Source organism: Vigna umbellata, chromosome 7, assembly GCF_029865625.1.
Source record: "Vigna umbellata cultivar VRB3 chromosome 7, Vumbellata_1.0, whole genome shotgun sequence".
NCBI classification, from domain to species: Eukaryota; Viridiplantae; Streptophyta; class Magnoliopsida; order Fabales; family Fabaceae; genus Vigna; species Vigna umbellata.
In genome coordinates, this window is record NC_142171.1 from 27,102,794 (window position 1) to 27,174,882 (window position 72,089).

The 72,089-nt window shown below is 32.6% G+C and overlaps 4 protein-coding genes, 1 long non-coding RNA gene and 2 other non-coding genes across 11 annotated transcripts in view; 5 read left to right on the forward strand and 2 right to left on the reverse strand.

Moving 5' to 3' along the window:
* Positions 1-123: 123 nt before the first annotated feature.
* On the forward strand, positions 124-2,590 carry LOC148195612 (uncharacterized). 2 transcript variants are annotated; one of them, XR_015781005.1, is made up of 3 exons: positions 124-274; positions 679-813; positions 2,379-2,590. It is a non-coding gene; the product is annotated as an uncharacterized LOC148195612 (long non-coding RNA). The 2 variants fall into 2 exon arrangements; XR_015781004.1 differs by lacking the exon at positions 2,379-2,590 and having other exon boundaries at positions 679-896.
* A 5,154-nt stretch (positions 2,591-7,744) lies between these two features.
* LOC124840377 (ethylene-responsive transcription factor ERF070-like) lies at positions 7,745-8,814 on the reverse strand. Its single transcript, XM_047316423.2, has one exon. The coding sequence runs from the start codon at positions 8,564-8,566 to the stop codon at positions 7,790-7,792; it is 777 nt and encodes a 258-aa protein (XP_047172379.2). The 5' UTR covers positions 8,567-8,814; the 3' UTR covers positions 7,745-7,789.
* Positions 8,815-23,195: 14,381 nt separating this feature from the next.
* TRNAD-GUC (transfer RNA aspartic acid (anticodon GUC)) lies at positions 23,196-23,267 on the forward strand. Its single transcript has one exon. It is a non-coding gene; the product is annotated as a tRNA-Asp (tRNA).
* Positions 23,268-23,544: 277 nt separating this feature from the next.
* Positions 23,545-23,616, reverse strand: TRNAD-GUC (transfer RNA aspartic acid (anticodon GUC)). The gene has a single exon. It is a non-coding gene; the product is annotated as a tRNA-Asp (tRNA).
* Positions 23,617-27,265: 3,649 nt separating this feature from the next.
* Positions 27,266-60,253, forward strand: LOC124838029 (uncharacterized). Of its 3 annotated transcripts, none has more exons than XM_088093814.1 (20): positions 27,266-27,418; positions 28,452-28,565; positions 29,720-29,810; positions 29,959-30,036; positions 30,113-30,175; positions 30,263-30,367; positions 31,565-31,675; positions 40,896-40,937; positions 41,423-41,536; positions 41,647-41,801; positions 42,247-42,377; positions 42,644-42,750; positions 42,849-42,891; positions 43,020-43,111; positions 48,039-48,087; positions 53,711-53,781; positions 54,218-54,337; positions 56,930-57,015; positions 57,457-57,502; positions 59,955-60,253. In XM_088093814.1, the coding sequence occupies exons 2-20, from the start codon at positions 28,486-28,488 to the stop codon at positions 59,985-59,987; spliced, it is 1,617 nt and encodes a 538-aa protein (XP_087949940.1). In that variant the 5' UTR covers positions 27,266-27,418; positions 28,452-28,485; the 3' UTR covers positions 59,988-60,253. The 3 variants fall into 3 exon arrangements, with proteins under 3 accessions (XP_087949940.1, XP_087949941.1, XP_047169490.1); XM_088093815.1 differs by having other exon boundaries at positions 57,457-57,497; XM_047313534.2 differs by having other exon boundaries at positions 30,116-30,175.
* Positions 36,286-39,832, forward strand: LOC148195613 (uncharacterized). Its single transcript, XM_088093817.1, has one exon. The coding sequence runs from the start codon at positions 37,051-37,053 to the stop codon at positions 38,176-38,178; it is 1,128 nt and encodes a 375-aa protein (XP_087949943.1). The 5' UTR covers positions 36,286-37,050; the 3' UTR covers positions 38,179-39,832.
* Positions 60,254-68,187: 7,934 nt separating the features above from the next.
* Positions 68,188-72,089, forward strand: part of LOC124838030 (chromo domain protein LHP1-like) — a 15,403-nt gene continuing 11,501 nt past the window's right edge. The window contains exons 1-4 of one of the 2 annotated variants that reach the window (XM_088094030.1): positions 68,188-68,822; positions 69,691-69,716; positions 70,028-70,114; positions 70,361-71,116. In XM_088094030.1, the coding sequence (XP_087950156.1) occupies positions 68,478-68,822; positions 69,691-69,716; positions 70,028-70,114; positions 70,361-71,116 (1,214 nt within the window). In that variant the 5' untranslated portion in view covers positions 68,188-68,477. The remainder of the gene's footprint in view (positions 68,823-69,690; positions 69,717-70,027; positions 70,115-70,360; positions 71,117-72,089) is intronic. The other variant, XM_047313536.2, reaches the window with a different exon arrangement.

Below are 72,089 nucleotides of genomic sequence, written 5' to 3' on the forward strand. Positions count from 1 at the left end.
TTTCTCGAATTTCCTTTTCATTGAATGAAAGATGTCAACTATAAGAAGTGTGCATCAATGTGAAACGTAATAAAAAGCTTTAAAATAAAGCACACCTACCCATGTTTGGGTTATAAATTAGAATGTGTGGAAGACATTGTGGTATGAACAAAAGTAATGGCTTCTAATAGAATCTCTTTTATTTGGGTTCTTCTCTTTGTTTTTGTTTTAGGTTTCTTATTTGTTAGGGCATCATCAACATTGAACGTAGGTGATATCTCTGGCTTTCATGCAAGTAAGTGAAATCTTTCATTTTTCTGATTTTTCATGCAAGAGGATAAGTGACAAAAGTATTATTATTTATTATGTAATTTTTTTTAGTAAAAACTATAAACTTGTATAAATTTTTTTAACGGAATTCACAAACATTCTCATGTAATTTTTCTAAATAAAACTGTGAAACTTTTCGTGTTCTGACAGAAATTAAAAACTTTCTCATCCAATTTTTTGAACAAAATTGTTAATTTTCCAATAACACCCAAGTAACTAATCAAGTTTTTTTTTTTACGATAACTCTAAAATTAAATTTTATTTTTGTAGTATTGTCGTATTTCTTGAATATATGGTTTATGTTAAAATAAATTTCTTGAATATATGGTTTATGTTAAAATAAATTCTTAAGTATTTGTTACTTTATAGGTTCATATGAAAAATTTCAGAGTAGAAGGTTACTCTCAGAACGATCAGCAGATCGTCCTTGTTGTGGAAACTATCAGCATTGATTTGGATGTTGCATGCCTTGTGTTTGAAGGAATATATATAAAGAAATAAAAGGTGTATTAATTAGATATTGTATAATTACTATCCATTTACGTTTATAATAATGTGAAATCTTGTTTATAGTTTTATGTGTTCCAGGTTTTACTGTGTATTATGTTTAAAATATGTATTACCATTTTTAGTTTTTAATGTTTTTTTAATAGCTTGATTAAATATTAATTTGAATACATAAAAAGAAATTATATCTATTGTCACCGTTAAGAAGAGAGAGGAAACACTACAGAGGAAAAAAGTGAGAGAAAATAGAAAAAAAAACACTACGAAAAACACATTTCATGAAAGGATTGTTCCATTAAACTCATTCCGAAAAATATTATATACACGGATTGGAAAGTTTGTTCCAAAAATCTCATTTTGGTAAATCAATTTCGAAATACATTTAATGCATTTTGGAAATTCTGTTTCGAAATTTGTTTTTTTATTTTTTTTTTCAATAGTTCCATTTCAAAAATCTCATTCAGGAAATTTAGGATAACTTATTTTGAAATTTTTTCAAATTATATATTCCGGAAGTTGGTTCTTTAGAGTCTAAAATGGTTGTTTTAAAAGTACAACATAATATAATTAAATTATTTTCCATGATTAAATTATTCTTTATTAAAAGTAAGCTTTCTTGTTTTTCGGCCTTCCACATGTTCCTTCATATTCACTTGCCAAGAGAATAATTCACTTAAAGAAATATTTTTATCTCTCTATATAAAATTATGATTAGTCAATTTGTTTTCATAAATACCTCTATAGAAGAAAAAAAAAAGGATAAAAAAAAATTACACCATTTGTTTAATAAGTTGAACTATAAGAGTTTTCTCATGTAAACCAATACGTTTTTGTTTTAGTATTTTATGATTCAAGCACATAACCATTTTAAAGGGTAGTCTTAAAATATAAATTAAATAAAGGGTGATATATGTTTTAAGTTCTTAAATTTTGTTGTTAAATTGAAATTTGATTTTGTTTCAAATTTTAATATACTTTATTTTTTAAACTATAAAATTAAATAGATAAAGTCAATCTACCTAATTGTGTTAAAAACTTTTACATGTAAAATGATATTTTAAGCTGCTTTGAGTTGTTTATATTTTTCTTTTACATACTTTAACTAAAAAAAGTCAATCTAGAATTTCATTTAAGATTATAAAAAAATTAATTAAGAAGACTACATCCTTAATTTTTAAAATTGAGACTAAAATGTATAAAAGTTTGAGAGGTAAACAAATTTTAATTTTACATTCAAGTTTAAGGAGTATAAACATATTTAACTCTTAAATAAATGACAAACTTTTATATAATTTATTTTAATTTTTAAAATAATATAAGTTATTTAAATTGTATATATTCAATTATATGTAATCATTTTAAGTATATATTATGTGTTTGTCAAAATAGTCATTAATTGTGTTCATATCTAATAGCTCTTTCATTGTGGTTGACGAAGTCTAAGAAGGAAATGCTTTTACTCGAATACACTCAGACTTTTCTTATTGGTTCAAATATCAAGTATGTATATGTTTGCTATAATTAAAGAAAAATCACAGTTCATGTAATTTTTGACTTTGTAGGTTTATAACAAGCTATTAAGTCTCACAATTCACAAGTTAAGAAATTTGGCAAATTGACCCATGAGATGTACCTCAAGGACCTTAGAGAGTGTGCTTATGATGATTTATATATGATTATTCATAAAATATATGAAGTAGAATACAACACTTCTACTTCTTCAAAAAATAGTAGTTATTTTGTATTGTAAATGGTTTGATCTTTCTAGTTCAAATTCAAATGAGTTTAAAATACCAACCACTTGATCCATTTATAGCAAATAGTTAGTCAAATTTATCATCTTTTATATCCACCATTTCAAAATATTTATTAGAAAGTGGACTTTAAGCCTAATTCAACCCCTTGGCCTTATCTCTAGTCGATGTGAGACTTCTAACACACCCCCTTCACGTTGAGGTATAGACATCTCGTGATTGATAGTAGAAATTAATGGGTGGTCCGATAGCGGCCCAACAACGGATGAAAACATAAATGCCCACTTAGAACTCACTAAAATAGACTTTAACATACCATATTAGAAAGTGGGCTTTAAGTCTAACTCAACTCCACAAAACTGACTTGTAAGGTGAGGTTTGCACCTCACTTATATATTATAAATTGGTCTTATCTCTAATCGATGTGGGACTTCCAACAATATCAATAAACGTTTTATTTCGCCATTGACTGATCCACTAGTAATTATCAGCAGATATAAATCATCGGTAATTATTGGTGAGTATAGACCATCTATAATTATTTTCGACATGAACATTATCGACAGATCTTAGCCCATCGGTTATCTGTAAAAAAATTTAATTAGTGACAACTTTTAGATGTTACTGATTATATATATATATATATATATATATATATATATATATATATATATATATATATATATATATATATGAGATGTATCTAGAGTAGCTAAATTTTAAATTAATATTGATTGTCTCTTTTTGTTAGATGTAAATGTTGTCTTCAATTTACTTTAAATTCAAATAACATGTGTTGCCTTTCCTATGTATCTACGAAACTAATTAAAAGCTTTTATATATCTATGTGTAAAAACAGTTAGATTAACAAGCCAAATATAGTATGATATTTAAAAAAAATTCTTTAGTAGCAAGATTTATAAATTGTGTGACTATAAGTTTTAGCGTAAATAATTCTTAAAAGATGAAATGAAAAATATCGGCAATGTTCTTTGTTTTGTGTTTGTAAATCAAATATAACCAAAAAAAAAAAAGACAAAGCTATAAAACAAATCCTTTAACAATATATAACTTATCTTTGACCCAAAATTTATCTCGATATTCAACTCACTGGTATGAAAAAAAATAGAGAAACTGAATTCTTATATTATTTTGTATCTTCGACAAGAAAATATAACAAAGTACAAATTTTATGCACAAAGAAAATTGTAGGAAAATGTATTATTATATTTCACGATTATAACAGTCCATAATATTGTATTCACAGTTTGCTGTTCTACTTGCATATTACATTATTACCATTGGTATATATTGTCTACGGTTTGATTTTACAAAACCAAAACTGGTATATATTATATAAAACAGAAATCAAAATACTGGTTGAGAGCAAGAATAGAATAAGACCTTGAAGATACCAAGAAGGAAGCGGAGAATCTTGGAAGTTGAGTGTCGGGAATAGATTTGTCAAATTACCCGCTTTATAGGGTGTGGCCTTGATCGGGTCAAGAAAAAAAAAAGTCCCAAGAGTTAAAAAATTCATAAGAGAAAATTTACAAAGACCAAAATAACAACAAAAATCATGTGGAATGTGAGATCATCTCAAACCAAAATAAAAGAGGTTGGATTAGGTATATAATTTTTCGACTCTACTGTTTGATTTAGTTATAGGTTCGATTTATCGATACAAGTCAATTCATCTTAACCATTGATACCAGGTTGACTCATCTTGATCATCGACCTTGGTTGATTCACTTTGACTTTCAGTCTAAGTCAACCTGACTCAACCTTCATCTCAACTATTGATTCAGTCATTTGTTTTGACCTTCAACCTAAGCTTACCGACCTCGACCTTTTGCACGATCGATTAGTCTCAACCTTCGACACAAGTTGACTTGATTTGAACTTCATTATGAACTAACTTGGCTCGACTTTCAGTCTAGGTTGACTTGTCTTGACTTTCGATCCAAATCGACTCAGTTTGACCTTTAGCATGGGCCTACTCAGTTCCACCTTCAACCCTAGTTGACTTGGCTCAACTTGGCTTATCCTTTGCCCTTGGCTAACACGACTCAACCATTGACTCTGGCTAACCCGACATGACCTTTGGCTCTGGCCAACTTGACTTGACATTTGGTCCATGTTAACTCAACTTGTATTTTAACCTGGTTGACTCATCTCGACCACTCAAGTTGACTCGAATCATTCGAAAAATCAACTTAGTTTGACCTTTAATTTGAACCAACCTAGCTTAACCTTCAATCCAAGAAAACTCAAGCCCCAACTCAAATCGATACGAGAGATCCACCTCATGCTAAGTCAAGTCAAGCCCACCTTTTTTTCAAGTCATGTTAAGTCAACATTTAGTCAAATCATTTAAAGCCCACCTTTGGCTAAGTCATGTCAAGCCACCCTCTACTATAGTTGGGTTAAGTTGATTTGAGTCACTGGTTCACATGTGATTGAATCATGTTGAACCCACCTGAAACCTAGTTGAGGCAAACTTACATCAAATCAATAAAGACTAATGAGGAAGTTAAAATTAGTCCATTAGTCATGAGTCAAATTGACATCTCTAATCATAACCTCTAACACTTTAAATAAAGTATATGTATATTTAATAGGAATTTATGAAAATTAAATTAAGTAAATTTTAATTTTTTTAATAAAAACACGTTATTTAATGTTAATAAATAGTAAAATATAAAATTAAATATAATAAAAAGTAAAAAATATTAAGATTTTTTTTTCTCTCCTCTTGCCTCTTAACTCTTGACTTACTTAGTGTATGTGTTCCTCTATCATTCTCAAATGTTATATTTTATTTTCAAAGAAAAAAAAAAGTTAAACATACTAATTATTTATGCTTTCATTTTTCACGTGATTTGCTCCATTTTAAAAGAAAATATATATAATTTTTTTTCACTTGATAATGAAATATTAATTTTATAATATAGTGTTATTTTTTATTTCATAAATAGTTATATAAAAGGAAAAACTGTGTGTTGGAAAAAGTTGTGATTAAGCAAATTGTGGTGACACCCATAATATCTTATTGGTATATTTTTCACTAGTCATTGACATTGTCATTCAATTTTGGACCAACCAAGCACTAGGCTTAATGTTGAGTCCATATTTCAAGTTGAAATGGTAGGTCCCCTTAGACACTTCAATACCAGCCACATCTATATACACTGCATGCTGGACTTTCATCATTTTCTGTACTTTTTAGTCAACCCATGGCATTTTCATCAATAATTAAATAAGTCAAATGTTTTAGTATCACTATTATTCGGTGTATAATAAATTGGTCTCATTATCTATTTAAAAGAAACTCGTGTAAAAGTAATTTATTTTTTTAAATTAGAAAAAATCTTATCAAGATTATTAAAGAAAAGTTTAATTCAGTTTCTCAAGCTGCTTAATATTGGTAGAATGTACTAAAATTTGTTGAATAAGTCAAGGGTATAAGCTATTATATGTGTGACCTTGTGAAGAATTCCATGTGTAATGTGAATGAATCATTTTGGGAAAAACAAACTATGATGTCTACGCATGACAAAGTTCTTAATTGAAAACATTAAAAATTGTAAATAGTTCCTTGACTTGATCCTTAAGTAGTCACTGGGCATTCTTGAATCTAGCATATCCATGTGTTCTGTCCAAGAATCTAGAAACCATGAATCTTAATTTCTTCAGACAAAAACATTGGAAAGGATGATGAGCTCGAAGGATTCTACAAGTAGTAATTGCATTTGTCTAATTCTAGATTAGAGAAAATGTAAAAGTTACCTTTTTTCATGAAACTGCAACAACTTGCTTGTTGAATTAATCTTCTATGAAGAAAGGGATTTCAAAACTCAGTCAACGTTCTGCAAAAAAATTGATTAGAGTGCAAGAATGAGGGAACTTTTTCTTTGTCAGATCCATGAACTACCCAAATCAGACCAACTTGCATGCCTGTGTTTCAAAAGGTATGTTCAAGAACAAAAAAATCAAAACCAAATTAATGATGGAAGCATGTCATTGGTCCCTTCTGCGAACACCTTTTCAGTAGATCCACAGGATTAGAACGTTTTCCCATTATGTTAGGATTATAACTGTGCCTTCATATATATGACTTTGAACAGAGATGAACAAGTTCAGTAATATATAAGAAAAAAAAAACTTATAAACATTAAGTTTAAGTTTTATGAGGAATGTAATTTATAACTTCTAATTTGTTTTAGTTTTTGATCAGTGTTAATTTGTTAATTTGTTCTTTCTTATTCTGAGAGCTTGAATCCAAATTCATTAAAAAAATCAAACCTTTGTGTCACCTGGTTATAAAAGTTTCAAACGGGTTTAAAGATTTCGACCTTGTGATTCCAAACTTGATGTAAAAATCAGACCAACTTGCATGCCTCTGTTTGAGATGTGATGTTGGAAAGTATCAGAAAGAAGCGATAATGCAAGCCTATGTAGTCCTTCAAACATGGTAAAGTACATGAGAAAGTGACTTTAAACATAAATTATAAACCTTCAAACATGCCATTGAAATGCTATTTGTAGACCATCACACCACACAAACATTTTATCAGAAAAAGCCAAGAGTCCAAGATGCAGTATGTGTGGCCCTGAAGCACTAAGGTGGCCAACCATTGAACATGACATGTGGACTCACTTTATGAATAATGCCATTTGGTTGGTCCAAAATGTTTGACAATGCATAGGAAAAAAATATCTCAACCAAAACTTGGGAGTTAGCAGATAACAAAGTTAACTGCACTCTAATCTGCTTATAGATGAAGTTTTTATAACAAACAAAAAAGATTGACCTTTTTAATAAACTAAATAGAAAGATACAATTTTTTTTCAAAGAAAAGTAAATTCATAAATTAAAACTTATCAGTTCTGTCAAAAACACTGAAATTCTCTCTCAGTAACACAGAACAGATTGGTCTATTAAAAAATATATTATCACAGTTTGTTATCATGTTCCATTTAAAAGTTAACAACACCAAAGATCAAAAGCTGTGTTACCACTGTCACATGCTTTATTTACAAGTTTCTTCCTCGAACAAATAAAGAAGCATCTTTCTGAGTAAACTAATTACAAGGATACAACTTTTTTGAATAGAAAGTAAACTTATAGATTAACTCTACTCAGCAACACAAAATGAACTAATCTCAGGAAAAAAAGAAAAAGGAATATAACCCAGTTAGCATTAATCCACATCTCATTATTCAAAAGTTTCATCACTGAAAAAACTATCTACATCCCATTTACATGATTCAAGATCCTCATCCAAAGAAACATCAACGTTAGACAACATAGTAGGAAGAGGTTGCTCATAAAGAGCATGATCAGAAAACAATAAACTATCAACTTCATAGTTTAACCCATCAAACATTTCTTCTTTGAAGGTTTCTTCCAAAGACAAAGGTTCCATCCAAGGCTGAAACAACAGAACAGAAGTTGGTGAAGCGCATGCACAACAACTCTTCGGTTTAACAACACTTTCACACTCTTTCAGAGGCGGTTTGATGAGATTCGTGACAGCATCAACACCTCTGAAGCTTATAGCAGCTCTGTCGTAAACCATAGCAGCTTCTTCCGCCGTGTCGAAGGTTCCAAGCCACACTCGCTTCCGCTGGAAAGGGTCTCTTATCTCGGCGGCCCACCGTCCCCATGGCCGTTGCCGCACGCCGCGAAACTTGGGCTCTGATTTTTCTTGTTGGTAGTGTTGTTCCATAGTTTTGTTGTATTTGGCCGAACAACAACAACAATCAGTATTATTGTTGATGTTTTTGTTGTGTCCTTTGGTTTTGTTTGCATGCACAATTCTTATCTCACTAACCACCTTCTTAACTCTGTGAAGGTTCCTTTCTTCGTCGTCTTCTTCGCTAGAGGAGTCTGTGGCGTTCTGATCCGTTGCTGAAATGCGAATAACTTTGGGAAAGAAAAATTTAGATTTCACGAACTTGGTGACGATGGTTTTCTCTTGGTGCTCTTCCATGGCAACAAGAAAGACAAAGGATTCTTCTTTTCTGAGAATGTTCTTTTGGAAAAGAATGGTTGTTTTATAGCATGTTTTGTTTCTATTTTCACTTTCTTTTTCCTTAAATATTAATATTAATTTTCAGAATTTTTTTTATGGAAAGTGTGGAAGAATGAATTTTATATTTGTAAGTCTATTTATTTATTTTATTTAATATATGTAAAGTAACAGAGAATTTGTAAGGAGATTTTAATAGAAGGAAATACAACATTTCCTCTTTTAATAATTAAAGAATTCAATTATTGCGAGTCCTTGAGATACAAGTAACAAGCTTCCTTGGTCATCAAGGAACTCAGTCACCCTTGTTCTCTGTGTCATCATCAATTTCTTTCAAAGACTATTTTTAAAGCTAATTATTTTTCTGTTTAGAAAATTAATGATTTTAAAATCAGTGAAATACCATTATGTTACCTTAAATGGATTATAATATATAATATTAGAAAAATAGGTTAATAATCTTTATGTTTGACTTAGGTTAACTTAATTTATTTATATAAGAATAAGTTAAATTGAGACATATATAAGAAAAACTTGCTTTTTTTAATGGAAAATGCTTTTATAATAAAAAAGTGAAAAAAATATGTTAAATAAGTGTAAGACTGTGTCAAAGTTTTTCTTTGATCGATGGTGTGTCTGCACACTATTATATGGTTTGATCTCGGGATCAAGCAAAGAAAACTGAATGGTCCGTTGCTTTAATGATAAAATAATAATTGGAAACACATAGTCGCTTTGTAGTATCAATGGTTATTTTATTATAATAAAATATTTTCATATATGTAATATTTTTAAATGTTTGAAATTTAATTTTAAAAAGATAATTTAAATATGTTTTCTTTAATATGTGAAAGAGCTTTAAAATATAAAGAGATCAATAACTTAAATAAAATAATTAATTCTAATAATATTATAACTTGGAGTTGTAATTAAAAATATATATTTAAAAAATTATTTGGTGGAATAACATAGTTATGCATTTTTTTTTACTAATTTTTATAATTTTTTTTTGTTCAAGATAAAAGGGATAGAAAGTATCTATAAGGGAGTAATTACATAATACAATTTTTGTTAATTATCTTTATGAGGCAAGAAAGCACAAATAAAAATATATATAATCACTTTTAATTATCTTTATAAAAAAAGGAAAAATACAAATATAAACGTCTAAGTTAAAAAAAATATTTTATATATAACTATGTTTTAGTAACTGTTAGATAATATTTTTTATTGTATATATCTTATTATTGATTTTATTTTTATTAATATAAATTATTTTAATCTTTAAATTTTGTATTTATTTTTTAAAATATCTTTTAAGAATATTTTTTTCTAAATTTTAATAATATTTTTATTTTAATAATAATTAAAAATTAATTTTTTATCTTTTTATTATCATTAAATAAAAGTGAACGGATGGTGATGTACATAAATGAATATATTTTTAACAGTATTAATAGTAAGAAAAAATAATTTTTCGTTTAAAGACAAATGATAACAGGTGATAATTTATTGTGTGGATTTTTCCGTCTTACATTATTTATAAAAATTCTTTACAACTTTTAGTAAACTTTTTTAAGGTTCAATTTTAATTAATATTTAATTTAACTATTGATAGAAATATGTATTTTTAAATAAGTGAAAAAAATTTAAACTTATAACTATTTTCTATGTAATAAAAATATCATTCTTTCTAAAAAAAATTCTGAAAAAAATTAAAGGATAATGACAAAATGATTTAGATTTCACCAACAAATTTCATATATATTTGAAAATTATAAATATTATTGAAAGTTTAAGTTTCACGTTTTCACCATGTATTTTAGAATGAAATATTTGTTAGAATTAAAGTATTTTATTTATTGTTAGTTAACTTTAGAAATTCATTTCTCCAAAACTACAAGGAAAACTATTCAAATTAGATTAAAGTTAAATTGTTAATATTTTCTGTCAGACTTCATTAAAACGCACCCAAAACTCTTCTGCACGGACGTCAGGTGTTAAGAAATTATGATTTTGAAATCAAATAGTGGAAGGCAGGTGTCGGCAGAAGAGCGAACGCTCGTTTGGACGTGGGAAGAAAATGATTGTTTCTGAAACTTCCATCTCACTCTCCTCTGCATGCATCCTCCTTCTCTCTAAAAACTCTCCCTTCTCTACCAAAACTCACCTTTTCTCCTCTCCAATCACCGTTCAGGCACCGTAGGAGCACTCCCGACGTCCCAAGCTTCAATTTGAACCGAACAGTTTCGAGTTCTGAAACTAGTAAGTTTCCTTCCCCTTAGCCGTTCGTTCTTGTGAACATGCAAACCAAGTTCTGGTTGCATGAGTCCTTAGTTTAATTCTGAACCCTTTTGGTCTGTTGTTTGATTTTGGTTCGAAGAGTAGTTGAGCGTTGAGGGTAGAAGGAATCTTAGTTTGGCAAACCGAGTTGCGGTCTGTAGAACGTTCATTCACTTTCAGAGGTAAGGGAAGCTTATCTCATTTAATTGTATGTTGTTTGTACGTTCGTTGATAATGAATGCATGTTGCTGAGTGGTTGAATGTATATAAAGTGGGAATGCTGATATGTTTGTTTACATGGAACATGATTATTTACGATGATATAAATGGTATGAAAATTGATTACAATATGAATTTATAAAGTTATGAAATTATGTATTAAGACATGGGTTGAAGATAAATGAGATTTGAATATGAAATTTTTACTATGATAAAGTACGTTCGTTACTGAACGGTCATTGACCATTCGGTTTTTCTGGTGAACATAGTTAAAATGAGATTCTTTCATTTGGAGAGAATCCTAGTGTAGGACGAGCGCCCTCGTGTGGTAATACTATGCTTGAGCGCTCGGCCAAGCATAGTTGTGCCTGAGTCTACTGTGATAAACTCAATATATATATATATATATATATATATATATATATATATATATATATGTGTGTGTGTGTGTGTGTGTGTGTGTGTGTGTGTGTGTGTGTGTGTGTGTAATTGTATATTATTGTTGTTCGTAAACACCACTTCAATAATATCTTAATATATCTATCAAGCCTTTTATTAGAAGTTTATTAGTGCTCGGTCTTACACCTAGCGCTCATACTGAGTAGTGTTCGGTCTTATACCAAGCGCTCGTACTCATTTCTTGTATAATCAATCTTGGTGAAATAGCGTTCGTTCAACTTCAGTAGAATTTTCCTTTACCATGTTCGGTCATTTACTGGCATTGGATTTTTATATGTGAATTACTCTAAATATGGTTCGTTAACGTCTTGATGTGTCTACATTTATTGGATTCGGCCTAGAGCCTCCATACTCGATTTATTCTTTGAGTATTGGTTTGAACTCACGAGAGTCAGTTCATTCAACTGATTTACGTAGTGAATAACGTTCGTCATATAGAATATGATAGTACTCGGTTTATTCCTAAACCTAATCGTAACTCTCTCGGTCTTATTCTGATCTGGAACGGGCGACTTCTTGGTCTCGTCCACAGTGTTCATCCTCGTTCTTAGTGAGGACTGAACGTTCAGTATTTGATGGTCTTAACATTGATGATAGAGATGAAAGTAAAATGATGGATAATAAATGATGAAGAGTATATGAGATGGAGGAAACGTTGTGATTTTTGAATGAGCGTTCCGGCGAGGAACGACTCATGGATGACTACTGAAATTGTAAAGTATGAATGTGGTAATGCTAAGCTGGCGGTTCATCCTGATGTTCCATGAGTACTCGTCCTCACGTAGAGGAGGGTAGGTCATGTGTGGGAACGACAGGAGGTCCTAGTCCTTAGGGGTACTTTGGACGGAACGGACTAACCTTGGGTGGCAACTGATGAAAGTATTCCAATTACTACATCACCCAGGTGCACGAACGTCGTAGCTACACAGAATTCATACCGTCCGGACAGTCAGTCTAGTAGTAGGCCTTGTTTGAATCGTATGTTGAAATGCACTTGATGTGTTTGAATATGATAAACATATGTTATTACTTGAATTAAATTACATAAGCTTACCCTGCATTTTCATGTATTGTCTGGTTTTGTACGTCCGTCCTTGTCGTTGCAATGATCATCCGTGTGGATGTGAGCAGAAGGAGACGAGCTGCTGGAAGAGGCGCTGGAAGAAGAGAATTTGGTTGAAGTAGGGGTGAAAACCGAACAGTAGGACGTTCGGCTAGTAGTTGGTTATGTGGTAAGGTGGTCGTTCGATCACCTTTTCCTTTAAGTTTTGTATGACCGTTCGGTGTGAGTTTTGTAAACCGTTCGGTCAAATTATTACTTATCTTGTGCAGTTAAGTTGTAGTTCTTGTAAGGCCGTTCGGCCATAACCGTACGCTCTTTTTACTGTTAAGACTGATCTGAGTTATTGTTAATAGTAATTATTCTATTATATGATTCATCGCTATATTTTTGGGATGTTACATTTTCATTCTTTAATTAAATTTATTTGTTATAGCTATGAAATGAAAAACTAAAAAAATATTTATTTAATATTCTTTCTCCATGTTTAGATCAGTCTCTTCCAATTCCTTTTTAAAGAGTTGAGAGAAAGCATACAAAATGGAAAGATTTAAACAAAGCACAAGCACACTCACGTTTTTAGAAACAAAAAATGCATAGTAAACAGTAATTGTCTAATTGATTTTGAAATAAATGAAAATAAATATATTTTTATTTTAATTATTTAGAAAATGTTTTGAAAGGAATTTTGAATCTTGGAATAACATGTTTATAGTATAAATATTATATAAGTTTCATTCTCAAAATAAATAAAAAAGTTATACTAATCTTCATTACGTATGTTAGATATATATTTTATATCTTCTTTTGGTTTTTTCTTTTAGTTTTTTTTATCATTTTTTATTAGATCTTATGTTATGATTTTTCGTTAGTTTTTCTAATTTTTTATTGTTTGAATTTTTCAATATATTCAAGCATATTTCATTTCTATAAATATCTCATTCTCATATTTTTAATAAAAATTTCTCTTCAATTTTTTTTTATCAAACACTTACACATTAATCTTTTTTTCTTCTTCTTTTCTCTACAACAATGGCAGTTTTTACTTTTTCTTCTCTTTGTCATCTATTTTTTTCAAGTTCCAAAACATGATTATTATATTAATCCGAATAGAAATTCCTCTTTTATTCTTGTCATTATGATTTTCAAAGGCTCTAATTATTATAGTTAGGCTCACGCAATAACGATATCATTATAAATAAAGAACAAGTTTTATGAGATGAGATCTATAATTATCGTCCTATTACATCTTCTGTTCCCATGATTTGTTGCCAACGTTTCCAAGATTATGCTTGAACACAGGAAGAATGATTGTGTTCTTTATTTTCTATGTGGTTTGAATGACAATTTTGATGTTATTGTTTGATCATAAATTCTTCTTATGGATCCTTTACCTTCTTTATCTAAGATTTTCTCTATGATCATTCAACCAGAACGGTAGCTGCAAATTGGCATCCTTCCTACACCTATAGCAATGGTTGCTTAGGTTCATCCTCTTTTTTCTCCTTCGACTCAAGGTCGTGGAAAGTCTATCACTAAGACTCGATATACTGGTTATAGACCTCACGTGTAGCATCACCACACACTGTGGCATAACTAATCACATTGTTGAGACTTATTTCCTTAAAGCACAAGTATCCTCTTGGTTACAAGGCTAAGCAGCCCAATCTTGTTTCTGCATAGGGTAACTCTTCCACTTTTGGTAAATAATCAGAATTTTCAATTTTAGATCTGTCTTAGGCTCAAATTCAAGGTCTTCTGGCTCTTCTTGCATAATAATAACCTACTGCTACATCTCATTCTTCTTGTGAACACCCATAATGTTTCCTTCTCTCCTTCATCAAGATCTTCACAGTATGAAGATGCTTGGAGAGATAAAAAGCATTAGGTTTCTTAATGTTTCTAGTTTCTCAATTTGTCAAGATTTTTGTTCTTAATACTCTTGATTCTCGTTTTTCCCTAAAATCTCAATTTTCTTAAGGTTTTTAAATTTCTCAATTTTCTTAAGATTCTCAAGGATCTCAAGATTCTCTTTATCCTACTACCTTTCAAAAATGCTACTTTTAAGTTAGGCCTTCATCTTCTTCATGCCTACCTTCATAGGGGTGTTAGAGATATATTTTATATCTTATTTTGGTTTTCTGTTATGATTTTCTATTAGGTTACAGGAGTGAGAATGACGCTTTCCACTTGTGTTTATGGTTTAGAGATGCTCATGGTTGTTCATGAATGGGATAGTCATGATAGTGGTGATCATGATGGGGTGTGTGTCATGATGGAGGTACATGTGTAGATGATCGTAATGACGATGATGCTCCAAGGAATGATATATTGATAGTAATGAGATTATGTGGTGTAGACAACATAGGTGTTGATGAATGGATAGACTGTGGTTTAGATATGTGATGATCAAGGATCGAGGATCGGGGTTCGAGGATTTAGTAATTTATCGTGATTGAATTGTTGTGTTAGAGGTTTAGGGATCCTATTGTTATTACTATTGGGTATGGGGTGATTGTTATGGTTGATATATTCAATGAGTTTATATCTTATTATTATGATTGTTTTGTCGGTAGCTTACCCCATACGTGTTTGTGTGTGTGCATATGAATGCGATGATCGTATAATGTGTGATGTTATACAGAGTAGATGATGCTACAAAGGAAGATAAAGCATGATAGATTCGTGAGATGACGGGGGACAGACTTGGGGTTTTATTTAAAGCTATTGCAATTGAGATTTTAAGACAATGTAATTAGAGTTATTTTATTTCCTTCGTTATTTTAGTTATATTTAAATAATACAATTGGACAAGTATTTTGAAACTATTATGTGATACATGTTTAAATGCTGAGGTTTTTGAAAATACGTTTCCGAGCTATAAAAAAGTTTTGAAAATTACCGATTTTTGTAATAACCCATGAACCTTGAAATTTAGGATGTTACATCTTCCCAAGCAATATTTGCCTTATTTTTTCTTTTTATTCTTGTTTTTTTCACTCTTTTCTTCTAGTGTTTACTTCAACTTGAACACCGAACAGTCAAGTTTGGTGTAGTCAGTTTTACCACTTTCAAATCATGTTGGAGCAATGGATTGTTCTTGTATCTTGAATGGTTTCCTGTTTCTTGTAAAAGCATTGTTGGACTTGTTCTTGTATTTCAAAAATTTTGAAAGCCATTTTACAATAAGACTCAAAGTTTCATTGTCTAAGTTTCTATCATCTTGATTATCTACAAATTCAACCTTTCTAGAAATGGATTTTACAGTCACTTTAGTAGCGATTTTCAAGGCAATAGTGTACATTTTCTCTCCTTCTTCTTTCTCTTTCCGTCTTCCGAGTTCCAATTCATGTTCTCTCAATTTCCCAAAGAAAGATGTCATATTCAGACTTGTAAGGTCCCTTGATTCAGATAGTGTTGGGACATTAGGTTGCGACATTCTGTTTAGACTCTTTAGAATCTTGATGTTGAGTTCTTCTTTATCAAACATTTTACCAAGCACCAAAAGGTGATTTACTTTGTGAGTGAACCTTTTTCGAACATCGCCGATTCTTTTTCCGATCTTCATTAAACATTTCTTATTATTGAACGAGGGTGTTCTTTTTTTACCTCTTCACTTCTTTTGTGCTTCATGTATCACCTCCAAGACATCCCACTTTTCTTTGGCTAATTCACAAACAAATATTCTATAAAATTTGTCCAAAATTAATGCATCAGATATAATATTTTTGGCACTAACATCATAGTGTGCTCTCTTATTTTCATAAGGTGTCTATTAAGAAATTTTCTTAGGTATACTTTTACCATTTTTAATCTTTGTACGTCTAAACGGTCCATTTACTACAACATCCCATACACCTTTCTCCAGCAAACAGAGGTGGTTTATTGATATATGCCCCTTCAGCAAATGTTTGAGATATATTAGTCACAATAGGATCTTTTAATCGATTAATTTTTTATTAACCAACTTCAGTGCCAATTGTTTAAAATTGTTATAGCCAATATTTCTCAACCAAGATGGGGAAGGAGGGGGGGAGGGGTAAGGTAGGTGTGAATTGGTTTTAAAGAAATTTTAGTTCTTTTTCAAAAACAGATGTTTGGTTCTTGATTCTTTGGACTTTTGCACACTATGAAAGAAAATAAAAAGATTGATAAAAGATGAGAGAAAGAAACAAATTTATACTGGTTCAATTCAATATGAATCAATATCCAGTCTTCTTCCAAACAACCTGAGTTTGGAAGGATTTTTACTATTAATCTTAAACTCTACCAATCCAAGAACAAACCTATAGATGTGATGATTCACACAATCACAACTAAAACATTCACTTAAAACAACACAATGCATAATGATTAATATAGCAAAAGACATAATAGAATAGATCTGGAGTGTGGATTTTACAAGCTAAGACAATGTGAAGTAGGAAATCCCATAAGACAACTCATCTTGGCAGTTTCTAAGAGGATTTTCCAAATAATCATCACTTGTTCTCTTTTAGAATCCAAAACATTTTTCTCTTTTGCTCAATCAATTTTTGATCTGTTTTCACTCACTTAAATAGGAGAGAACACTTATGTTTATAGGATCCTCTACTGATATTATTAATTGATTGAGACATTTATCTAATCGATTAATAACATCTTAATTAACAATATTTATGTTTTGTCCTAGAGATGGTTTGAAACTGATTTTACTTTATCCTAATATTTTGTTTATTTTATAATTTGATATGTCAACGTAGTTTATGTAGGTGTCGCACTATTGTCATTGCCAGGGTACAGATAGGTCCTATTATCGCTACAAATGATATAGTGGTCTAGATTGCAGAAATAATGGGGAATAGCCTAGTCAGGTTATGGTGAAGTCGGGTTGTTAGCTTAAGCTCAGTCATCATCAATCTGGCTTTAGATGAACTCAGATATTGGTGTTAGAGCTCAGTCCTCTCCAGATCATATCAGAATATGTCATAAATGGTAAATGGAGCTCGGACATTGCTTTGCATAGCTCGATCTTTATTTGGTTATGCTTGGAAGAGTTTGGTCTTCATTCATTTGTGTTTGGAATAGCTCAGTCTTCATTCAATTATGCTTAGAAGAGCTCAGTCTTCTTCTCGGAAAGGTTGGCCATTGCTTCCATAACTCGGTCTTTGTTTGGAAGAGGTCGACCATTGCTTATACAACTCAGTCTTTATTTGAAAGAAGTTGGTCGATGTTTGAACAACAATAAAAACCTGAGTTGGAATTTGGATGATCCCTTTCAACAATTTTCTTTCTTTTGATTGACTTAAGACGAAAGATTATGCACTTCAAATATAAAGTATCAAACAAGAAAAGATATGGGAAATGAAAAAAAATTAATTGTTGAATGTTAATTTGTTACCCAAAACCTTATTTAATCAAAATCAATGACAAGTGAAATTCTAACACTCGAATTTAGATATGAAAACAAATTTTGTACTATAACTATGAGACATTTCTACATTTACTTACACGTACCAAACAAAGATTTCAATATTTGATTTGAAACTATTTATTTATTTTTATTTATCGTAGCGCATTTAATTTATAGTATAATTGTATTCCATAATGTTTATTCTAGATTATCGTGTTGTAGGTATTTTAAACAATTGCGAGTATTCCTAGATTTTATACATTCGTTATAGGGATAAATATATAGCGTATTATCCATGTATAATTTCTCCAAAACTTAATTATATAAATTTCTTATAAATACGTACTTTTTCCCTAAAATTTACTTACGATTTACTTTTTTTAAAAATTTGTTACAATTTATTTCCTAAAGTTTCATACAATTGAAATGACTAAAAGAAATTATTCTTTACTTAAAAACTAAAATAATTAATTAGTTATTATATTTTAATCCTTTTTTTAAATTACAGTTTAAAATGACTTCTAATAATATTTACTCCTACAAAGTAAATGAAATAAAATATTCCACTTTAACTTTAAAATCCAAAACATCAGTATGAAGAAAGAACATAAAACGTCAATTAAGATGGAAAATAAATTCAACTGATGCTAAACAATAGAAATAATATTTACATCATAATTTCATCTCAAGTATACAAAAAAATGCTGCTTTTATCTCGTCAAAAAGAATTGAAAAATTGACTTCTAATAAAAAGCTTAAATAGCAGGGAATAAACCCTGGAATAACAAACCCATAATGCCATAAAGTTGTTCACATTTCTCAGAAAATCTGAGTTTCTTGGTTCACATTTCAGGTAAGCGTCGTCACCTTCTTAGAGTGAAAAAAAAGTGCTCAACAAAACACCTTCTCTTCTTCTTTCATGCACATTCTTCTGATCATCACCTTTTCTACTTTTCTTTAACAGGTTGAAAAGCTTTTGTTCTTGTTCTTTCTTTCAAGTACAAGTACGTACTTCGGGCTACTATTTTTCCTTTTTCTTTTACTTTTTCTAAATTTGATCATGTTGTTCTTATTACTTAATCATAGCTTGTTATGCAAGTTAAAGTTTTATACTTTTGAAATCTTGGTCCGAACAAGATCAATTCTTTTTCAAAGAATCTATAAAACTTCATTGTTTTTTCCAAAGGAAATATCAAGCCTTGTTTTGGAAAGATCAAGCGATTCAAAAGCTTTCTTATGTGAGTGATGCAAGTTTCTTTCTTGGCATTCTGTCACCTTTTTCTATTTCATTTGAGGAAACAGTTCGTATTTTCATCATTCAAATCCTTTAAGGGTTATTAGATGGCATATGAAGAAGAACCGATGGCATATGAAGAAGAACTGGCATATGAAGAAGAACCGGGTTTCCACATAGAGATTCATGACATCATGGGAAGATGGATACCTGAGGCGAGTCTTGATGTGGATCATTTCATCGGATATCTGAGGTGCACTATCACACGCCTTCATGAGTTTGTGGAGGAGTCTCAGATGTTTGAGTTCTATGTATGGTGGACTCAGCCCACCCCGCCATATTATCGTCGCAGAGGACGATGTTCTTCGTCTGATGGATCAGACGGGGACTCTGAGGATTCCGAACGCACTTTGACTGCCCCTATATACCCGATTCCTTTGGAGGAGAATCTCGAGAGTCTTGAAGAGCTTCACCAGAGGGAGGAGGAAGAGTCAAAAGAGCACAAGGATGAAGAGAATGATTATCTTTGTGAGATTTCTTCCCAAGGATCCTGTTGTTAGGGTTTTTCTAACCATTCAACCATGGTTAGGGTTTTTGGTGTAGCTTCTCTATAGCCTTTGTAATTACTGATGAATCATTAAATGCTTTTGGAAAAGGTTTAAATTCTTTTTCCCATTTTATTATTCTTTATAAGAGAAGAGAAGAAGGATAAGGTGAATTCATTAAATGCTTTTGGAAAAATTTTGAATTTTCTAGTGGTTGTGTAAACAATAAATGTCTGTGGTAAAGTTAGGTATGCATGGAGTGTGATGTATATGAAAATTCGAAACTATAACTTGAACTTTACACTCCCATATCAAGTACTAATTATGTGGGGATAATTGAATTATTTTATTATACCAAACATAATTTTTTACAATGATTAATGATTGAGATTGGATTTTCTTTAGAAAAATGTAGCTTCTGTTTTTTAACATTTAACGTGAGCGTCAGTAATGAAAGTAGCACAGACAAATCTTGATTTATAATTAAAACTCATACATTTGATTGATATTAATTGTGTATTCTACAAAGTTCAAATGGTAAGGTTCAATTTGTCTTTTTTTTGTTTATAAGATTGCCTAGATATATTAGGTGGAGAAACAATGGGAAAATATTCGCTAATGATTCATTTAATATATCAATGAGAAATATTAATAATAATCAAGATTTCAACTTCATTGTTGGGTTTAAGTGGAACTCTTCCATAGAAAGTTTGTAACTTAAATTCACTAATGATAATTTATTATTGTAAACCTCTAAATTTGATAGGATTTTATAAACAATAATAAGTGCAAGAAATAATTTTGACATCCGTTAAGTGGAATATTATATCTCAGTTAACAATCGAGACATATCTAAATGTAGTAAAAAAAAAGTGAATTTTTACCTCGATTATAAACTAAAACATACACTTTAATATTAGGTCTTGATTTAATAAGAACTTAAACATAACACCATTAATAAATAATAAAAAAAAGTAATAATGTTACGTTTATTTTAATAACTAAAACCTAAACCTTTTTCATATAAAACTTGTTTCATTTTAAAAGGCATATATTAAACTTCACTTATCTAGATAAATTAAAACTTAATATCTTTAAAATAAAATAATTTATTTAAATCAGAAAATATTAGGCTTCGTGTTTTATCACACTTGAAGCCTAATACCCTTTAAATTAAATAATTTTAAATTAATTAAATTTTGGCTTTTCTCATACCTAAAACCTAATTACTAGTGCCATCAGGAGAAATGACAGCGGTTATTTTCACTGATAGACACCGGTTTCTTAACCGAGACATATTCAGACAATGTAAAAAGTGATAGACCTTATGTCTCGGTTCATAACCGAAGCATAAAATGGTAAGATTATGCCTCGATTCAAAATTAACTAAAGCAGTAACATTTTTTATTTTTTTAAATATTTTTTTTCACTGTACTTTATGCCTCGGTTCCTGATGAACCGAGGTCGTTTCTCCCCCTCTCTTGTACCTCCATTTCCTCTCCTACATCTCCCATGCCGATAATCAGTTCTCCAACCCAATCCCATCCTCCTTCTCCGCACTCTCCGTCCTCCGCCATCTCAACCTCTCCAACAACGCGTTCAACGCCACCTTCCCCTCCAACCTCACCCGCCTCGCCAATCTCCAAGTCCTTGACCTCTACAACAACAACATGACTGGTCCTCTCCCCCTCGTCATCGCCACCATGCCCATCCTCCGTAATCTCCATCTCGGCGGCAACTTTTTCTCCGGCCAGATCCCTCCCGAGTATGGCACTTGGCAGCACCTAATGAGCTCATGGGAAACATCCTGCGGAGCTTGGAAACCTCACCGCGCTTCGCGAGCTCTACATTGGCTACTACAACGCTTACTCCGGCGGCATCCCGTCGGAGAATGGAAACTTGTCCCAACTTGTTTGTTTCGACGCTGCGTATTGCGGACTCTCCGACGATATTTCGGCTGACCTCGGAAGGCTTTCAGAATATGGACACGCTCTTTCTTTAGGTGAATGCGCTCTCCGGCTCGCTCACTCCTGAGCTGGGGAACCTGAAGAGTCTCAAGTCGATGGATCTGTACAACAACGTTCTCTCCGACGAGGTTCTGACGAGCTTTGCGGAGCTCAAGAATCTAACTCTGCTAAACCTTAACCGTGTAGGAGTCAGCCGTCAGCTCCAACTCCTCCTTCTTTGTGTTGTGAAACTAAAGTATATTTGTAAGATTATTATTAATGAGTCAAGCACGTGCTTCGTGAAGTAGCCTTGCTATTTTTTAGGGTTAGGAGTGGAAGAAGAAAAAGTTGGAGGGAAGGAAGAAGGTGAAGATGTGACACGATGTGACAAGGAAAAATGGGATGGATGGGATGTGACGCATTTCCTTGCACACTGATTCATGCCATTAATGGTGCCCTCCATCTTTGCTTCCTCTTTTGTACTTCTCTCATCAGGCCTCCTCGGTTCTATACTGACCGAGACATAAACCTCTTTCAACACCAGTTTTGTATAGAACCGAAGCACTAGATCACGTGTTAGGCCAAAACTCAATTTTGCAGAGGTGCAGGTAACTTTTTCAGAAAGTATTAGGCACCGGTTATAATTTTAACTGAGGTAAGATGCTCTATATGCTTAGGATATTCTTAAATCGGTACATATAAGTTTGTAAAAACTACAAGATTGTCATCGCCTTCAGATAAGCTTTAGTTTTTCTTTGACCGAAGCCTATTAGACGAGTTCAAAAACATATTTTTTACTAGTGAATATTACCTTTATGCTTCAATTTTGGTAATAGCTTAAGTCTATTTTAGGATTTTTTTTTTAAATAATTTTTTTTTTTGTTTTTAATTTTGCCTAGATATCAAACTTGGACAGAATTAAAGTGAGAGTCAGATACAACAATATGAAATCAGACACAACCAAAACATATTATAAATGATACCCAACAAGATATATTTATAATAAGATTGTAAAAGTTATTTATATTACATTTATAATAATAATAGTTTTTATTGTATTAAATAAATTAAATATAAATATAGACGTAAAGAGTGTATTTCTATTAGTAAATGTGTTTCCCTTTTAAGAATAAAGTAAATAATATTTATAAGAATGATGCTATTAAATGCTACCGAAATTACTTTATTTTTATATTTAAGTCTATCATGCATGAGGTGTGTTTCTTTTTTTATACATGAGTTCATTAATTAATATATTTTACTAACATGGACTAGTTTAAGTTTTTCTTCCCATGCTCAAAAAGAATTGTTACATATTTAAAAAAGAGAAAACTTGTTTTTATAACATTTAATTCATAAAATGAAGCATAAGAAATTCCCAACTATTACATCGAGAAAACATAGTTTAAAGTTATAGATAATACATACATTATTTAAATCGAAAAGCATCGTGTCGTTGTAGTATAGTGGTGAGTATTTCCGCCTGTCACGCGGACGACCCGGGTTCGATCCCCGGCAACGGCGAATGTTTTTTTATCTTTTTCGATTTTTGATTAAAATTCATTCCACTAAGCGCGTTTGGATCCATCCTAGAAGTAACAGAAATGATTCTAATAAGAATAACCAGTACCAGTTCCCCAATAATCACGATACAACATAACTAAACTTAATCTAACTTAAAATGAGATACAAGTACAAAAGATGTCTCAGAATAGTTAATAAAATAAAAATTATTAGAATCAAACGCGCTTTGCAGGTGTAAACTGACTTTCAATCAAAATTGGATAAAAACATAAAGCTTCGCCGTTGCCGGGGATCGAACCCGGGTCGTCCGCGTGACAGGCGGAAATACTTACCACTATACTACAACGACTTAATTATTAGAGTCTTGAACTAAACAAATTTAGCTAATTATTAATGTTTTTCAACATTTGATTGTTGTTTAATTTTTACATAGAGATCTTGGAACAGATTCTTTCGAACCTGAATTCGGTAATATTCTGTATGGTGTATTATACAGATTCTTCTAATATTGAAAATTTAATTTTTGTTTATATATTCGTTTTGTCTTCAAAGTTCCACTAACTAAATAAGGGTCTTAAATGGGCTGCGTGTTAAAGAATACAATAGTTTCCAATTTTCAAAGTTATTTTAATACTAATAATATATTAACATATTATCTTTAAAGAAATAAAAAAATTTCACACGAAGTCTCGTTTGTTTTTAAATCCTCTGTTTAAAATAAAATCAAATTAATAATTAAGTCTAATATAACTTGTATATCTATCTTTTTATATATCAAATTATTCTATTTAAATATTAAAATTAATTTTATTTTTTAATTTAAATTTAAAAAAAAAATACTTGTTTGAAAGTTATAATTTCTTTTAAAATTTTGATCAATGTTTACGGTTTATCTTGTTTGATCTGATAATCAAATTGACTATTAAGTGCAAGAACCAACTTATCCTTTAAAGAAAAACAAAATCAAAATATTAAAAAATGTAAATGTAAAATTTTTCAAATACTAATTTTAGAAAACTAGTGTATTTTTCTTGTTAGTTTATTTATAAATTTAATTTTTCTAAACAAAAGTTAATTATAATCACGATTCTATAAGAATTTTTATATATTATGAGTTTTCTACCTGAGATACTCTTCTTCAACTTCAACTTCTAGGTATTTTGAAATGTTCACAAGTACATATATAGTTTCAGTTCAAAGGAGGTGCGCAAAAAAACATTGTTATCCTTCAAGTCATTTATGTGTGTGAGGTGATAATAAAGTTGAATGAATAGGTAATTAATTATGTTGTGAATAGTATTATTTACATTGTTTATGAGTTTTTACTTAGTTAAGCCTAAACTACTTAGGCGATTACTTTGGTTAATTTGTTTAGGATTCCGTTAATCCATTTTATGACACAGAGTTTGACATGTGAAAAAAAAATTAAAAAAAAGATAAAAGTACTACAAACTAACATATAATATTTACAAAATACGACTTTAATGGAGGTTATACAAATATAATGGAAAAGACTAAATTAATTCAATTTAAAACAAAATGGAACTAATTGAACAAGAAGAAGGTGATCAAAATGAGTAAAAACAACAAAATTTGGGACGTGTTACTTTATTTTTTGTCTTTGTTATTTATTTTACTCGACTTTCTACCACCACCTCTGTTCCACCACAACTCGCTTATAACATAATCAACCATGATATAATGCTTCATAATGTAACATTTTTTCCCGTTTTACTGTTCTATTGATCAAAAGAAATCCAACACTATTGCAAGATTAGTACAAAGAAGATAAAAGAAGGAGCCAAATGAACTCAATTATTACATGAAATAAGCTCAAATGAACTTCTCAACACATACACATACTTACATGACAGAGAAAAAAGGGAGAAAGGGAAAAAGGTAAACAAAAACCCCTAAGAGAAGGGAAAAGAAGGGAAATGAGTGGTGGAAAAGAGAGGAAGAAGAAGAAGGTAATGGAGGTGGATTGTAGAGGAGAGAGGGAGAAAGGGGAAAAAGTGGGAGAAGGTGATGAATGGTGGAGGAAGAAAGAAAAAAAAAATCAAGATTAACACAATGATTATCTTCTAAATAATGTGAATACAAATATAACAGAAGAAATTACATTAAATCTTTTTAAACACACTAATGCAAAAGATTGATTCAATGACGACTTAATAAGTTGACGAGTCTTGTCATAATAAGTTAAGTAACAAATTCGTAATAAAGACTTAAACTTATTATGATTGGTGTAAGCGCACTTATCATAATAATTTCATCCGTGCATAATTTTGTAATCAAATAATTAAACTTACCGTTACTGATTGTAAGTTTAGTAATTTCAAGTAATATATTAAGTTTTAAAGTTATTTCAAATGTCCACAAGTATACATCTTTTTAATAATAATAATTTTTCGTATATTAATGAAAATCTTAAATGTTCAATTTAAACACATAGTTTGATTATATAACAAGATTACCTATGTTTTTAATTCTACATTAAATTCGAATTTGTCAATATCTCAAAATATTATTTCTCAAACTTTGAAAAACGATAAATATAATTTTTCTAATCTAACTAAGTTAAATCTTTTTTACATGTCAAATATATTTCAAAATGATATTTAAATCATTTTGATAAGTTCCAACACAAACTTCAGTTTGATACACAACTTAACAAACTTTACAAAATTAACAAAATTAATTTTAAAAAATTATATCCATTCACTTTTAAAATTTAAAACCAAAATATATCAAAATTTTAAATAAAATAAAATTCTAATTTAACTTAAATTTTAGAAATTAAAAACTTGTATTATATCATATTGTCTTTATATATATAATTATTCAGAGTTCTTTTCACAATCATTAATCTAAAACATTTAATAAATATTTCTTTATATAAATTAGAGCTAACTTATAGGTACATTAAAGTTTCTTTTATTTAAAACTTTAATATAATATTCTATAAATTCATTTATGTATAGTTGTAACTTATAATTTTTTAGGTTTTCTTTTTATTTTAACACGTTGAGAATATATATAATTTTTTATCTAATATCCTTAGAGAAAAACGCAATACCAATATTTTATAAAAGATTTTTTTAAGAGAAGTATTAATTAGAAACATATTTGTCTGTAAAATACGCTAAAAAGTAATAAGAACACATTTTGTAATGTTGGTCGGAGTTTATTAAAATTTAGAAAAAGAAAATTATAGATCCAAAACCGTATTTAATGTATCTGTCCTTTTTTGGTCGTCAATAAATTCTCAGCAATAAAAAATGTGTCAGAAAGAGTTTCGAACATTGCTCTTTTATTTAGTAAAAACGTAGATAGCCGAGACTGAGCAACAATATAAGAATAAAGAGGATCGAGTTAAAATAAAATAGACATGCATATTAATTTTGTATTTAGTTTTCAAATGAAATTTACTTTTAACATGCAAACTTCATTTATATTTTATTTTTAAAATGAATAAAAGCATCAATATATTAAAATGAGTAAATTAATAGATTTGCAATTTAGAACTGCAGATTTGGAAACCTATGTTAAATTCTGCTATTTAAAACTAGACTTGAAAAAAAAAACAGTTATTAATTATACAATCTAAAAAAGATACAATTAAAGATGTTAAACGTTAATTTTATTTTTTTACATATTCACATAAAGTTCAAGAAAGTGTGCTAAATGAAATATCGTTTTTCTGTTTAGATTCTCTATTTTCCAATAATTTTTCTTTTTCTTCAACCCAATTATTTCCCCTGTTTCAAGCATAACCACATTATTAATTTATTTTATATTAAATAATATTTTAAAAAATCTTTAAAATTACTTTTCATCTTTTCTTAATTATCCATGAAAGTTAAATACCTTATTACAATTATTATATTATTAAAATAAAAAAATAATTTTAAATTAACTTGATCCAAACTTTTATTTTTTATTTTTTATTCATTTATTTATTTTCTCTGAAATGTCTCACTTTTACTATTTTCTCTAATTCCCTTTGACTTGCATCACAAACCCACATTTCCTCGCTCTTTCTCTCTCTGCCCCGTCATGTACAACTTCTGAGTTCCTTTTTGCATCTCTCAAATTTTCTTACAATCTTTTTTTCTCGGAGGTTGGCGACGTTTTTGTACTTGCTGCCGGTGAGTTCCATATTCTGCATACGCGTTTTCATTCTTCTTTTTCGTCTTCTTAATTTCATTTTAGCAATTGCTTGTGTTAGTTCGTTAATTTGGTTTAAATGCTTTGTGTTTGATGCAACTGTGTTTCAAGTTGTTGTAGGTTTCTTTTCTTGTTATTTTTTACATTGTGTTTTTTGTGCACAGAAAAAAAAACGAGTGTTTACAGAGTTCCCGATCTTTGGGAATTCTGATAGGATGATATGATAATGTTCATGATTGTGTGAGAAATTTGGGTTGTCAGTAATGTGGTGAAATGAAATGGATTAATTTTGAGAGTTTGTTTTGTGGTGCTAATTTGATGGTTGTACTCATAATTGTGTGTTGTAATTTGTAACGAAGTTTATGAGCAGAGTTCTTATTATACAGAGAAAGTCTGTTTCACGAATAATTCAAGAGATGAAGGTGAATTCAAATGATAAATGTAACTGAAAAACTAATCATAGTACCTAAACTAATTATTTATTCTATATAACAGCAAACTTTATGTAACAGAAAGATATTCTGTCATTCGAAAATGTTGTTGTCTATATACTGCTTTGAGGTTTGTTGTTGAACAATATGCCATTATGTGTAATTGGCTTGATGGTAAAAGTGAAAGGGAGGGAGGGATAGGTAGTGGGTTTGAGTATTCCAATTAACAAAATCTAAATTCTAACAAATAACATTTAAAAAAGGAAAATTGTGTGGGGTGTATTTGGGTTATAGCTTATTGTGGTAAATAACTACCTTCTTTTGGTGGTTGCTGAGAGAGCTTTTTAAGAAAAAAGGTTTTGGAACAAAGGATCATGTAGTTATGTGTGAAGTAATGTATTGCGAATTAATAAGATATGCTTTGCGCATTGAAAAAGTTAACTCATTGGTATTTGTTTCCTCTTGAATCATTCCCTGGTACGAACCCGATAATTCAGAAATCTTGATTTGGACCTGAATAAAGGGATCGTATGAAGGAATTTATTTTTAATAATGGATTGAATCAACTATCACTCAATTACAGGTTATTTTGAAGAGGACCTTGTGCAGGCCATTCTATGTCTTCTGTTACAAATTCTTCACATGTACTACATAATAATGATGGGGTTCCTGGCCAAGGCTCTAAGATTCTAGGAAGGTAATACATTGATTCTTATAATACAACTTTTGATAAAAATTCCATCATTGTCGTATATTTACTCTTTCTAAGATTGTCATTATGTTCTGCAAATGTTGTGTTCATTTTCATACTTTATTTCTACATTTTTTAATGTTTTAAAAAGAATGATTGTTCTCATCTGTAGTCCAATCAACTGTGAATCAGTAAAATTTTGATCTTCAGTCTCCCAGGCATGTTTACGACCACCTGGATTTGTTAAAGGTCTTGGACATTCAATGTCATTTTCTTAATAATAAAAGAATACACTTTTAACTCAAAAGTCTCCTAAATTGACAATTGTTGTTTGCAAGCCGCCTGATATTGGGTATATTAAATTTAATATTGATGGTGCGACTTGTGGAAATTTTGGATTGGTGGCTTGTGCTAGTATTTTTTATGGTAGCAAAGGTAAATTTGAGGGGGGTTTATTCCTTTCTTGTCAATGACATTGCTCTTAAGGCTGAGCTTCTGGGAGCCATGTTAGTCATTGAGCTTGCAGGGTTAGAGGATGGAATTCTTTATGGTTGGAAAGTGATTGACAGTTGGTGGTTGAAGCATGTTGAAATCCTTCTATGGTTCCTTGGTTTATCTGAGGAAGATTGAAGTGTTGTGTGGCTTTGTGATATTTTGAATTTGAAAGTTCCTCACATTTTTAGGGAGGGAAATAGATGTCTTGATGATAGACTTGCTAATTTGGGGGTTGAGTTTAAGATTGAGATCATGTGGGTAGATGCCCTTCTTTCTTGTGTAAGTTTTGATATTTTAGAAATATGTTTGGTCTGCTAGGGTATAGATTTTCTTCATTCATAGGTTTTGTTAAGGCCCCCCCCCCCATGATTTTTTTTTGTATTGTTGTTTCTTTCTCTCTTGTATATACATATCCTTGGGAGAGCAGGTGATGAGATATGACGTGTCAACCTAGTTGGGATGTCATATTCTCTTAGTGATGCTTTCTTGAGTGACACCTTATTAGAGTAAAGGTATAAACTTTTAACAACGAATGTATTTACAAATAATTTGGAGGAAAAGGGTTCCACCTTAAGGAAGGTGATGTGGTGTTTCTGAGCTATCTTGAAAATTACAATCTGTTATGTTCAAGTTGTGATGTAGTAAATTTGATGCTTCCATTGTAGGCACAAATTTGAAACACAACTGACTCAGAGAAATTTCAAAAGCAATGATGCACACAATCACATCCAGGACCAAGATGCCACACCAGCCACGGTAATGAAGTAAACCAGTAAATTTTGTACAGGAGATTTTGGCAGAAAAAAATGCTAGAAGGCGTCACAACGCATTCATGCATTTTTTTTTCTTTGAAAGATACAAGGTGCTTCATACAATTCCAATCAGATTATAAGTTTGTTTGTAGGAACTTTATTCACGAGCAAGGGGGCAAGAAGAGGAGATCCTCTCCCTCCGTGAACAAATTGCTTTTGCCTGCATGAAGGTACAAAATGTACACGTGTCAGTTATGTCTATCTACATCTTCGGCTTTTGAGGAAATTAACTAAATTTAATGGCAGCAGGAACTGCAGCTGTTGAATGAGAAATGCAAACTGGAGAGGCAATTCTCTGAACTAAGAATGGTTAGTAAATTTCTTTGTAAATTATAGTTATATTTTAGCATCTTATATAACATCAATCTTAAACTTTGAATGTTACATTTTTATTAGGCAGTTGATGAAAAGCAAAGTGAAGCTATCTCATCTGCATCTAATGATTTGGCTCGCAGAAAAGGTTATCTTGAAGAAAATTTAAAACTTGCTCATGATTTGAAAGTAAGTATAGTTTCGTGATGTCAGTATGTTATTGACCCTCTGTTCATTATTTTATTGTTTTGTTGCTACTTTTATAGCTATTTTTTATTGGTAGAGATGGAATGCTACCATTACCTAGATACTTGAAGTTAGCTGGTGTCTTGATTCTACTGTGGCTGTTGATGTCGATTAATGGCTTTCTATTTTTTTTTAATTCATTTTAGAATGGACCCAAAATAATCTCTGCTTAAATTAAGTTCACAATTTATTTGCACACTAATTTTTTTTCTGCCGGTGCAAGTATAAGTTTTCGTTAAAACGCCTGAAAAAGTTAAGTTGAAAGAAAATTTGATATAAAAAACAATTTACATCAAGAAAGATTTAATCAGGTTATACTAATCATTTGGTTGCTGTAGTGACACTCATCTTGGACTCGGTTTCAATATGAAAAAATATATGTTGTAGTTCCTGTAAGGGCATATAGGGACTAAAACTTTAAAACTAAAGAATCATAATTACAGCAGGGACCAATGTGTTCGATGGAGTCAAACTTAATTTTTTTCCCTTATAGGGACTGATACCTAAATGAGTGTTCCCTATAGGGACCAAATGATTATTTTAACCATTTAATGCATTGATAACATCTTGAAAAAGAGAATGAATTTTATTATTTTCATTCATGTCTATTACATTCTTTTTACCTCTATTTGTAACAATCTAATCTTTTAAAAAAGGAAAATAAGAAAACAATATACTGAAAAATAAACTAGAAGATCCTACAAATATTTTCTCTAATTAAGAAGGTTCTATAGATATTTTCTCTAATATGGAAGATTTTCCTCTAATTACAACACCTTGTTCTCATTTGTAGTTCAAGTTCCCCACATTACTTCCATATCTCTAAAGCAACAAGGATTTATTCTAGGAAACTTTCTTGGAATCTTTCATTGAGTCTTCACTTAATTGAGCCAAATTTGTTATTAAAGGTTCTAAAATAACAAAGGAAATGATCAATTCATTATAAAAAAGATATTTTATTAAAATATGTGGTTGAAGTCATATATTAATAGAGATTATTTCCGTAAGTATACCAAATCAAGCGCTAGTTATATGCTTATTTTGCAGTTGATCAAATACTGTATGGATTTGATACACACATAGAACTTTCTTTATTCGTGAACTTCTGATTACTATTGTTGATGTATATGATTCTTATAGGCCGTAGATGATGAGAGATATATCTTCATGTCATCTATGCTGGGGTTGCTTGCTGAATATAGTCTTTGGCCTCGTGTTATGAATGCCTCTTCAATATCTAGCTGTGTAAAGGTATGAAATATGTGGTGATGTATATGACAGGTTAAACATTATAATGCATTGATCTTTTCCATGTCATGTCACTTGTTTCATGAATTTTTAAGTGACCTTTGAATGCCAATTTTTGTTTGAGCTGACAAAAAATTCTTGGACATGGATTAAGAAGGTTGAATGATCCTGAGAGAGTAAAGCATTCATTCGTGGATTGTTGATATGTATTTGGTGCATTATGTAGCTGTTTGTTTCAGAATTTTATATGTTGGTACAATATTTGATTTTATAATTGGCAGATTCCGCAATTTAGTTTTTGTTAGAATGTAATCAGTTGTTACAGATCTCTAGGGAATTAAGCATTAGATAATCTGGAAAATTAGGATGATTGATTCCTAGTTATTAGGTGTATTTATTATACTTGATTTTGTATTATGCTATAAATACATTATGTGTGGTCTGCATTAGACACAATACATTAAGAACATATACAATCTTTCATGGTATCAGTAGTTTAGGGTTTTTGATTTGGTTTCATTTTTTTTTTGGGTGAACAATATCTGTAGCCACTATGTGCCCCTTCTCTTTAGCACTGGGCATCCTTTTCCTGCGGTGACCACTGCGATTGAGACCGTCTTCCTCCGGTGATCACCATGCTTCATTCACCCCTCCAATCCACTTCAAAGTAACAAGTGATCTTAGTACTACCTTTGTCTTCATACAATAATCCTCGTCCTAGAGCATCTTTTATGTATTGAAGGATACTTATCACAGCATCCCAATGGCTATCACAAGGAGTATTTAGAAATTGTCTTACCACATTAATCACAAAAATGAAGTCGGGTCTGGTGATAGTGAGATAATTGAGTCTGCCTACCAAGCGACGATATCTTTCTGGGTCTTTCAATGGCTCCCCCTAACCTGGAAGAAGCTTGATATTGGGATCCATAGGAGTATCACAAGGACAACAGTCAAGCATAACAGTTTCAGTAAGAATGTCTATGGCATACTTACGTTGATTAATGACAATTCTAGAAGCAGATTGAGTAACTTCAATGCTTAAGAAACATTTTAGAGGGCTTAGATCTTTAATATGAAATTGTTATGAAAGGTACTTACTCTTTGAGTTGTCGAATCCTATTCTCATCGTCACCTGTGATGACAATGTCATCAACTGTGATGACAATGTCATCAACTGTGATGACAATGTCATCAACATAAACAATAAGGTAAATGCACTTGCTAGAAGAGTGAAAAGAGAAGACATAATGGTCAACCTTGAAGTAATGAAAAACACCAGAATTGCATAATGTTTTTGTAAATCTTTTTCAGAGCTGATATTTGACAACCGTTGATAAAAATTGGATGATCCTCATGAGTGACTAAATTCTTAACCTATAAACGCTGTTTTGATAGGCATGTTTATTGTCCAGGTGTTTAGTTCATCTCCGTAGCGTTTAGGAGAAGTAACTCTTAGATGAAGAAGTGTCCGTTGATAAGCATGCATGTTAGTGATTTGCTTTCCGCACATCTAATGTATTTGTAAATAGTATGTTTGTAAAGCTAAGACATGACACACAAACATTTTATATTGGTTCACTTAACTGAGCTACGTCCAGTTCCCCTCTAAGATAACTTAGAGGGTTCCACTAGATTTTCAATGAAGTACATGTGAGTATTCTACCACTACTGGTTAAGCTAGTCAAATCCAATAAACCCCGTTACTATGACTAGAACCGAGTGCACCCACTCCTGGTTGCGCAATATTGTTCACTACTCCTAGTATCCCTAAACAATCCAGATATCTTCCTGATATTTTGTCTAGTTGAGTTTCACCCACTCCTGGTTTTCCAAGTGAACCCAGTAACCCCCGTTACCGTGACTAAAACCGAGTTTCAACCATTTCTGGTTGTGCAATATTTTTCACCACTCTTGTTATCCCTAGACAATCTAGATATCTTCCCAATATGTTGTATAGTTGAGTTTAACCCACTCCTGGTTGTCGTAGTCAACCCAGTAACCCTCGTTACCATGACTCTGACTGAGTTTCACTCACTTCTGGTTGTGCAGTATTCTTCACCACTCTTGGCATTCTTAAACATTCCTGGTATCTTCCTGATACATTGTCTAGTTAATTTTAACCCACTCATGGTTTCCACTAGATAAACTCGTCTAGCTGTCGTTTAACTTCACCAAGTTAAACGTCTCTAAGTTTCACCCACTCCTGGTTTCTACCAGAAAAACCTGTCTAGCTACAGTTTAACTTCACCAAGTTAAACGTCACTGAGTTTCACCCACTCTTGGTTTCCACTAAACAAACCCGTCTAGATTGATTACAATCAAAAGATTGATTACAAGTCCTTAGACGATAACTCTCGCAAAAAGGATATGTATGCAATACAACTCAATCTAATAGACTCACAAAATTTTTCTCTCTTCTCTCCTCTTACAACAATAAGCTAATATGTCAATGAAGTTTGAGAGTATTTCTTCTTCCTTTTAAGCTTTTCTCTCTCTCTTCTTACATAAGAAGGTTTGACTCTAAATAGTTCTGAGAGAATTCTTGATCTTTCCATGATGATGATTTTTCTTTATATTCCTTAAGTTCCCATCCTTGTGCTCTTTTTGTGCAAAGATCTTCTATTTATAAGTTTTTTGAGAATTTAGCCGTTAGACGATGCTTGTCTTGACTTTCAGCTCTTTGTAGCCTTTATCGTAGGTGACTCTCCTAGGTTGAGGTCTACATGTCAAAGCAGGCTTACTTTTTCGGTGCTTTATCAAAAGTAGATTGTACGATCTCTTTGGCGTGACTTTTGATGAGAAGATCATTCCGTGAATATCTTCTTTTTCTCTAACATCCACTTCTGACTTGTATTTGATAGAACGGGTATGCTTGACTTAGGTAGTCTGCATAGAGTAGAGTAGATATGTGTACAAGCATATATGTCCTTTTTCTTTTCATTTTAGTTGTTTTGAGATGTTGTGCAATTAATGACATTTATTGCATGTTCAGAACAACTAAAAGTATTTCAAATTTTCTGCCATTCAGGCAGAATTTGATCGTTTGAGCTTTTCACTAAGATACTAAGTAGTTGATGGAGATTTCATCGTTGGATGAGGGATATTGTTTGGCATATGGTATTGTTTAGCCTACCAGAGGCTTTTCCTAACGACACTTTGTTTAGTAAATACTTGTTTAGTTCAAGAGCGCGTTTAGTAAGACATCTTTCCTTATGTGTTTTTGGAACAATGTTTGTACCCTTAGTACGTTTACCAAAAACATTATTTTATAGGGAGAGCTCGTCTAGCTTGTTTAGCTAGGTATAACATGAATCCGTTTAGCAAGACTCTTGTTGACGCATTGTATGAGGAAATCGTTTATAGAATGTTCACTAAAGCTTTTCTTAGAGCTTTATCATAAACGCTTATCTTTTATACTAGACCTTTTGTTTAACAATATAGGTTTTACAAAGGTGATACTTTGTTGATCTATTTCGCTCGTGGTCTTTGTCTATTTGTCTTTAGATCATGTGAAAACACTAGACGATCTTGATCTTTGTCTTATCAACCTTTCTTTCTTCTTGTGGTATTGATTAGTTGCGGATACTTTTTTGTGTTCTTCTCAAGAGCTACATGTCATCCTCTAAGCTAAGAGTGTATTCTTATATTTTGCATGTTAAGTTCTATGTATTATGATTGAGTTATGTCTTACTAGATCGATTCTTGTGCTTAGTGTTTTATTTGACATTTCTTCTATATTCTTTCATATCTCTTCTGTTATTTAATTGCCTTATGTAGCTCTAGATGTAATCTTGATTTACTTTGATTTGGCATGACACATTGATGCTTCTAATGTCTAGACGTCTTTCTTTTTATGCTCTTTTGTATGTTTGATTACTCAAGACTATTTCGTTTAATGTTGTTTCTTAAACTTCAAAACCAGAGATGCTTTAGACGATCCTAGTTTCTCTCTCAAACGATCTTGGCTTCACAAACCTCACATCAGGTCATGCCAAACTGTATCAAGGCAGAATTGAAACGACCAAACCAAGCCCAGGGAGATTGCTTCAAACCATAGAGAGACCGTTGAAGCTTACAAACAAGACAAGAATCGCTGGGAGCAAGAAAACTAGGGGGTTCATCCATATAAACTTCTTCTTGCAATTCATCATGTAAGAATGCATTTTAATATCTAGCTGATGAAGAGGCCAATGATGAATAGTAGCCATAGCTAGAAACAAATGGACACAGAGGAAAAGGTGTCACCATAGTTGAGACCAAAAATTTGTGTATATCCTTTGACAACCAAGTGAGCTTTTAACCGATCAATATGACCATCAAGTCCAATTTTCACTGTATAAACCCAACAACAACCAACTATTTACTTGTCAAAAGGCAAAGGAACAAGGTCTCAAGTGCCACTGGAATGTAAGACTGCCATCTCCTCTACCATTGCCAGACGCTAGCTAGGATCAGCCATGACTTCACATGTAGTCTTAGGAATAGACAAAGAATCCAAAGAAGAAACAAAGGAGAAATAGGATAGTGACAAACAATGATAAGTAATGGTAAAAGCATAGGGAGGGTTGGGATTATGTGAGGAACAAATACCTTTTCATATTGCAATAGGAAGTTTAGGTGCAGGAGGCGTGGGTGAAAGGGCGGTTGGAATAAGAGATGATGCTTGAGGATTAGTAGAGTGAGTCACAATTGGAGTTTGAACCCGTATGTAGAATTGAAGCAAAGGACGTTGAAGAGAAGCAATCACCTGAGTCGGAACAATTCATGTTAGGTTTCTAGATAGAGGAAACCAGGAAAATGAATGCAAACCCAAACTCACTGAATAGACCTCGTATTGTTGATTCTAGGAAACAAGTACAACATGAATGCATCCAAGGGACAATGTTCCCTTCACACATGATGTCAATGACCCTGTCAACAATTCTCCAAAACATCCAAGAAAATGTCTCCAGCATACAAAGATCCCCCAACTATATATAGAAAGTCTCACTCATCCTAACAACCCGACCAACAACCACTTTTTAATATGTTTCTGTTAGGGAACTAATTGTATCTAGTAGAAGAAGAAACATTACCCAGCCTAACTGCCTGGCAGTTAGGTAAGTCAGTATAAAAGGGGTGGGTTGGTTGGTGAGAGGGGGAGTCTTTGAGTGTTATTGTTTGGCGGGAACTCTTGTAGTTCTTTGGAGGGAGGTTAAGCTCTCTGGTTACGTTGTAACACCATTCTTACTGATTCTTTTTCAATAAAAGGAGGCTGTATAATTCAGATATATTGTCTTTGTGTGTATTCGAGTGTTTTTCCATAGGTTCTTGATCCAAGAACCTATCATTTGGTCCGACCTGCCGGATCCAAACGAATTGGAGAAAACGCGAAGATGGAGAATGCGACGGAGGCAAGGCTTGAAGCCATTGAGATTACGATGGAGGGGATGAAGGCTGAATCGACGGCGGTACGAAGGGACCTTCAACAAATAATGAGGATTTTGGGAACGCAAGGCCATCACGGTCCTCAGGCGGAAGGGAGTTCAGAAGATAGCTCCGTCAACGATAATCAGCATAGGGGACCCAGAGTGATTGGAGTGGGCGAAAATGGTGGAAAAGGGGAAGAACAGAAACCGTGGAGGAAGAGGGTAGAGTTACCGACCTTTGAAGGAGAGGAGCCACTCAGTTGGCTCAATCGGGCAGAAAGATTCTTTGACATACAGAAAATAACGGACGACGAAGAAAAGGTGGAACTCGCATATGTGAGCATGGAGGGGAGTGCGGCGTACTGGTTTACGTTTTGGAAAGAGAAGGCTCGAAATCGATCGTGGGATGGCCTGAAGGCAGCCATGATTAATCGCTTTGGGAAAGGATTCAGAGGCACGGTGTTCGAGCGATTGGCCACTCTACGGCAAGAAGGCACAGTGGAAGAATTTGTTCGGAGTTTCGAAACGTTGATGGGGCAGACGAAAGGGGTACCGGAGGAACAGGTGTTAGGGTATTTCTTGGCGGGGTTACGGGAAGACGTGAGGGGACAGGTGCGAATTCAGAATCCTTCTGAATTAATGGAGGCGATGAGGATAGCAAGGGATGTGGAAGACGCGGCGCTGCGAGTTCAAGGATGGCAAGCGAGTGGGTCTAAGACGAACCCATACGTTATGCGACCCATCGGGAATGTGACGCGAACGGAGCCGGTGAGAACTGCGACGACCCAAGTAGTGAAAACGGAGGGTGGAGGAGTCGCGAGAAGAGAGGGAGCGATGGCGGCGAGCAGCTCGATAGGAAGTGTGACCGGAGGCGCCGATAATCGGGAACGGACGGTGCGAAACTTACCGTATCCGGAATTTCTTAAAAGGAGAGAAGAGGGTCGTTGTTTCCGGTGCGGAGGCCCCTTTGCTCCTGGCCACCGATGCTCGGAGAAGAGTCTGCGAGTTTTGCTGTTGGCGGAGGATGAGGATGAGGATGACAGCAAGAATGCACTCAATATTTCATGTTCCCCGACTAAAGAAGGCTGTGGGTGAGAAGAGGGTGCCTCCGTTGGAAGATGGGGCGTTAAAAAAAAAAAAAAAAAAAAAGAAAGAGCAGTTTTTCAACCTTGGGGACAAGGTTGTTGGGGAAGGGGAGTATTGTTAGGGAACTAATTGTATCTAGTAGAAGAAGAAACATTACCCAGCCTAACTGCCTGGCAGTTAGGTAAGTCAGTATAAAAGGGGTGGGTTGGTTGGTGAGAGGGGGAGTCTTTGAGTGTTATTGTTTGGCGGGAACTCTTGTAGTTCTTTGGAGGGAGGTTAAGCTCTCTGGTTACGTTGTAACACCATTCTTACTGATTCTTTTTCAATAAAAGGAGGCTGTATAATTCAGATATATTGTCTTTGTGTGTATTCGAGTGTTTTTCCATAGGTTCTTGATCCAAGAACCTATCAGTTTCCTCCTAACATACACATTACATATTCTATCATTACGCATTGTTGTAGAAACAACCTTGTCCTCAAGGTTGAAGTCTAGAAATTGGTCCTTAATTGTTGCAACAGCTTCCCACGTGGCTGCCTTAAGGCTTTCTTTTTGCCCTTTAATTAGCACTTGCTGCAAGGCTTGATCTCCCATCAGCAGATTCATCAAACTTAGGGAAGATTCATCAACTTTGGTGGCCTTCTTTCCATCACATCTACCAAACAGCTTGGTAGGTAAAAGCAGACACTTCACTTTTGGAGGATCATCATGATAGACCTAAAGACCATTAAGAAATCCTGCAATTGCACAAACATCCATCAAAAGTTTCTTCGTCAAAGTAACTTGTGGTTGAGAAGGGTTATCTCCATACGTAAATGGAATCCAACTCTGGAAAGAAGATTTCTGAAAATATCTTCCTCATCTCCAATATTTCCGTAGAAGAAATCTTGCGTCCACTTCTAACTTCTCACTCATCCTAACAACCCGACCAACAACTACTTTTTAGTATGTTTCCTTCTAACATACACATTACATATCCTATCAGGCTCCATGGTGGAACTCAATGTCTAGTTTGTTGCTGACTTCCTAGCAAGGCAGTGGTGAAACGGTTTTTGCAGGGAGGTCCATGGCAGCTGCATTGGCTGCCCCAAAATGGCAGCAGTGAAAATCGCACTCCCTGGTAGAAGAAGCAGCCTTGGGCTTGTTTGACCAGACCTGACCTTACCCGAGGCAAAATCCTAATATTTTTTGGAATGGGTTATAGGACTCAATAATGCAGCCCAAACCCTAACCATTCAAAATCCAACCCAAACCCTAACCCTAACATAAGAGTAACCATGCTCTTCCTGCAAACCCAATTTTCACCTCCCTCTGTGATGATGGTGATGAAGATGGAGTAAGAGGATATTCATGATGATGAAGATTGGGGGAAGAGTTAATCCCTCTCTTAATTGGGCAATTGTTTATGAAGCTTTAGGTGTTAGTGAGCCAATAATTTATACAAGGAGAAAAACAAACAATAAAAGAAAGCAACCATCAAGTAATGGTATTGGTATTGGATGTTCTCAAGGAGGTGCAACTTTGGCCTCAACACAAAGCAAGGGCAAAGAGATGATTCAAGTTGTGGGTTGATGATGAATTGGAGTTTGATAGTTCTAAATTTGAGTCAAAAAATATTGAAGAATTATTTGACTTTAGCCAAGCTTTCTCTAAAGGAGAAGAGGAGGGATATCCTTAGATAACATTGAAGATAATTATGTTGGGATCGAGGAAGAGCTAGATAATTAGAAATCTAAGATATTTATCTTATGTTTTGTTATTCTAAGTTTTAAACTTGAAATTTGTGGTGTTTTGATTTGATGTAATTGTTATTTGAATTTCTAGAAATAATATTATTATTAGTTATGATTGTCTCTTTCATTATTCTTGCTTTACACTTATATTTGTTTATTTTTTCTAAAGTATCTATATGTATATATTGTATTTTTTGTCTGCAATGCTTTTGCCAGACATGTTATAGTTTTCATTATAATTTTATATAGGATTTTTGGGGTCCTCTAAATTTTCCATTATTCGATATCTCAATAACACTGATTGCTTAACACATTTTCATGGTCCCCGATATTTTCCATTATTCGATATCACTTATTGCTTCACACTTTTCATACTAATACAAGAGTTGAAATGTTAATTATGTTTTTGCTTCTCTTCCTTAGAAGTAGCTTGTGAGGAAGCTCTACTTTTTTCACTGTACTTATATTTATTAAAGGCTATTTTTAGTATTTGGAATTTCTCCATAATTGTGTTCATCCTATTTTCTCCTTTTACGGAGAAGAGAAACACAACAAAATTAGGTGAGATGCTACTTAATGACCTAAATAAAGGAATGGTTATCTTGATACCCTTCTTTAGATAAACTTTCGGTAACCACTTTTTGGAGGACAAAAAAAGCCAATATAAATTATTTAAGCTAAAATCAATTTATACATTTCAAATTTTATGTAAGTTCTCTCATTTAACTTGTACACATGCCAATTTTAACTTATGGGAGAAGCTTAATTAATTTTTTCCTTTTTATTTTCTTTGGAGTGTTTATTGAGAAGATAGTCTAAACAAGACCATGATAAATTCCTGAGCATGCTACATATGCTTAGTGACAAGACACAATTCCTAAACATACGAAAACAAAATTATACCTAAGATAACAAATTACCCTTGTATATTACACATCATTGTCTCGATTTTCATTTCTTCTAGATATTCTAAATTTTTGTTGGTCCTTGTCCAGCATTTACATGATCAATTACAATGGAGGATTCGAAGTTCACATGTAAGTTTCTGCACTTTTGATGATTCACTATTGGTCTTCAGCATTATAATTTGTGTCACTATCTTGGTTAAATCCTTGTGAAACAAGTGGCGTTAAAAATCTCTAATGAAAATTATAATATCACGTGTTCATGGTGAGGAAATAAATGCTATACATAAAATATTCTTCACATTGTTGATTAGATGTTCCTTGCTTCTTAAATTTTAGGCAGTCTTCATATCTAGAGGTTTCTTTACATGAATGTGTGCTTTACTGTGTTCTCATTTATTCTTGCACCAAGTTATTCATTTTAATATTTGTTTCCATTATATGGGTGATTAATGATTTCTTCGTGCCCATACTCTCATTCACATTATTGATTTATCATTATAGCATTTTTTGGTTCATGCTTTGGTTTTAAGTGAAGTGTCTATTTGATTCTGTCAATTTTGCAGTCAATGGTTGATTGATTATTTAAAAGATCCGTGGCTACTCTTTTTGGACAGGATAGAATTGGAGAGTTAAGCTCTGTGCTAGAAACACGTGCTGATAACGGTAATCATGTTGTTGAAAGTCCAGGTTCTGGAAATTTGACAAGTCACAATCATAATGATTTCATGGTACTATTGGCATGTAATCTTCTTTCATGCTTTGTCCTCATATTTTTTGTGTTTGTCATAGTATATTTTTCTTTTTGTCACTCATTAATTATAATTTAACTTAAATTCAGTTTCAGCATAACTTCTCCCAACAAAATCTTATCGGTAATGAACAAAATCATCAGTCAACAAGCAATATGGCAGGATATATGCACCCAGCACTTAATGCTGATGTAAACTGGTCTATCAAAAATTTCAACTATCAGCAGATGTCTAAGGCCGATAGGTTCGTATTGTTTGTCCACTTGTGTTGTTTACTAGTGAATATAACTTAACTGTCATTGGTTAGGAGCAATACGTAGCGTGGCATCTTGAGCTGTAGATGTAGTTACGTGTATGCAAACACTCATGGCCATCTCGTAGTCCTTTAGTTCCATCGGCAGTCTGAGAAGATTAATGAAAAATGGTCAAGAAGTTTCGACTGGTGGTTTTTTGGCCTAATATGATGGGAAACATTTACTTCTATTTTACCATTTGTTTATCTGCACTTTCAACTTTGACAGACACATTTACACACACAATAGAAAAGAGGAACCAACTTGACCATTTGATCTAACTTGAACGTTCATGATCAGAAGTTTTTTTAAAGGGGACAGCTATTTAGAGAAGTCATATGACTTTACATTTTCATGTTGATCATACTGTATGATCCTATGGTTGGATTTGTTCAGGGAGGTATTCTCGCATGGTTCAATTGATAAAGTTGGAGGGCAGGACAAAAACATGGAAAGAAATTTTGTTAATACCAACATGTATCAACCACAACCTGAACTAGATGAGACGGCTTCCTCTGTTTCCGAGGGTAATTCATGATTTTTTATTTTAATATATATATATATATATATATATATATATATATATATATGTGTGTATACATAACATACACATGTGTGTATATATATATATATATATATACATACACATGTGTATATATATATATATATATACACATGTTTATGTATATATACATATATATATATATATATATATATATGTGTGTGTGTATATATATAGGTAGATAGATAGATTGATAGTATATCTTTTTATACTGACGACTGATATTCCTAGATGGCCCTGGCATTGAGAATTTTCAAATTTCTGGTGATGCTATTCCGGGAGAAAAGCTTCTTGGATGTGGATATCCAGTCCGTGGAACTTCTCTTTGTATGTTTCAGGTGAATATTCTTTCCATTAATATTGAACTTAGCACATCATCCATAATTTCCCTCTCTATTATTTACTGATATTGCCATTATTCTTGGCTTCAAACCAGTGGGTTCGGCATCTTGAGGACGGCACTAGACACTACATTGAAGGTGGATTGGACTCATACCTCTGGCCATTTATTTTTGGAATTTTATGCCTGTTTGCTTAGTGCACTGTTCTAATACAAGTTTAACATAAACATGATAATTGATTTTCATCTATGTTTTTCTTGAATCAGGAGCCACAAATCCAGAGTATGTAGTTACAGCGGATGATGTTGATAAATTGATAGCAGTTGAGTGTATTCCAATGGATGATAAAGGCCGGCAGGTTTGAAATATATTAGTTATATGCACAGTCTATCATATATCTTGTGCATGTTATATGTTATACTCATTGCCATATCTATGGATGCTATAAATGCATCGAGTTTTATTATTTTAAATTAGGATATGCTTGTTGGATAAGACTTTTCTATCATGTTCCAAAAGCAAAATATGGAATTTGTGTTTAAATTTTGAACCTATGTTTGTCTTCTATGCTAAAGTATTGTGATTCTAGGGACTTCTAGTGAGAAATAAAAACAAGACAGGAAGAATTATTCCTATATGTATTATGAAGGACTATAAGAGATACATAAGGGTATTAGATGAAGGGGGACCATACAGGAAACCCTGTATCATAGTCAAACTGGCTATTTGCGTACAAATCAAACAGTTTCATGACACAGATATTATGGTAGAATATTCCTCCAGGTGTCTTTTCACCTTTACGGCCTCCACAAAGGTCTCACTTTCCATGTTGGCTCCAAACGTACCCTTGACACAAGGAAGTTGAGAGAAACGAAAGACAATAACTTGGGATCAGGTTTACAAATAAAGAGATAATATCATTTTTTAATTGACTGTCTTGGTGAATGGTTGAAGGGGTATCATTGGTGCACATCAGTTTGCCATGTTCCCCCAGACTTTTTGAACATTTCGCATGAAATACTTGTTTCAGTGATAAATGAATAGTAGACTTGACTACAATGCATAATTGAGTATCAATTTGATTGAAAATGTGAGAAAATATTTATGTAACTAATGCTGACAGCTCATAAGTATAACATATAATAGTTTTCCAAAATCTTCTAACTACCTACATTAAATATCCATTCTAACAACTACCGATATTTAATACATATTCTAATTCTAACACTCTCCTTTAAGTTAAAGCATACAAATTGTATGTATTATGTTGGGAACAAATAAATTCAACTTGAGGTCCCTTTACACATTTTGTTAACACGCCTACAAGTTGATCATTGGATTTGACCTAAGAAGATTTGACACACCACAAAAGTGGTGTTTCCTCGTTGGATGTGTGTGCAGATATGAACACACCACAGAAGTGAGCACAACACCACGTCTGATATAAATTGTTGGGTCAAACATGATCATGCCCTCTGACACGTCGGGGATGACAATCATATTCTTTGCCATGGCAGAGAGACACGTTGGAGAATGTTCAAGACACACAAATAAAATTTACTAAGAAAAATTAAGGAAATCAGAAAAAAAATGGATTCCTATAGCCATGGCATGACTCCACTTGCGGGAAGTAATGATGCGGGGGCACACCACTAGCACCCTATGATGCAAATGGCGGTGGCGTAGGCAACGGTAGCTCCCAGTGCAACCTTGCCCATGATAGCAGAACAAGTTGAATTAAGCAAAGTCCAAAACTTTTTCCTCTGAAGAATGAAACCCGGATTAGATTTTAGAGGGGAAGTGAGAGATTGTTGTTATTGGGTGCAGGAAAATGAGTGGTGTGACCTTGGTGGAGGATAAGGAAAGAGAGGTGAAATGAAGTATGACAAACAAACATCAAATAGTATTAAACACAATAAAAAAATTAAAACTAGGAAAATTATTGTAAATATTTATGTGAGCTTATAGAAGACTAAATAATGGTTAAACTAACAAATTAATTAACTTCATTCGGTTGAGAGAAAATACCGAATTTGACATCAATCTCTTACAAATTTATGTAAAACTTCACTTTTTGATAAAAAGAAGTAGGAATCGAGATGATTAGTTAATATAAGTAGTTTCCAAACCAAAAGATTGTATAAAAAGAGGTTCATTTTTTTATTTCTATAAATCATAATATATATATATATATATATATATATATATATATATATATATATATATATATATATATATATATATATACTCTAAAAGAGAATGAATTGTATTATTATCATTCATATCTATTACATTCTTCTTACCTCTATTTGTAGCAATCTAATCTTCTAAAAAAGGGAAATAAGGAAACAATATTCTGAAAAATAATCTATAACATCCTACAAATATTTTCTCTAATTAGGAATATTCTATAAATATTTTCTCTAATTAGAAAGATTTTCCTCTAATTACAACACTCTCCCTCAAGTTGGTAAATGAATATCAATCATTCCCAACTTGCCTACAAGATCTTGAAATCTACCCGGAGGGAACCCTTTTGTAAAAATATCTACTATCTGAAGTTCTATAGAAAGGTGAGTTGTAATCACAAAGGCTCTATCTAGATTATCTTTGATGAAATGTGTGTCAATCTCAATGTGTTTTGGCCTTTCATGTTGTACTGGATTATGGGCAATGCTCATGGCAGACTTATTGTCACAGTGTATTTGCACAAGGTTGTCCACCTTGACTTTAAGGTCATCCAAAATGATTTTCATCCAGAGTCTTTCAGACATTCCTTGAGCAACAACTCAGAATTCAACTTCTGCACTAGAACGAGATGCTCAATCTTGCTTTTTGCTCCTCCATGCTACCCGACTATCTCCAAGACACACACAATATCCAAAATTAGATTTTCTATCAGTAATAGAACCTGCATAGTCAGCATCAATATATATTTTCATAGTCAATGTGTCTTCCCATTTGGACTTCAATTAGCATATTTGTTTACAAAAGGTTTTCCCACTAAACGATTTCATGATCTCACATGCAAGCTGAATAGATATCCATTCACAAGCTTAAGGGGGAGTGTTGTTAGATGAATATTGTTAGAATAAATATAGTTGTATGTGTGTATGTGTGAGTTATAACACAACAATGTGTGTGTATGTGAGTTTGTGAGTTGTAACTTGTGAGGTGTATTAATCTTAGTGGTCTTCCATTGCTGAAATCCTATAAATAAAGGATGAAGAAGGGTGGAATTAAGCCCTCTAAAACATACATTGTTCCCTTTCCTTATTTCAAGTGTGTGTGTGTGTGTGTGTGTATATATATATATATATATGTATTGTCTGTAAATATGTATATATTATCGTGTTCGTGGCCAATATTTTTTCAATTTAGCTGTATCCCTGTATTGGTGTCCGTTTGTATGCTTCATAGGACAACAACTTTCTTGGATTGAATGATAGTCAAATTTTATGTGTTCAGTCGTCTCATGGAAACATTGAATTGGGGATAATGTGGAGAGGAACTTGGTTATCACAATACATCTTCATTTGTTGGATCTCACAATTTTAATTCTTGAAGAAATTGTTTACCCATACAAGTACACAAGTGAGACACGCCATTCCCCTATATTTAGCTTTAGCACTAGAGTTTAGTAATAGAGAGATAAAAAAGTTTGCCAACAAGTGTTTTATATTAGAGTGTCAAGAGTGGACTTTAAGCCTAAGTGAACCTTACCAAACCAGCATATAAGGTGAGGTTTGCACCCACTTATATACTGTGAATTGGCCTTATCTTTAGTCTATGTGAGACTTCCAACACACCCCCTCACGTTGAGGCATATACATTTCGAGCGTGAGACTAGACATTAATGGGTGGTTTGATAGTGGCCTGATAGCGAGTGAAACAATAGACCCAACAAACTTCGGTAGGATAAGATCTAACAATGGCTTTGATTTCCTATTAAGAAGTGAACTTTAAGCCTAACTCAACTTTACAAAACCAATATGAGGTTAAGCTTTTTCCCCACTTATATATTGTAAATTGACATTGTTTTTAGTCAATGTGCGACTTCCAACAGAGAGATGTCAACCTTGATCTGCCATTAATTTTTTATTTGGATCCATAGGGTTATTTATTGGTTAGCCGTCAGTCATGCATGTTTCTTCCAAGACATCAAAAACATATTTCCTTTGAGAAACTACAATGCCTTCCTTTGATTGAGCCACATCAATGCCTAGAAAGTATGAGACTTCCAAGATCTTTGGTCTAACTACTACCTATATTTAATACATTTTCTAACAAATGAATGGTAGATTTAAGGACAATGTATAATAATTGAGCATCAATTTTCAACTAACAAGAAAGTGAAAAACAACCGTAAAAAGTGTGAAAATTTTTTAACGAATTTCGATCACAATGAAAGTTACTGATTTGGAAAGAGGACGGAGAAACAAGTTTGACTTGGTGGTCAACATGGGAGAGGAGAATGGACAACGATAAGAAGCAGCGGCGACAAGGAATGGGGTAGTGCATCGAAGCTTCAATCGTCACAACTTTTGTGGCATGGTGGTCATTTGGCCAGGATGATCACAATCATGGTGTCACCAGTCCTAGAGGTGGTGGCAGCAACAGTGATAGTGATGGCATAACGACAACATGGCAAGGGGACCAAACTGGGTGGTGGTAGTATAGTGGTTGCAAAAAACAGTGGTTGGAAAAAAAAACAAAGAATGAATTAAAAGAAGAGGAACAATTTCTGGAACAAATTTAGTACAGTGGGTTCAACAGAGAGAGACAAGAGAGAGACAAGAATTAAACCTAGCTCTAGATACTATGTTAAAATAAAAGAGAGAGGCATAGGCTAAATCCATAATGTGTGTAGAGCGCATAGGGTTACACATTTAGAAATAGGAAAATACAAAAAGATAGACCTAGGCCCATTACATCTAACACCTTTTACATTTCCTCCTCCTTTTTAGCATAGATCTAATAGTCTTCTCTTTGAATTTAAGTATGAGTCATTCAGGACTTGATATATTTGAATTTATACTTTTGTATACTGTTAGATGTTAAGATGTGTGTTTCTGTTAATTGAGCTCAGCCGTATTAAGGGCATTAGCCCATATCTTACATTATAAATAAACTACCTTATTTGTATGCAAAAGTCACAAGGGATATTTTCTCCCAATCTTCTCTATTTCTCATGTATACAAATATATTATTGAATTTGCAGACATGTCTCCAGTTCAGTAGAATGTTATTCTTGGCTTATTTTTGTCAAATTTGTTCTTTGTTAGGGGGAACTGGTGAAGCTTTTTGCTAATGATCAAAACAAAATAACGTGTGGTAAGTTCATTTGCAGTTTAATCTATAAGACCTACACTGCACTTTTTTATCTATTTGATGCTCAGGAATATTTTGATGGCCTGAGTTAGATTACTACAAAATAATGATTGTTGAAAAGTTTTAGAATTAAATTAGTTGACTTGGCTATAGCTTTCTCTTATTTGAACTAAGAGTTAAATTAGGAGTTGATTGTATTGAAGGACAAACTTCTAGGGTATGTGTAAGTGTATCCTTTCACCCTCATCTTGACTTTATACTTAACTACCTTACCTTTAGATTAATATATCCAACAACACCTTACTAGCTCTTGAACTATGTAAGGAAATAAATAATTATCAAATCCTTTAAAATAAGAAAATAAAAGTATGTTGAAATGAATAAGATTTTTTTCCTAATTACTATAGGGATATTGAGAATATTTTTATCGTAAGAATATGTTTTTACAACACTTGACCATAGTTGACCACTCCATTTCTTTTCGACGACAATTGGATATGGTGTGTCTCGCCAAGTGACGTCCACCCATGATGGTCATGTCCTTTAATCCTTCGTCACACACAACTTCTCTATTTGTTGTATCATGGTATGTTAAATTCATGCACCACCATCCATTCACCGGAGCAACTCCACCTTTCCTCCACAAGGCTCACTAGGTTTCCTTGTCCCTGTTTTGCCCTCAGTATCTCCATGTCTAAGAATGTAAATCATGTCAATTAGCAAAACATATTCTGTCTTTTTCTTTTAGAAAAGAACTAAAGCAAGATGCAACTCTATATTTCCTATATTTCATTCTGACATTTGGGATCCAAGTCAAGTCACATCCTTTGGGTTTCATTATTTTGTCATTCTTATGGATGAATATTCTCATTTTACTTCACTTGATGAAATATTGATCAGAATTTTTGAATATTTTAGAGTTTTTCTTCAATGACATTATAAAGAAATTTGGTAAAATAGGCAAGATCACAAGGAGTTATAATGCCAAAGAATGTTTTTCTTCTACTTTTTCTATCCTTTTAAATTCACATCATATTATACATTAGTCTATTTGTCCTTATACACCTCTTCAAAATGGTATATCAGAGAAGAAAGGTGTTCAAGTAGCTCAATCAAAGGGAGGTTTTGTAGTTTTTTTAAGGTGTTTATAATTGGTGTTGTAAGTTAGTTCTTGCAAAATCCTCTTGAATTGATTGTTTGAATGTTGACATTTGTATTCTAAGGTACCCATTACTATGAACATGCACAATGGATACATACCCAAATATTCTATGTTGGAGTTTATTAGTAGGGTCTAGGTTGGATAGTGTTAAGAACTGGACTTTAAGCCTAACTAAATTCCACAAAACCGGCTTGTAAAATGAGGTTTGCACCTATCTTATATATTACTTGAGATTGAAACTGTAAAATAATTCTTGAGGGCTTGAAAGATCCCTCTCACTTTCATTCTATATATAAGAAAGTTTTGATACAAAGTACATGATAAATAGAGTAACCCTAGACACAATATAATGATGATAAATAGGGTAACCCTAGACACAATATAATGATGATAAATAGGGTAAATATTCTAACAATACCCTATAATGGCCTTATCACTAGTCGATGTGGGACTTTCAACACACCCCCCCTCACACCGAGGTATATACATCTTATGCATGGGACTAGATATTAATGAGTGGTTTGATAGTTGGTGAAATGATATGTCTAACAAACACAAATCTCGCTATGATAGACTCCATGTTAAAAAGTGGACTTTAAGCTTAACTCCATCCCACAAACATTGGGTTGTTAGAATTACACAGCGGAATGTTCGTGAGTGGACAAAAACCAAGAGGGAGTGAATTGGTTTACTTAATAAAATCATGCTTTTTAAAAAAAAAATTCCCTTTCTATAAACTGATTTTATAACAACAGTAAGGATAAATAGTGTAGGGAAAGAGAAATTCGCATAAGGAATTTTATAGAGGTTCGGATCAAAAGACCCACGCCCATTTGTTAATGTCTCTAAAGAGTGATTAACCAATCACTAAAAATAATGTTAAGAAGTGAACTTTAAGCCTAACTCAACCCCACAAAACTGGCTTCTAAGGTGAGGTTTTCACCCACTTATATATTATAAATTGGCCTTATCTCTAGTCGATGTGAGACTTCCAACACACACCCCTCACGCCGAGGTATAGACATCATCCAGAGCGTGAGACTAGACATTAATGGGTGGTCCGATAACGGCCCGATAGCGGGTGGAACAACATGTCCAACAAACAACAAATATCGCTAGGATAGGCTCTAACCATAGCTCTGATATCGTGTTAAGAAGTGAACTTTAAGTCTAACTCAACCCCACAAAATCGGCTTGTAAGGTGAGGCTTGCACCCACTTATATATTATAAATAGGCCTTATCTCTAGTCGATGTGGGACTTCCAACAAATAACCAACAACTTACAATCACATAGAATAAAGTTAAGGTTGAAAACACAGGAAAAACACTAGAGGGGGGTGAATAGTGTTTTTCAAATCCTTTCTCAAGGCAATGTCTAATGATTTGTAAAGGAGATATATAATTTATAATGTTTAGACGCTGGTTTTTATAAGATGAGTAATCAAAACGTTTTAGATAACAAAGAAATAAACCACAAATTTTATACTGGTTCACTCAACCTGAGCTACGTCCAGTTCACCCTTAAGAACTCTTAAGGGGTTCCACTAATCTTTTTCAAAGATTACAATGAGTTTTACCTCTGTAGGTTTACAAGAAGTATTCTTACCACTTCTGGTTTACTTAGTCAACACGACTAGTCCAAGTTTAACCACTCCTAGTTTACAAGTATTCTAACCACTTCCGATGTCAAACCTTGATAACACTTCTCGACAAGTGTTTTGACTCTCTTCAGAATTTACAACACAAACAATATTAAGAGTAGAGGTACATATGATAACTCTCAAAAAGTGGATATAAACAATACAAAGAATTTTGTGATTTGCTAAGGTTTATCTCTCAAAAGAAATATATTGTCAGACAATATATGAGTGCAGCAAGCTTGAGTTCATTATTATATTCCTCTTATCTTATCCTTCTTGTGTTATCATTCTAGTCTTCTCTTCAATCTTTCATCTATATATAATTTGTCTTGAAAGATGACTGTTAGACAAGGAAGTTGACTTCAGGAGAGTAGGTAGCCTTTAGGCAGGAACTCAAACTTTAATCTTCTTTGTAGGGGTCAGAGCTTTATCATAGACTTAAGCAAACTAAGCTTATATGATGTGACAGAGTAGAAGGCTTCAAGGGAGACATTTCCGGAATGTTCTTCTTCTCTCACAATGTCTTTTTCTTGGGTGCAGTGATTCTGATTCTGATAATATCTTTCTGCTTTAGTGATTTGCACAAATATCAAGAACAAAGAATACAAGCATTGAAGACTATAACGTTTGACCGTCATTCATTAGACAATGTTTTCTTTAAAACACTTTGCTTGAGATCAAACTTGTATTGAATAAAAATTTCTTGTTTAACCGTTATTCATTAGATGATGTTTTCTTTAAAATACTTTGCTTGAGATAACACTTGTATTGAATAAAAATTTCTTTTTAGCCTTAGTGTTATACAAGACTTGCTTTTTCATAAGACGCTTTACTATTCATATAGTCTGTTAAATGATTTCAAAAGAGAGACACTTTCTTTTCTTAAACACGGTTTATGAGTTTTGTTCATTAGACAATTTAGTCCAGAAAACATTATTCATAAGCTTGGCTTCAGATGTTATAAAATATTTCTTCTTTAGACGCTATTTCTTTTAAACAGTTTTTCATGCTCAACAATATTTCGTTTACTGCCTACTGTTAAACTTCAAAACCTGAGTTGTTTAGATGGTATATTCTTTAAACAATCTTGTCTTAACAAAGGTTAGAAAACACCTCCTTTGACACAAAGGACAAACAACTTTCCTAGCAACAACACCGACACTCAATCACTTAGACCCACCAGTGAAAGTTCTCGCTCCACCTAGGTTTTTCAAAGCCCCTTTTTACAAACACTGAGAGTTTCTCTAGCACACAACTCTTAAACCCCTGAATCAAAAGTTCTTTTGAGATTAGTTTAGGTAAAATATATAGACTCTTATTTTTGAAAATTAGGTCTGAAAACTGAAGATTCTTTTCGCAACGGCCACTGATAATCGATCATTATAAGTGGTAATTGATTATTGTAAAAACTATTTCAAAAATTAATTTCTCATTGTGATAATCGATTATTATTAGTGATAATCGATTATTCTAGAGGCTTTTGGAAAAATCTGAAATTAACTGGAATAATCAATTATCATTAGTAATAATCAATTTATTCCAGAGGTTTTTTTGAATAATAAAACTTTTCATGAGTGCTCTGCTGCTTGGGTTCTACCTATTGACTATTGGTCTACTAATTTAAATAAAATACACAGATTACAAGATTTCAACAACTAAAATCTTAAGTCTTTAATATATCTCTTGAATTCAAGCGTTATTTAAATCTTCAATACTTCTCCATGAGCCATCATCATCAAAACTCTTTATTGAAGCAAGATGTCTATTTTCTTCTTTTGCCAACAAACTGCTTGTAAAGTTAGGTTTGCATCCACTTATGTACTTTAAACTGGCTTTATCACTAGTCGATGTTGGACTTCCAATCGATAGAATGAGAATAACTTCCATGGGAGAGTCTTTGATTCTAAGATTTTAGAGAGCAACATATTGATAAGATAAGTAGTAGTAAGAAGGGCTTTAGTTTGTTCTAGTAACTGACTTTTTCTTTTCAGCAATCTCATTCTGTTCAGGTGTGTTAACACATGAAGATTCACGAATTATCCCCCCTCTATGACAAAAAGAGTTGAACTCAAGATTAAAGTAGTCCTTGGCATTATCAGATCAATTCTCTTAATATTGACTCCAAATTGATTCTTAAATTGTGACATTGAATGAAAGCAGAACTAACCTTGGATTTTTGTTTAAATAGGAAATCCTAAGTCCCCAGGTACAATCATATATAACGTTTATATACCGTTTAGCATTTGACATATTTGGGACATTAGTAGGACCCCATACGTCATTATCAACAAGATTAAAAGGGACAATAGTCCTCTTGTTGCTAATGGGAAAATGTACACACTTATGTTTAGCAAAGTCAAACACCTCATGATGGAGACTCTACACCTTTAAATTCTTAAACAAGTAAGGAAAAATCAATTTCACAACTTGAAATGAAGGATGTCCCAGCTGACAATGGTATAGGTTAGCTTTCTCTTTACTGGTTATGGGGGATTCATATATGAGGGAGTGGCTCTTGATAGACTGATTAGGATCCTCCTTCAAAATCCCAATAGCTAGTCTCACACTTGAAATGTTCAATACTCGATAGTATGTTGAAAATTCTACATCAAATTAAATTATAATATAGAAACATGTGTAAACCTTATTTACAAGCTGATTTTATGAAGATAGGTTTAGAGACTCTTTCTAACAGAGCCACCAACACTTGCTAATAAAATTGCATTATATTCATGCAAGTATGATATAATATTTGTGATATTATTATAGTATTTTCTCCTTTAATATTCTTTAATTGTAGTTTTCTGTTGGCTGACTTTATAGATTCTGAAATGCAACATGAGATTAACACATATCTGTCTAAAGGAGAAGCAATATTCAGTGTTCTACTCTTGGTAGGTCTGGTTTATTTGGAAAATCCTTTTATGATCTGATTTTATTCATTATATCTATGCATAATCTATGTGGTTCATGGTGTACATTTAGAGTTCATGAGCAATCCAATATATCTCATGAACCAGCTGATCTCATCTTTTACATAATTCAAAATATCAAATATTAAACAGTAGAAGAATACTTAATACTTAATTGTACACAAACGAAAATCTCTTTGCAAATAACCTGAAACTGTTCCATTTGAATAGGTTTGGCATTTCAGATGTTTATTAGCCCGTTAAAACTTTTTAATTTTAGTCTGCTAAATTTAAGTTCCGAGAATCTTGACGTCTACTCACTTTTTATATCCTTAATAATATCTATTGTATAAAAATATACCATGTTCTCCGTGCATCTTAATATGCATCCTTACTTTTTTCGAATTATTTGCAATAGATGGATTCATCCGAGAATTGGGAACGAGCAACCCTGTACTTAAGACGATCAGGATATCAAATTAGAATTAATGGTACTGAAGCTACAGTAGTTGCTGAGAAATTCTCAAAGGACTTATCGGTATGTCATTCCAACTCCTAGCGGTAGAACAAATAACTATCATAAGTGCCATTAGTGGATTAATTACCAATCATAACTGTATAAAACCATGTACATCACTTCCTAGGAACTTTATTCATATCATATAACAACTTGTGCAAACAAATGTGATTGGAATACCTAGAGTGGAAATCAATCTGCCTAACATCAGTAATCTTCACCTATGATTTGATTACATTAAATAGAGAGATATCGTAGCAGATAATCCTCATTATATTAATTTTTTCCTTATTACTATATGTTCCCGTCATTATAAATAAGAATACTCATGTTTCTACTTGGAATACAGTTACAAAAATCCTTTCTATATGGTATTCCATTTCTGGGGTTCAATCCCCTCTCTTTTTCCTCTTTTTTTATCTTGCACAGTCGGTGCCTACTTCCACAGGCATACAATGTTCTTCCCCACTGCCAGGTCTCTTGGATAGGTTCTGGTTGGAGTCATGGGAAGGGCGGTCACGGTTGGTTAGAGGAGAGCTTTTCACTGCCAAAATTGAAGAAAATGGTATCAGGAGTTGGCAAATAGATGAAAATGGATCTTTTCGCTCCTCCTCCTCTAACTCTTTCTTGCTATTGCCATGAATGCTTAAGCGGATCAGAGAAAAGATATTATCAGATTCACAACCCTAAATAGCTTAACCACAACTACAGTAACTTTAGCAACTATTGTGTTTTAGTTGGAAGACAGACCTTTCGACTTTTGACTTTGGTCCAAGGCGATTAATTTTAACCTTTAACTACTTGCATAATATTTAGGTAGTGTCTATTATTTAGTTGATGGGACAATTGTTTTTGTTTCAACCACTGTTTTACATCTTTTTATCATGAAATCTATAAAAATCATAGTAAATCTGTTATAGTTTTAATGATACAAATTTTTAATTAGTATACAATAATTTTAATAGCAGAATATTTATTAGAAATTTTAGTATTGTTCTATTTTAACATAACTTAAGAATCTCATGCTATATGTGCTTAATGTCTTGTTTAGTTAGTATAAGTTATATTTTATTATTGATCATGAATTTTGCAATATGATTCTCTACCCTTGCAATACTAATAGCTGCAACAATTGATCTTGTATTGTTCAAATTGGTTTCGGAATTGTATGAATTCTGGTTTGAATTGTGAAATCCCATTCAGGTCACACTCCAAAATAGGTCAGGTTACACGGCCCAATTTTTTTTTGAAAAAAAATCCCAAATTTGGTTTTGATTTTTTTCATGAATCTGAGCGGGAAGAGGGGAAGAATGGTCGTTCTGTTCCCTCTAGCCATGCCCACTTATTATTTTCTTTTCCTCACTTATATACTCTTATCCATAACCTCTTTTCTCCACCTATATCAGTCACCCACTTATCTGTCTTTTCCACATGTCTACTTAATAAACTATATATGTTGGTGGTCCCTTAAATGTTCCCTTCTACTCTTCAAAAACACGTTGCTGCTGTCACCCACTTATCTGTCACCCATAACCTCTTTTCTCCACCTATATCAGTCACCCACTTATCTGTCTTTTCCTCATGTCTACTTAATAAACTATATATGTTAGTGGTCCCTTAAATGTTCCCTTCTACTCCTTAAAAACACGTTGCTGCAGTGCCGATTCCTTCCCTTGCTTTACATGTGCTACTGCTGATGAGTTTTCTGATAGACTCTTGCTTTACAAAAATGTATATATCAAAAAGTGAGCCATGATATTAGTTGTGGCTATGGTGAAGTCTTCCTACAAATACACTATAAGTAAAATATAAATTTTGTTCTCATGCTTGTTGGGGTGACATAGCAAGGGATTGATGTCACGTTCAATCCAAAACCTTAAGACAATGGGTTTATGGATCTTCTATCTTGTTTAACTTTCATTCTACTCAATATGAGACTTAGACTTATACTTGAATTTCCAACAAGTTAGTATACAATTCAATCTGATCATTGACCTTGACATCATGTTTAGTTTTTCCTTGAATGTGTTTGTACAGTTCAGTCCTCAAGTGTTTACTTGCCAGCACTTTAGTCCTTTCATCTCAAATATAAAATCAAAATGTGAATAAAATGTTAGCAAAATGAATACATTAAGGGATCAAATCGTAGATATTTACACTTTTGAGGAGTAATGACTCTCTCGAAAGATTACAATATGATCAATTTAACACATCTATTGAGATCAAATTGTATGTACCGACACTCGGACTAAAGTTAAAATGGGTCCACTTTCAAGAACCATATTGTATACTAACTTAGATTTGAGGTGAATGGTAAGCTCCTCATCTTTTCATAAAAGGACTAGGAGTGTTCTTTCTCTCTTTTAATTGGATAGAAACTTACTGGTTATAAGGGCATTGAATTAGTAAAACTTAATAGCTTTTGTGCAAAATGCTCGTGAAAATATTTGCATAAATTTGACATCAAGTTATTGCTTGAAATATAGCTTGATGTATACATATGTTGAGAAAATCATCATTCTAATAAAGCAATTTTTCTAGTTTGAAAATTCTTCAGCAAGATGTTATTTCCTCTTAGACTTACATCACATTTGTTTTATGGATTTTCCTCAGATTAAGGTTCCCTCTGGTCTCTCAGTGCAATTTGTGTTAACATGCTCAGATGGGTCTTCTCATCCTCTAAGCACATATAGTGTCAGGTAATAACAACATTGTTGTTTTTCACTTTAACATTAGAATGTTGGAATGGTATTGATAAATATCATTGGTCACACTCAAAACGTCGTAACACTCAAAAAGTGGTAACACTCCAAAAGTGTACCCTTCAGGATGTCTGACTTAAATTTAGTATCCAGTGGATGCTTCATTAGGTAAACTACTACTAGCTGTTGTATCTGTGATATCATTGAAAAAAATTAAAAGTATTATAGTTCTCTTTCATCTGTCTTATCTCATCGTGTAGCTGATAGATGTTTTTTACTACATAGCTATTGTTCCAAAGTTTATTTACTTTCATCTTTGGTAGTTATTGTGCTCAGTGGTTATGAATATGATTTCAATTTCCAGCACGACAAACAAATATGAATGTTACTGTATTTTACAAACATAATTAACAGTGTTCATTACCCTTTTCTTTGTAGAATGAGAGACACACTTGTATTAACCATGCGATTCTTCCAGAGTAAGGTATTCCATCTATTGCTAACAATTGCCTGACCATCAAGTAGCAATGACATGTAATATTAATCCTAATATTATCAACGTTAGTTGTAAAGATGTAAAGAAGTTGGCGTCCGAATATTCAAATTGTTATTCAATTGAAGTAGCTAGGTGTGTCATATAAAAGTATTTCACTCAATTGGTCCCCAAACCACAAGTCATATATATTAGCAATACAGTTTATAGCGTCTCTTCTAATGGTTACAATACTCTGAGTTTTCTTTTACATATAGGTGACCTTTTAAACTACCTTTCTCACTAGACCTCCCTAACACCTATGCTTGTCTAATTGTTAGTCCCCAATTGATCTACGTAATGAGTTCCTCCTTGTAAGATAAGATTTTTTTTCTCTTATATATCCGTCAAAGTTTGAAGAGTGGTTTGTATGCCATTCTTCTACATACCCCTAAAAGATGTGTTATGAGATGATACAAATATGCAACTTATTAGAAAACCATTCTTCTATCCAATGCTCTTATACCACTTGTTGGATGGAGGAGATTCACTGGGAAAACACAACACCAATAAGATCTAAGTCCAACTACATAAGAGATTGACATCACTCTCAACCCAAAACCTTAAAGCAATGGTTTAATGGGTCTTCACCTTTATATGATGCTCCACTTATTCATTTCTACCCAATGTGAGACTTAGACTCATACTTGGATTCCCAACACATTGTTCCTCCCGCTATAGAGTCACTATCGGACTATCTATTAATTTCTAGTCTTACGAACGAGATGTATATACCTTCACCTTTATAGAGCCGCCCAAATCGATTAGTGATAAGACCAGTTTGGAGTATATAAGTGGATGCAAACCTCAACTTACAAGCCGATTTTCTGAGATTGAATTAGGCTTAAAAGTCCACTTCTTAACAATATTAAATTACCGATGCGCCGCTGCACATGCCCGTATGCATGACCTTTTTCCAGCGCATGTGTTTCATGTCCTCGTCTCAAATTATGTTTTTTTTTTGGCATGACCCACTTGCTGGCGCGCCCTCTGCCTCCTTCCTTACACCCAAATACCCCTATTTAGCCCCATTTCAGGTTCAATTCCCTTAGCTTCCAAAAGATCACACTTAAGTATCCCCTCTGTAGTGACTTTTACCACTGTTTTGCTGATTCCATGTGAAAAATTGACTAGGACGAGCAACTATAGCTCCTAGGCTGTTGCTGTTTAGTTGTGGTTTCAAGGTCAAGGTCATGCCAAACACTTGACCAAACAAGCCAAAGACATTCCCTATAGTGATCTAGCCCAATGGATGCAAATTGATGCCTCTTTGTGTCGCGTTCTCTCCATTGATGTCAAATTGCCGCCTCAATATCATGCTTTTACTACTTGTTATGACGTATGGGACAAAGCCAAGAAGACTCCAATGATGTTCATTGCCTTTACAATGTTTTCTCCAACCTTATCACTTGTGAGCTTACTACAGCCTCAATATCATGCTTTTACTAGTTATGACGTATGGGACAAAGCCAAGAAAGTAGACTCCAATGATGTTCATTGCCTTTACAATGTTTTCTCCAACCTTATCACTTGTGAGCTTACGTGGCTTAGGCAATTACTACTACAACTAAATATTGGGAACATCCATGAAACAAAGCTTATTTGTGACAATCATGTTACACAACCCAGTTTCTTGTGAAAAAACCAAATACATTGAGATTGATTGTCACTTTTTAGAGAAAAGGTGCTCTCTAGAGAAATCTATTGATTTTGTCAACTCTAACAATGGCTAACATGTTCACCAAGTCCCTTAGAGGCCCTCGGCTTGATCTGTAACAAGATGCATATGACATATATGCTCCAATTTGAAGAGAAGTGTTAGAATGTAATTAGTTGTTACATATTTGTAGGAACAGTTACATATTCTAGGAAATTAGGATAATTGATTCCTGATTTAGGTTGAAATTTATTATAATTGATTCTGGAAATTAGTATAAATACATACCGTATGGTCTGTATTAGACACGCAATACATTTAGCAAATATATCTTTCTATACAACTTTCATGTAATGATTTAAATTCTATCATTTGTAACCACATCAGCAAGTTGGTTGATCATTTTCAACATGATGAAAAGGTGTTAGAGCAGGTTCAATGACTTCGTTCTTGCCTTTGACTAAACTGGAGCATCATGCGCACTTCATTCATTTACCAGTATACCTTAATGGAACCATTCTGATACACTTTTTTAACAGCTATCATATGTACAGCCATTTTTTTTCCTTCTGACTCATTCTGCATTCTCTTGTCGTAACTGCACACTAAGCTTTATAGTGTTTTTCAATTATCCTTTTTTATTGACATTTTTAACACGTTCTATGCGAAAGTGTTTTAAATAAGTTCTGTAGTACTGTGTGCTAGCAGTATTTCTGACAACATTTTGGATCCTGTTTTGGTGGATAGGCATTGGATGACAAAAGGAAAGGGAGAGCATGACCTCAGATTGCACTTTTGAATGGAATAAAATAGAAATTACTGAGCTGATGAAGATTTTACAGTCTCATTTATTTATTTATTTTTGTAGTGTAATATCCTATGTGTAGTGTACTGTTGTAAAATCATGAGTGTAGAGGCTACGAAGGTGTATCATGGGAAGAAAGTAAAAACAGTGTTAACAATTTGTTTAACCTAAGTTAACAATATAACATCGTATGCCTGTGAATATGGATGGTAAATAAGTGCTATAGATTCAGTTTAACCTATCCCCTCAAATTTTATTTGTTCATGATTTTTTGTAAGTACAGAAACAATTAAACAATAATTAGAATATATATATATATATATATATATATATATATATATATATATATATATATATATGATTGGACAAAATAACAATAACTAGTAAAATAAAATTAAAACACAAACTAAATTAGAAAAAAAATTATAATTATTATTATTTGTCACACTCAATTATGACAAAATGTTAAACTTTTATAAAAAAAAAATAGATAAAAGATAAAAAGAAAAGATAAAATAAAAATATGTTAATTAAGATTTATTATTAATATATTTATTGTTATTATTTATTACAATTGAATTTATGATAAAATCTTAAAAGTTTAGGAAAAAAATACAAGAATATTATAGTCCATTTCAAAATTATAGAAAAAAAATTAAAAAATAATATAACTACAAAATTTTTAAGTCGAATAGTCAACGTACTAAAACCTTAAATTATTTAACCTAAAATTATTACTTTTAATTGAATATATAAGATTAATTTAGTTTGAAAATAATTTTTCTCTTTTAATATGATTTATTTATTTGAGTTACCTTCTTAACCTTAATAATTTTATTAACAACCAACACATAATATTATTTTTATAGTCAAAACTATAATATCTTAAAGCAAAATTTTCATTTAAACATATTTAAATTTATAAATCCTTAGTTCACTAAGTATCTCAAACTAACAAAAATATTAATGATATTTAAATTAATATACATTCATACATATATATATATATATATATATATATATATATATCAAATTTTATTAAAATATTGCAGTAAATTTTTTCAATGACAGAAACACACTTAAAAAGAGTTCATTATTTGATGAAATGATCCTAAGACATGAAAAACGAAGACTATGCCATCAAGCCTCCTCCTTTATTCAAATAAGAGAAGTTCAATTATTGGAAGCAAAGAATGATCATATTCTTTGAATAATGTCATATTGACACGTGGAACATCGTTGAAAAAGACAACCACATACCCATTGATGAAGAAGGAGAATCACTCTCAAGGAGAAAATGGCTAGACGAGCATAAACAATGATATTTGTTAAACTCCAAAGCTCACAATTAATTGATGTGCACTCTCTCTGAAGAAGAATATCAAAAAGTTCACACCTACCAAGGAGCAAAAGAAATGTGGGATACCTTGGTTGTTACGTATGAAGGATCTAATGAGGTCAAACAAACAAGCTCAGTCCATTGACCAGATTGTATGAGTTGTTTACAATGTTGAAGAATGAAAATATCTAGAACATATTTAGTAGATTTCAGACGATTCTTAATGAGCTCAAATCCCTGGGGAAGTCTTATGACAACTTCGACCATATTGACAAAATCATGTGCATTCTTCCTACACAATGGAGACTACAGGTTACCACTCTTAGAACATCAAAAAATCTCGATGAGATGAGCATAGAAGAGCTGGTCAGAATCTTAAAAGTACATGAGCTTAAACTCATGCAAGATGACTCGATCAAAAAAGGAGAAAAATATTGCTCTTAAAGCCCTCAAAAGGACGCCCATTAAAGCTCTCAAAACAGATGAATCCTCTAAGGAGTCTGATAATGAACAAGACTCCATTAATGAAAACGAAGATGAGCTTTCATTCATATCAAGAAAGTTTCATTCAATGTGGAGGAGAAGAAAAAGGCACAATGTTCAAAGGCAAACACATCGGGTCTAGCTTAAAGAACAAACCAAAAGACAAACGACTAGAAGACTCAGTTGTCTACTATGAGTTCAACAAACTTGGACACATCAAATTTGAGTGTCCCGTCGAAAAGATGAAGAAAAGGACAGTTGGTCCTAGATATGACAAGAAGAAAGTACTGATGAGCACCAGGGAGGACCTAAACATGTTTGATAAAGATAAAGATGCAAAAGTATGCCTCGTGCAGGAAATGTTAAAAGTACATCAGATGACTCTGGTGATGAGGTATATTTTTCTGACTTACACTCGATTACATATTATGAATTGCTTTCATATTCTTCCAAACTATCTAGTACACATAAAATTTTGCAAAAACAAAGTAAAGAACTTTTAGTAGAGAATAATGCATTAAAAGAAGAAGTAACATCGTCTAAGGATGATGTGAAATCATTACAATAAAACATTAACAATCTTAGGGAAAGGCTAATCACTTCTAAAAAAGAAAAAGAGAAAACCATTCTTCAAAATAAAAAAATTTGTAGAAGATACAGTCACAACTGAAGATGTTAAACGTGTTGAGTCCTTTCAGCATGAAAACAATACCCTTATTAAAGTGTTGAACAGAACACTTGAAAGGAATGATAGGTTAAAACTTCGATTAAAAGACAATAGACACCCCTCTGATAAACGAGGTTTAAGGTTCAGCAAAATTAATACAAAACTCACTACTAAAACAAAGAACACTAGATTTGTTAGGGCAAATATCAATACATGAACTTTTGGGAAGAAAAAGATGTATACAACTAACAAGAAAGGACCCAACGCAATATGGGTACGTAAGAGCCAAATAATTCCTCTTGCATGTATGATTAATGACCAAAGAAAAGACCCTGTCATGGTACTTAGATAATGGGTGCTCACGACACATGACGGGAGAAAGGCGTATGATCCCTAGCCTAAGGAGTAAGAAAGGAGGATCAATAACCTTTGGAGAAAACCAAAAAGGCAAAATTATCAAAATTGGAAAGATAGGTACAAATCTCTCCCCTTCTATTAATAAAGTCTTGTTAGTAGATGGCCTGAAACATAATCTACTGAGCATAAGTCAATTGTGTGACAATAGATACAATGTTGTGTTTGAAAAAGGCCAAAGTAAAGTCCTAGACAATAATAGTTCATTAGTATTTAATGTTAATAGGCAAGGTAACTTGTATAAGATAAATCTAGATGAACTGCAATCTCAAAATGTTTCATGTATAATATCTATGAGAGATGAGGCAATATCATGATACATCAACTGTGGACATGCAAGTATGAGATTAATCTCAAAGTTGCAACATCATGAGCCAAAAGTATCAGTCAATGATATAATCTTCTGTAGGAAATTTTTTTGCAAATGAGATAGTTTAATAGCCTTGTCAACGATTAAAAGATTTATATAAGTTGTTGCTTGACTTGAAAGTTCTATTCAACCTTAAGTCAGAAAACACTAGGCTAGAAAGTTGTAAACTAGAAAAGTTAGATAAAGATCACAACCTTACAAGATAAAGAACAAGAGATAATTGTTTAGAATACTAAGGGAAAAACTCTAAAAGAGTAAAAGATGTGGATGATCGTCTAAGAAAGAGTCAGATATAGAAATTCACAAAAAGATCAAACTAAGATAAGAAAGTCAGGAGAAAATAGGACAAAAGATAACTCAAGACACTAATAAGAAAACAACATAAGTAGAAAACCTACACAAAAATTTAGAACTAGAATCCACGACATATAAAAGCTTAGGAAAACACTGAGAAAAACATATATGCTATAACACCCAGACGCACGACTAAACACTATTATGCCTAAAGAGTCCAATAGAGTTGAAATTAAATGCTTAATGTCTATCATACCTGAAAGAGGTATTCAACATAACTCTCAAAAGCAAAACAGTCAAGATAATGTCTCTCACAAAAAACTTTAAAAAACTCTAATTATTAAAATATAAAAAGAAAGCTTTAACAAGCTAAACACTATCTGTCTAAGAAAGAGACAAAATCAAAAGAAGCGTTTATTAGACTAAACGATACTATAAGCTTAAACAATGCTTTGTCCAATGATGAAGTCTCCATACAATACTTGGTATCTTTAGATTAGAACTTAATTCCAAAAAGCTACCTAATGGTAGAAAATCAAAAAGCACTTTGTTGTTCTGAGCAAGCATCAAATGGTATTAAATGCTCAACGTTCAAAAACAACAAAAATGATATCTGATAAACTTGTAGTTCACCAAAAACCAATCAAATCAGTAGTAAGTAAAAGGAAAGACATTCATGGAATGCTCTTGCTCTAGAAAACTGTGACATAATACATAAGTCAAAATAAATCATGAAATCAATAAGTAAACCATTAACCAACAAGACTCTTACAAACTAAACATACCATCTAATCTTGTAAACATAAAACATTAGAAAATGCCGAAACCTAAAGTAATGATAAGAACACTTAAAATATAAAAGCAAAAAGGACATACTTGTTATAAATGCTTCTATCTTGTGCAAGACAATTACTACAAACATTCATCTTATTAAGCACCAAAATAAACGTTAAGAAAAAGACAAAAAGGAGCACTAATAATATTATCAAAAGTTGTTCCAAAAAGGTAAGTCAAAACTACTTTTGATAAAAGCTCTAAAAAACAGGTTTGCTCTAACAAAGAATACCATCCTACGATTGACATCTACACCAACAACCAGAAGAAAACAAATCTCAAGAGAAGCTTTGTCAAAACAGTCATATTATCAAATCTCAAGACAAGCATCATCACAACAGTTATATCATCAAGATGTATGTATAGAAGGCTAGAAGAAAGAAGAAGATGATGATTAAGAGGAGAGAAAATATGAAGATATAAAGATATCTCATCATCCATTGAGCAAGGAAATCTCTTCGAAGTATCAATGCTAAACTCTTCCTATCAAGAAAAGGAAAAAGAGAAGAGCTCAAGAAAAGAAGAAGAATACTCTCAAGCTTCATCAAAACATCCACTTGAAGAAAGAGAGAAATAGTGAATTAAACCATCCCTCGAGTACTTCATTGTATTCAATGCTTACTTATGTAAGGAGAGAAAAAGACAAATGAGAGAAAAACTTGGGAGTGTTTAGACTGTTTTGTATTTTAACATATCCTCTCTTTGAGAGTTATGGTTTGAACTACTTGTAAGTAATCTATGATGCAATTTTGGAGAGAATCAAAACACTTACAACTTAACTTTGAATGGTTAAGGAAATCTATGTGAGGTCGTCTAATACCGGGAATGGTGTGAATACTCAACCGATCTAGGGTAATTGAAGATTATTCACTGATCAATGATACTAGGAGTGGTGAAGAACACTGCACAACCACGAGTGGGTGAAACTCAACTAGGCGATATCATGGATACCAGGTTTCCTAAGGATACCAAAAGTGGTGCGAATACTCAAAGGAAATCTTGGTAGGGTTGTCGAGTACCAGGAGTGGTGCAAATACTCAAAGGAAATCTCAGTAGGGTTGTTGAGTACTAGGAGTGATGCGAATACTCCAAGAAAATCTCGACAGGGTTGCTGAGTACCAAGAGTGATGCAAATACTCATGAAATCTCGGTAGGGTTGCTGAGTACCAAAAGTGCTGCAAATACTCAATTGATCCAAGGTAATTAGAGGTTATTTGGTGATCAGGGATACTAGGAGTGATGAACAATAATACGCAACCAGAAGTGGGGGAAACTAAACTAGAAGATGTTTCTCAAATGTACTAGGAGCGTCTAGGGATACTAGGAGTGGGGAATAATACTACGCAATCAAGAGTGAGTTAAACTCAAATGTACTTCATTGAATATCTAATGAAACCCTCTAAGTTAACTTAGGGGAGAACTAAGTTAACTTAGGGGAGAACTAGATGTAGCCTTAACAAGTGAACGAGTATAAAACATTTTGTGTGTTTTAGTCTATTGATAAACGATGTAGTGTAATTAGAGATTCAACACTCCCACTCTCATCATACTCCTCACTCTTTTTGAAGTTATTGCCTATACATATAAACATTGGACATGCTGAGTCGGGCATGTAAACGATTATTCAGGATAATGTTTACCAAACAAGGGCTAACAACTTACAAAGTATTACGTACATCATGATTAACTTAGAGATTGTGAAAAGATGTGGAAACACTATTCAACCCTCTCCTCTAGTGTTTTCCCACACCATGTATATATATATATATATATATATATAGTGCGCGTGTGTGTGAGAATTAATATAAAACTTAAAATATATTTTTTTAATTTGAATATGTTTAACTCTAATTTATACAAAGATTTTGACACCTTGAAACTATTTGTTGAAGATAGATCCGCCATTGGTCACAAGTTTAAATCTCAATGTGTAGTTGTTCAACGAAAATGATTATAGTTTTAAATATATAATTACTTTATTATTTTCCGTTATTAATGTTTAACAATTTTTTCAACCAAAATATTTATTTTACATTAATTATATTTCCATATTAGCAAAATAATCTATTAATAATTGTGAAGGATTATGTACGTTGAGAAATAAGTCGGTTATATATTAATTTATCTTTTTCTTATCTAAACTTTCTAATTTAAATTTCAAATAAAAATTCTAGAATTATTTGTTGAACAAGTATCAATTATCTTATGATAGTAAATTAGATAAAAATAAATTACAATAAAATTGTGACACTAAGACTATACTATTAAGTAAAAAGAGTTATACTCTTTAATATTAATTTTAACTTTCAAATTAAAGATAAGTGCTCGATCAAACTATTAGTATCAAAGTTAAGATGACTAAGGACAATTAGAGGAAATTGTCATGAATTCAATTTCTACTATAAATTGTTTAGAGGAAATTATTCTGGATTGCACCATTATTTTGGTGACAGAAAAGTGAGTCGAATTATAATGAAATAACTTGAGTTGCTATGAGTTATTATAGATTATTCAGTTATCTTGTTGACTTACACATTGACTATTATTTGTTTTTTTTTTCTGATTTAGTAATAAGTGCTCACTCTAATATTATTTATAATTAAATGAAAAAATAATATATCAATGATTATAAAAAAGTAATACGTCTCTTTATTTAACTAAATTTTAATAATAAATATTCAACAATTTTCTGTAAAAAGTGTTTAACAATTTTATCATAATAATATACAATCATGAATTCAAATCAAACTATAAAGCACTGGCTTGATAATTAACTTAGCTCAAATCTAATTATGTTCACATTTTTTTATTCAAATCAAATTAAACTAAACTATACTTCATTTTTATATATAGTTTAAATAACTATTAAATAAATTTATCAACACCATCCCACCCATTATAATGATGATCATAGCATTCTGGATTAAAATTTTTTGTTATATAAAATTTCTCTTAATACCTTATTTATAAAAGAAGTTCATGCATTCAATAGTTTGTTTGTTTAACGCATAAATATAAAATTTCAATTAATACCTTATTTATGACTCAATATAAAAGTATAAGCATTAATTAATTTTTGCCTGAAATCATTAAATATATATTTTTCATTCAATGCTTTATTTATAAAACTTTACAAAATTATTAAAAGAATATAAGACTTTTTTCTTTTTACATAAATACTAAGGAAACGCATGCCACCCACTGTGCATTCACAATAATTCAAAACTATAAATAATTTTATAACAATAAAAAGTAAGTTATATAGCTTATTTTCAGTTAATTAAAAGATTAACAAATTATGTACTTTTATCAAATATGAAATGATTTTAATTCAATAAAATATAAAAATTTGTTAATAAGAGACACATAAAATAATTTGCATACGAAGTGTATCTTAAAACGTGTCTAAGCCATTCTCTAGTAATTCTATAAAAGTTTTAATTGAATTTAGTTTCAAGTTAGTAATAAATTTTTGAATTTTGTTTTTGTTATTTACTATTTTTTAATCGAATAATGTAATTATATTTTTACATTGTGTGTATTTGTCTTTATATGATAACAAAAATAAAACTTAATTGAAAATATTTAAGTTTACAATAAATTTAAAATTTCATTAACCCTTAAAAATAAATAAATTTATTTTTTCTGACAGAAATATGTTTTTATCTTGAAAAAAAATAAGACATTAGGACAAGAAAAAGACAAAAAAAAAGGAACGAAAAAAAATAATAGGCGGGGTAGGGAGGGAAACAAAATTACAAACCCCACCAAGAAATCCAGAGAAGAAAAAAAGAGTGAGAAAAAAAAATTAAAAAGGAAAAATCTTAATGAAAAAAGAAGAAAGAAAGAGGAAAAAGGGGCGAAAGAAGAAAAGCTTTAAATAAAAACCTGAGCGATGGATCACGCTTTCAGGCATAGATACACATAGATTGACAGCTCATCACCTCACCCCAGAGTGGACACAACTTTTGGTGTTTCCTCTTCGGCAGAAGAAGATTTATTTTTTCGTTCATCAGCAAAACCAGAAGAACAAAATAGAGAGGGCACTGCTCAAGGTTGCTGCAATGAAGGGTGGTGCTAAGAAAAAGGCCACGGCGGATGCTCCGGCCGAGGTGGTGGAGCCTTCTGGTGCTGCGGATTCGGGAAGTGGAGAGGGTGGAAGTGACAAAGTTCAAAGCTTTGAGGGGAACGAGGGTACCCAGTTGCGGAACGGTGAGGATGAGGAACCCCAGGTGGAGGATTCTGAAGGGGAGGGTGAGGAAGGAGAAGGGGAGGGGGAACAAGAGTATGGTGTGGAGGGAGATGAAGAAGAGGAAAATGCTGGTGGTGCTTTTCCAGGGGCTCAAGGTGTTGTTCTTGCTGAGAATTTTTATGAAGTTGAAGCTATACGTCGTAAGAGGGTGCGCAAGGTAAAAAGTTCCCATCTTTTCCTCTTATTTGGGCATTGGTGGTGCTGCAATGGAGTTTTTTTCCCCACTTGTTTTGTCTGTGCTAATTTTATCTGTTATGGGCATTTTATTGTTTTTTTTTTTTGTTTCGTATGATGGCTTTTGTGATTCATGTAGTCGACCTTGCTCTTAGATAGACTTTTTCTTGCTGTTTGATGATTGGGGTTTATGTTTTTCTCCCTCTTGTTCTGCTTTGTGTTGTGTCTGTGTTTTTTTTTTCTTTTAAATGATTTTATCTTCCCTGACTTTTTTTTTGCCTAGCTTAATCTGTTATGTCTTTTTTTACCTTTTTTATTGAGTCATTTTTTGGTTTAATGGGGTACCCGGTTGCCAAATAACGTCAATTATGTCGAGGGATTCATGTAGCCGACTTTTTCTTACGTAATTTGTTTTTTAAAAAAATTTATCTGCAATCGATTTAGTTTTGGTCCAGCTTCCTCAGCAAGAGTGAGTTTTTTGATTTTTTTTTTGGTGTAAAGGGCCACCTAGTTGTGTGATTCATGTGGCCTATCATTGGATTTATTGTTGTTCTTATTCTTTGGTGATTGAAGGTTATGTTTTGTTTAATTATTTGATATGTAATGGAGTTTTCTTTTTATAGTTATTGTTGGTCTAGTTTTATCTGTAATGGGAGTGTGTTTTTGGTCTATTTTTATCTTAATAAGGATTCTTGAGTAATTTTATGGTTTGCTGGCGAACTTGATTCGAGTAGCCAGCCAAACTTTGAGAGAATTTGTTGTTGTTGATGTTGTTCTTTGGCCTAACTTGTTTTTTGTCCTGTTGGGGGCTTTCCTTATGACAATGTGGATTTCCAATGCTGCTAATACAGGGTCAAGTGCAATACTTTATCAAGTGGTGAGTGCCCCTTTTGCTCCTTTGTCTTTTGTTCTTATTTATTGACTTGGTTGTGACGAAACGGGAAAAGAAAAATAGCCATCAATCCCATATTGGGGGTGGAAGAACAGAGTGGGAAAAGTAAAAAAGATTAGAGAGTAAAAGTGATAGATGCGACTTATAATCTGATCACAAATAAGGACAGATAACTAGGAAATGGGGGTGGAAGAGATTGTCTATTATGAATATCAAATCATGAAGGAAAACGGGTCTAGTGTGAAAATTTTTATGTATATATTTTTGCTGATCTGTTTATGGGTTTATTGCTGAAGGAATGGGTGGCCTGAGACAGCCAACACTTGGGAGCCACCAGAAAATCTAGTTTCTGTTCCTGATGTTGTTGAAGCTTTTGAGGAGAGGTATTCCCTTCCATAAAAGATAAAAGTTTTTATATCTTTCTTTGGACCTTGTGTTAAATTATGCGCTTAGATGTGAAGAGACATATATTCCTATCATATTTTATGTTTGTGTTCTGTTTTTCCTGCTATTTAGAATAGGTTACTTTGCTTATAAAAAGACTGTAGCTGCCCGAAACTGGATGGATATATATGTCTAGATTGTGCAAAGCACATGTTCACTAATACTTATTTTTTGTGGTTTCCAAGCTTGAAGTCAGGAAGACACCGGAAGCGCAAACGCAAGCACGTGGTGCATCATACTCAACCCAAGAAGAGGCTGGAGCGTTCTACCACTCCATACAGTCTTCGACGCTTTTCCAGTACTGTTGGAAACCATTCACAGTCTGCTCTTCCTGTTCTTAGTGATGCTAGCCTTCCTGTTATTCCTGCCTTTCCGCAGACTGTTCTTTTTGCTGATGAACTGGGAAATGGTGCTGGCAGCAATCTTGAAAGTGCCACACCTGTTATTGTTAACAAATCTCCAATTGTTTTAGAACAAAATGTTGAAAGGAATGAGGAAAATGATTATGATCCTAAGCTTAGTGAGCTTAAAGCCTCTTCTGCCAGTGGGAATGACGCCGACAGGCTTGCAATACGAATTCCAGAGGCAATGCCTTCTGGTCCTGGGTTTGCTGGCAATAATGGTCAAACAGCTGCTAAACCAAAGGTGGTTCGCATGGAAACAAGTGAAAGTGGTCGCTGCCGAGGAGCCAAAAGGAGAAAATCTGGTTCTGTAAAGAGGTTCAACAAAGAGTTATATGCTGGTGAGCCTGCCAATACACAAAACCCAATTGGAGCAGCTGTTGGTACAGATGAGTCAGCACTACTATCACGGAATGCTGGTAGTGGTGGTAATCATGCCAGACCTGCTAGCAATATTGTAAAGATTATAAAACCAATAGGCTATTCAGCTTCCGTAGCCAGCGGAGCGCAGGATGTTTTGGTAACCTTTGTGGCTTCAAAGTAAGTAACTCAGCAAATAACAATAAATTTCACTGTGCATTTGTTTACATAATATGCATGCTAAGATTAGTTGACCTTTAGTCATGTATGTTTTTATGATATCTTTCTTCTTTGATACAGCTGGTCGGTTCAGGAAAGGAGAAGTGTTAATTTTGGTTGCAATTGTGTACTCTTCGATAATGATTATTTTCAGTTAATGAAAAAACAGTAGTACCTTTCTCTTACAATTTATAGAGACAGTTGATCAAGCTTCTAGTAATAAATGAGGCCAGTCACAGATATTTCCAATATCGTTTTGACTTATTGAAGCTTATTTTATTTTTTTATATTTCACTACAAGCAGTTTAAGCTTGAATTTTATTGTGCTGAGTATAGTGTTTTTCTATTCTTTGGTTGATAAAGGATTCGGTGTGGAATATTTGATAGAAAGGGGGGAATTGATGTACTTGAGAAGCTAAGATGTCCACAATTCCTTTGTTAGTACCAATACAATTTTAGCCAATGTTGACAAATGCTAAAACATATATACTAAACAAAATACTTACCTTTAAATTTTGTGGTTCTTCAATTAGACCTTGATTGTCTTTTAGAAGGCCCTACCTGATGACTAGACCCAATAGTGCTCTCATTGGGGTCCCAATGGGAAGGAAGAAAGGCAAACGGGAGAGGAAGTGCCACTCACACACACGTAAATTAGGTGCCTAAGCTAAACTTATCTGGCTTGGCAGGACCATCCCACATGACTTGTATTGTAGTCAACTTGACTGAGAGTTATTTGGTTAAGGAAATAAATAAACTAGCCTCAAGAGAGGGTTGAGGCATTGCTTCTATCGACCACCTTTCATAATGTTCTAGGAAGCATGCAACCTTGGAGTGGAACAATCTTTCAGCAAATCATCATTGATAGGGAAATGAGTCAAGTAAAGAAGTAACAAAGAATGATTACGGTTCTTGGTAAAGAGAAGAAACAAGT

Bases quoted from the DNA above. Each gene is read 5' to 3' on its own strand.
- LOC124838029 (XM_088093814.1), top strand. From the start codon at position 28,486: ATGTCTTCTGTTACAAATTCTTCACATGTACTACATAATAATGATGGG. The intron at 42,751-42,848 runs GTGAATATTCTT...GCTTCAAACCAG, and splicing joins CTTCTCTTTGTATGTTTCAG to TGGGTTCGGCATCTTGAGGA. The intron at 57,503-59,954 runs GTATTCCATCTA...TTTGGTGGATAG, and splicing joins TGCGATTCTTCCAGAGTAAG to GCATTGGATGACAAAAGGAA.
- LOC124840377 (XM_047316423.2), bottom strand. From the start codon at position 8,566: ATGGAAGAGCACCAAGAGAAAACCATCGTCACCAAGTTCGTGAAATCT.
- LOC148195613 (XM_088093817.1), top strand. From the start codon at position 37,051: ATGGAGAATGCGACGGAGGCAAGGCTTGAAGCCATTGAGATTACGATG.